Below are 72,089 nucleotides of genomic sequence, written 5' to 3'. Positions count from 1 at the left end.
TCCCCAACACCCCCGGCCCCTGCTCCCTCCCCACCACCCCCGGCCCCTACTCCCACTCCACCACCCAGCCCTGCTCCCACTCCACCACCCAGCCCTACTCCTTCGTCCGACTCTTCCGCTGCGCCGGACTCACCAGTACCCACCTTACCCCCTCGTGCTATTCCTACAGCAGCCCCGATTAATGATCATCGCATGCGTACTAGGGCCAAATCAGGATTTCATCAACCCCAAGACCGCCTAAACCTTCATACCTCCGTATCTCTCACTTCTCTTCCAAAGAATTACAAAACTGCTCTACTTGATCCCAATTGGGCCGCTGCCATGCAAGAAGAATATAATGCTTTACTTCAAAACAACACCTGGCAACTTGTTCCTCGTCCTCCCAATACAAATATTGTTTCTGGCAAATGGATTTTTCGCCAAAAGTTCCACTCCGATGGGAGCCTCTCACGATATAAAGCCAGGTGGGTTTGTCGTGGCTTTTCTCAGCAACAAGGAATTGATTACGAAGAAACCTTCTCTCCTGTTGTTAAACCTAGCACCATTCGCACCGTTCTTAGTGTTGCTGTCTCCTCTTCATGGCCCATTCACCAACTTGATGTTAAAAATGCTTTCCTCCATGGTTCCCTTCAAGAAACTGTCTACTGCCAGCAACCTCTGGGTTTTGAAAATCCATCCTTTCCAACTCATGTATGTCTTCTTCAGAAATCTCTCTACGGTCTTAAACAGGCCCCATGAGCTTGGTTTCAACGCTTCTCCTCCTTCATTCAAACAATAGGCTTCACTCCATCTCTCTCCGACACCTCTCTTTTTGTGTATCATCAAACTTCTGACACTGCCTATTTACTTCTCTATGTAGATGATATCATTCTTACCGCCTCCTCTCAAAAGTTCTTAGATCATATTGTCTCTCTTCTTAGATCTGAATTTTCTATGACTGACCTAGGACTCCTTCATCATTTCTTAGGCATTGCCGTTGTTCGCGATTCCTCCAGCCTTTTTCTTTCCCAACGCCAGTATATTCTTGATCTTCTTAATCGTGCTGGTATGCTTGACTGTCAATCATCTCGCACTCCTGTCGATACTAGTTTTAAACTTTCGGCTACCGGTGAACCCTTTTCCGATCCTACTCTCTATCGTAGCCTAACAGGTGCTCTCCAATATCTCACCATTACTCGTCCTGAAATCTCTTTTGCTGTTCAACAAGCATGTCTCTATATGCATGATCCCCGGATTCCTCACTATAATCATGTTAAACGCATTCTTCGGTATTTAAAAGGAACTCTCAATCATGGTCTCCACCTCAATAATTCTTCTCCAAACTCGCTTACCGCATACTCTGATGCAGACTGGGCTAGTTGTCCTGACACTAGAAGGTCCAGTTCCGGTTTTTTGTGTTTTTGTTGGTAACAATTTGATTTCTTGGTCTTCGAAAAGACAGGTTACAGTCTCATGTTCGTCGGCCGAGGCTGAGTATCGCGCTGTGGCACATGCCGTTGCAGATACAATCTGGATTCGGCGGTTACTCTCCGAGCTACACAGGCCTATTGAGCAGGCCACTATTGTCTACTGTGACAACATATCAGCAGTCTACATGACCAGCAATCCAGTTCAACACCGACGCACAAAGCATATTGAGATTGATATTCATTTTGTTCGTGAAAAGATTGCTCTTGGTCAGGTTCGGGTGCTTCATGTTCCCTCTACGGCTCAGTTTGCTGACATTTTCACCAAGGCACTGCCTACTAAGCCGTTTCAAGATATCTGTTTCAGTCTCAACGTCGTCGAGCCTGCCGTTGATACTGCGGGGGGATGTTAGAGTAGTCATTATGGTATACGACTTCTAGTCCAAGTCAGTTTTGTACCCCTACCCCAAGTCGGTTTGTACCCTCTTATATACTCTTGTATGCCGCACCAAATCATCAATAAGCAACAGTTTTATTCAGCTTTCAGTACAGAATCGGGCAATGTTTGTTACTGACTGACTGACAGGGGTGCTTTCAGAAAGTAACGCACCACGTGGGTGCACGTGCTGTACCACCACTAGAAAGAAAGAAGAAGGGGCTGTTTGCTTCTAGATCTAACCATGCCACACTTTGCCATACAATGTTGCCACACTTGTCTAAGGTTAGTTCTTCAAAATGAGAGCCACAAGTTGACAAGTTTAAGGGAATCTTGCATACTTTTTGAGTGTATGTGTGTGACGCCCCCAATTTGACCGTACACTAATCATGCACGCAAATGTGTACGATCAAGATCAGGGACTCACGGGAAGATATCACAACACAACTCTAAAACATAAATAAGTCATACAAGCATCATAATACAAGCCAGGGGCCTCGAGGGCTCGAATACAAGTGCTCGATCATAGACGAGTCAGCGGAAGCAACAATATCTGAGTACAGACATAAGTTAAACAAGTTGCCTTAAGAAGGCTAGCACAAACTGGGATACAGATCGAACGAGGCACAGGCCTCCTGCCTGGGATCCTCCTAACTACTCCTGGTCGTCGTCAGCGGCCTGCACGTAGTAGTAGGCACCTCCAGTGTTGTACGTGTCGTCGTCGCCGGTGGCGTCTGGCTCCTGGACTCCAACATCTGGTTGCGACAACCAGATAGAAAGGAAAGGGGGAAAAGAGGGAGAGAGGCAACCGTGAGTACTCATCCAAAGTACTCGCAAGCAAGGAGCTACACTACATATGCATGGGTATATGTGTAAAGGGGCATATCAGTGGACTGAACTGCAGAATGCCAGAATAAAAGGGGGATAGCTAGTCCTGTCGAAGACTACGCTTCTGGTCATCTCCATCTTGCAGCATGTAGAAGAGAGTAGATTGAAGTCCTCCAAGTAGCATCGCATAGCATAATCCTACCCGGCGATCCCCTCCTCGTCGCCCTGTTAGAGAGCGATCACCGGGTTGTATCTGGCACTTGGAAGGGTGTATTTTATTCAGTATCCAGTTCTAGTTGTCATAAGGTCAAGGTACAACTCCGGGTCGTCCTTTTACCGAGGGACACGGCTATTCGAATAGATAAACTTCCCTGCAGGGGTGCACCACATAACCCAACACGCTCGATCCCATTTGGCCGGACACACTTTTCTGGGTCATGCCCGGCCTCGTAAGATCAACACGTCGCAGCCCCACCTAGGCTCAACAGAGAGGTCAGCACGCCGGTCTAAACCTATGCGCGCAGGGGTCTGGGCCCATCGCCCTATGCACACCTGCACGTTGCGTACGCGGCCGGAAGCAGACCTAGCCCCCTTAATACAAGCGCGAGCTTACGGTCCAATGCGGCGCGCGCCACTCAGTTGCTGACGTCAAAAGAGCTTCGGCTGATACCACGACGTCGGGATACCCATAACTACTCCCGCGTAGATGGTTAGTGCATATAGACCAAATGGCCAGACTCAGATCAAATACCAAGATCTCGTTAAGCGTGTTAAGTAACCGCGAACGCCGACCAGGGCCAGGCCCACCTCTCTCCTAGGTGGTCTCAACCTGCCCTGTCGCTCCGCCATAAAGTAACAATCGGGGGCCGTCAGGAACCCAGGCCCACCTCTACCGGGGTGGAGCCACCTGTCCTTTCAGCCCCCTCATCAGAATCACTTGCGGGTACTCCTCGAGCCGACCCGACTTTAGTCACCACATGTGTCATGTATATAATGTATATAGGATATACCCGTGATCACCTCCCGAAGTGATCACGGCCCAGTAGTATAGCATGGCAGACGAACAAGAGTGTAGGGCCACTGATGGGAAACTAGCATCCTATACTAAGCAGTAGGATAGCAGGTAAGGGAAACAGCTGTAGCAACAATGACAGGCTATGCAACAGAATAGGATTAACCGAAAGCAGTAACATGCTACACTACTCTAATGCAAGCAGTATAGAGTAGAATAGGCGATATCTGGTGATCAAGGGGGGGGCTTGCCTGGTTGCTCTGGCAAGTAGGAGGGGTCGTCAACTCCGTAGTCGAACTGGGCAGCAGCAGTGTCGGTCTCGTAGTCTACCGGAGAGAAGAGGGGGGAAGAAACAGTAAATACAATGCAAACATAAGCATGACGATGCGTGACATGACAACGAGCGGTACTAGGTGTGTCCTAACGCGACAGTAGGTGGTACCGGCGAAGGGGGGGAACATCCGGGAAAGTATTCCCGATGTTTTGCGTTTTCGGACAAATGGACCGGAGGGGGAAAGTTGCGAGTTCGATAGGTTAGGGAGGTGTGGTGGACGAACGGACTGCGTATCCGGATCCGTCTCGTTGTTCTGAGCAACTTTCATGTTGAAAATATTTTAATCCGAGTTACGGATTAAAAGATATGATTTTCTAAAGATTTTATTAATTTCTGGAATTTAATTAATTATTTAATTTAATTCGAAATTTAGATTTATGACATCAGCATGATGTCATGCTGACGTCAGCAGTCAACGTTGCCCGTTGACCTGGTCAACCTGACAGGTGGGTCCCACCTGTCAGGGGCTGTTACCTAATTAACTACTGTTTAGTTAAATTAATTATCTAATTAGATTAATTTAAACAGGATTAATTAACTTAATTAATTTAGTTAATTAATTAATTAATTAAATTTATTTTTATTATTTGTTTTATTTTTATATTAATTAATTAATTTATTATTTTTATTATTATATGATTATTATTTTATTTATTTTTTTAATCATTTTTATTATTATTAAAAACGTTCTGGGGCCGGGCCCCACATGTCAATGGCCCTAGGAGCCTAACGGGCGAACGGGTTACGGGCATGGGGGCGCTGGCGAAACGGGGCGGAGCCCCAGGGTGCGGGCGTAACCCGCCGAGGTGACGCAGCAGAGCCGGGCGCGGGCGACCGGATCAGGGCTGGGGCGGCGACCGGAGCAGCAGAGGGTAGCATCAGCGGGTGGCGGCTGTATCGAGTGGTGGGGGCAGGGGCGCAGGTCGCCGGAGCTAGAGGGAGCGGGTGCGCACGGCAAGGCGACGACCAACGCGCGAGGCTTGGAGTCTGGGGCGCGGCTGACGCGCACGGGCGCGGCCGACGCGCGCGGGCACGGCCAGGGGCGGCTCGGTGAGCGCGAGGTCGTCGCGAGCTTCGGGCGCGAGCGGGACAACGCAAATCGACGGTGGGATCGACGGGGAAGAGGGGAACGGACATGGCTCACTGGAGGAGGTCGATGGAGAGCTCGGGACGGTCGGAGTGGCGTCGGAGAGGTGGGCCAACGCGGTGGTGGTCGTGGCCGAGGCGGACGGGGACGACCGGCGAAGGAGAGGCGGGGACGGGGAGTCCGGCTGGGGAAGAGTTGGGGAAGCGGCGAGCGACGGCGTCGGGGTAGGCTCCGGGATGGCGTGGCGGTGGCGGGGTGGTGTCGGTGCGATGGCGCCGGGGACGCATCGGGGGCGGGCGCCGGGCTCGATCCAGATCGAGCGAGAGGGGGACAGGGGGGGAGTGGGGATCGTGGGGTGGGCGTTAGGGTTTCGGTTCGGTGGGGGGGGGGGGGGTATGTGTATGCCGGGGTGGGCCGGCCTGGCTGGGAGATGTCCAAGTTGGGCCGGAGTCTGTTCTCTTTTCTGTTTTTACTTTTTTTTGTTTATTATTCTTTTACTGTTTTTATTTTATTTCCCAGTATATTTACTTTTTTTTTTAAAATATGTAATTAACACCCAAATTGCATTACTAAATATACCTCTGCCACAATAACTTGGGCACCCAAACAAATTAGTTTAATATTTTATATTTTATAAAAGGAATTTAATTATTGGTTTTAGCTACTGTTTTATTCATCTAATAGTATTTAAATATTTTATAAAGGTGTCATTTCTCCACCAATATATCCTATGAATTATTTGCCACAATAAGAACATTTTAGTTTTTATGTTTGAAAACATTTATTGTTTGCCTATATATTAAATTTGAATTTGAATCGTCTTGAACTAACGCGAATTTATCAACAGTAACCGGGGTGACATGGCATCGTTAACATGGGATTACTGTAGCCTAATTATCCGGACGTCACAATGTGATGTGAGACCCTAGTGTGGCTTGCCTAAGGTGTGGCTTGAACCAAACACCCACCTAAATTGGTCAAACTTGCCTAACCTTAGGTGTGGCAACCTTAGACAAACTTAGTCTTAGACCAAACAGCCCGGAAGCTTTCGAATGTCGTCGACAGCAACGGCGGCGCAATAAAAGAAAGAAGAAGCTGATGCAGTGATGCCGATGTGTGGTCAAAAATATCCGTAGGGCTGTGGCCTCTGGCTTGACTTGTACTAGAAGCTGTCACGCGCTTTGCCGCGCTGCTCCTCTCTTGTTGGGTCAATTTTTTCTTGTCGTTGGGTTGCGGGAATTAGTTATGGTAGGCACGGTGTTTCTTCTTGCAATGGTTTTTGTTGGAGGCACAATTTAGATGCGGGAGGAAAAACAATGCTAGTTACATATGATACGTAATTTCAATCAAATTCACACAAGCGTCCACCACAAAGACAATTGACCATGCCATCCCATCCACCCCTCCCTTCCCCAACCCCGCGGCGCATTGGGTACCAACACCGGGTTGCTTTTCGATTCTCATAGAGTCCAATAGCACTGCTTCGTCTTCTAATTTATATATTGGGCCGATCCATTAATATAGGTTGGCCAGCTTTAGTTTCTTTCATTTTTTTTATACTCCCCTATCATGAATTGCTTGTCTCGGAAATGGCTAGTCTGCAACCAGTAATTTGGGAAGGAGGGGGTATTTGTGTTGCTTTTTTACTTAAGTTCCAAAAAACAACTAAATGTGTAAGTAATTTCACAAGATATTTTAGAAAATGTTGTTTTTTAAATATGTTTGTACATTTAAATATGTTCATGTTTCATAAAGTGTTCACATGATATGTTCACACTTTTTTAAAAATGATCATAAATTTAAAAAGGTGTACATGCTTTAAAAATGTCTGCACATTTCAAAAATTCATATAGTTACAAACTGTGTTCATGTATTGCTTCAAACGTGTTCACACATTTAATAAATGCATAAAGTTTTAAGAGTATTCATGTATCTAGTAAAAATGTTCATATTTTATAAAAAAGATTCATAAAATTTTAGAATGGTTAGGCCATCTCCAACAGTGACCTGCAAATTTCCTCTCGCATCTGTCTGCGAACAGGAGGGGGGATCAGTCCGCGAACACGGATGCGGGAGACAGCTATCCAGCCATAGCCGCATACATTTTCAGAACAACTCGAACCAACCATACAAAATTCGTTTAAACAAATCTGAATTTCATATAAACATGACGGATGTCATTCAATTACATCAAAGCAGTGCTATTCGGGCTCTAATCTAAGTGACCACCGGCGTCCGGTCCCCATATCCGGCAAACCAGCCCCGAGAACTGAAGCTTCACTTTCTCCAGTTCCGCCACGACGCTCTCCAGCTCCGCCTCCGTAACCTCCGCCTCCAGATCCCCGGGAACTGGAGCATGAACGTGTCGGCTTCTTCGTGGTCGTGGCGGCGGGACGCAACCTCGGCATTGTCCTCATCTTCCTCCTCGTCGGCCTTGCCGAACACAGCCTAGCCCACCTCGTCGTCACACTCTTTGCGGCAGCCACCACCTCCGCCACCAGTTGGCGATACCGCCAACGGGCGAGGCGGATTTCACGGGCGAAGCGGTAGGACTCGAGCAGTGCCTTCTGCTCCTCCATGTCTGCGTCTGGTGCGACCGCCCTGCCGGCGGCGAGCTGCTCCTCCGCCTGCAAATGCTCCTAGTGAAGGTGGTGGTTGTAGGCAGCATCAGCCCGCGCCTCCCGAAACTCGTCCTCCCGCTCCTCGCCGATGGTCATGGTGTAATGCACTGGCGAGGGTGGCGCGGAGGAGGAGGAGGTTGCCGTCGCCTCGTCGTCGGCACCGTCCTCCATTCGGACGTCGTCTTTCCCCGGCTGCCTGCCGGCTAGCCAGCCAGCAGCAATGGTGGCCATTTCCTTCTTCTGGTCCGGCGTCAGCCCGTCCCAGAGAGCTTTGGCCGGGGAGGGATCCATGGCGGGAGTGGTGCGGAGAGGGATCGGAGGCAGGATGACAGCAGTTATGGCCGGGATAGAGGTTTATATAGCAATGGCGAGCGGCGACGGAACATAAAGGTGGCGCCGGAGGAGATGCCATCAATGTGGGCGGCAGACAGACGGACATGCGACAGTCATGTCGTTTGAACGCGCCGCAGTCGCCTGCAATAGGAAGCGGCACGGGCGGCGTTCTCTCGGCCGGCGCGTCGCTTCAATGCCGACGCTAGTGAGCGGTCGGGTTCGCTCTGGCCGGGCATTAATGCGGCCGCTGACGCTCAGGAACGGCGCTGATCGTTTTGGGCGGGAAGCGTGCACGGGATGGAGGAGGGGCTTTTGGTGGGCCAGGACGGTCAGAAGCGGGCTTGGGAGTGGTCCGGACTCCCGAAAAGCCCTCAAGATTTGTCTCCAGTTTGCGTGAGAAATCGCGTCTAGACTGCCCTGCAGACTGATACAGGACCATGTTGGATGGCTTCCGTGGTCCGGACGTATGCGGGAGGTTTTCCCGTCTGAGTTGAAAATGCCCTTAGTGAGTCTTTAATTGGTCGGATGTGGTAATTATAATAGACCTTTTTTACCGGACAAAGGAGCATGGAAACCAGCTACCCACGTATACAAGAAAAATAGTCATGCACAAAATCAAGCTACCAACACAACGTGTCCCGGCCACTGTCTCCTGGGGCCCATGCACTGTTCACACCCCACGATTCACCAGAGGAGCCTAGTTCACGGAGCTTAGTAACTCTATAGATGCCATCCACCTCTGCTCGACCGCTCCGGCGCAACAGGGGCTTGTCTCATCTCCAGCTCGACTTACAACAGGTCAGGTTTCCGTTCTCTCGTACGTACTTCCCCATAAAGAAATATAGAAATATAAAAGCTTGAGTCTTTGGTTTTTTGTCACACCATGAACCTATGTACTACAGACAACTGTTAAAAGATAATGGAGAAGGATTGATGGAGTCGTTGTTTATTGTTTGAGCCTCGTGGATGGACAGTGGCGAAGCCACGTTAAGCCTGTGCAGTCGTATGACTACACAGGAATTTCGTAACAAATTGACCCAGGCTGCGTACAACACGCCTCTGAACAAAAAACTGTTGGAATTTGACTACAGGCCCATGTATCATCTGATTCGTGTAACAATGGGCTAGGATCTTGTAAAGAAAAGGGCTAGGTCGTACAGGAATAGGAAGTCCTAAATATCTTCCCTGATCGTATTGCATCGCAGAAATCCCTTGATTTTCTCCTTCGACTTCTCTGCCTTCCCAACTTTCTCCTCGTCAGTTCAACCTTTTCTCCCTCCGCCACAGCCTCATCTTGTCCTCCGCCTGCAATCTTTGGCCAGGGCATGAGGCGTGAGACAGGGCCACCTCCGGCCGTCCGGCGAGCCGTGAGCGACTCCTGTCCTCCACCTGCGATCTTCGGTCAGGATATGAGCCGTGAGTCATGGCCACCTCCGGCCGTCCAGTGAGCCGCGAGCGATGGACCGTCAATGGTGTGTCGCATAAATTGATCAATATTGCTGTATTGGTCATCGGGTCCAAAGCCAGAACGAGGCCATCTGCCCTTCCCCTTCTATTCGTAAGTTCTGTCTTTTGTATTGCTATATGTTTTTTCTCTTCCAATCATTGTCTCATACTGAAATTTATTCCAATATGTTATGCAATATGCATATATGTATCAAGATATGCATGACCACAAAGGATTGCTGCCATAAATATTTATATAAGTCATGACGTATTATGTTTTCGTTGGCTCATAATGTAACATAAAGGGGATAAATAAAGGGATACAAACTTATCTAAAAAACCTGTTTTGCGGGTACAAAGAAAATTCATTAGAAAAGATTGACATCACAATGTTTTGATCCTGGCACCGCCACTGCTCGTGGATACGTATATAAGAATTCATAATTATTTTGGAGAACAAGGCAAGGTTAAATAAATCCTACGCTCTTCTATGTTTCTTAAATAAACATTATACTCAACAACGACCAGACTTGATCATGTAGTAGAGAGTACGCTAGAGTCGGCTGCGACACACACGCAACAGCAACTAGTTACTACACTAGAGTAGGCCAGGCCAAGCGGGAAAGTCGGTGCAAAACATACTCCTACATGCGCACATGCATGCATGCATTCGTGCACTCTGATCTCATCTGCTCGGTGCACCTCAACAAATGATTTCTATTCATACTCATACTCATACTCATACGAGCTCTAGTGTAGCGTAGTGTAGTGTACATTGCACCTTGGGATGGGATGGGACCCCCATGCCCTGCCTCTGCCTGCCCCACTAGTACTAGTAGCCGCCCTCGTTGACCCTTGGCCCCACACATATACTATAACATATACTACTCTCAAAGAAAAAAAAAAAGACATACACTATATATAACATACTTACTCTGTTTCTAAATATTTATCTTTTTAGAGATTTCAAATGAACTACCACATACGGATATATATATAGATATATTTTAGAATGTAGATTTATTCATTTTGCTTCGGATGTAGTCACTTGTTGAAATTTCTAGAAAGATAAATATTTAGAAACAGATAAAGTACTATACATTTCCTTTCTTAACCTCAAGACCAACGAGGCCATTCTTTCCATTGAAAGGCCAACCACACGTTCCCAAGTTCGGACGGACGGGGTGACTCGCCTGAATAAGTGTTTATTCACAAGGTGACGTACCACGTGTCCTATCACTTACTACAGATTAAGAACCTTTGGATTCTCCATCCGCATCCGCAAACAGCTAGCGAGCGATGTGCATGCCTTTTAGCCCAGCTCAGTGGCCATCCCCGCCGATTTCCCGCCGTTTTCTTCCCCCTTTCCCTCCATTTCCCTAATGTTGCCCCCTTCTTCCCCGCCCTTCCCGTCATTCTCTCTCCGGATCCGCCCGCCATGCCACCGAAGAAGTATATCGCGACCGTCTTACCTGGTGGAGTGCGGCCTCATCTTGAACCAGATGTCGGGATCGTCGGCAACCACCACTCCTACAAAGCCAACGCGGACACCGAGCCCGAGCACTAAAGATGCGCCCACGCCGACGCCAAGCCCGAGCACTGAAGTTGTGCCCACCCCGCCGCCGACCTCGGCCAGCCCTGTGGCAGAGGAGCCTACTGTTTGTGCTCCATGTCTATTTGTTCCTACCCTTTTGATCATCGGACTTTGTGTTCGATCGCCGGCCCTGCGGCATGATGAATGCCGACCTGTGGCATGATCACCAAACTGTGTCGCTTTTTTGTAGTGGGAAAGTGGACTTTGAATTTTATATGTGTTTTGGGGGCCGAAACCTGGGAGTGCAGTTCGGAACTCGATGGCCCCCAGACCGAAAAGAGCGCCAGCGGAAAGGCCAAAACCCTTTGCCGGGTCCGTTGGGGGGCCAAACGGCTGGAGATGCTCTAAACCCTTGGAGCCCTCCCGATGAACACCGCATACCACTTCTCCTAGTCGTCCACGAGAGCAACAGTTCAAGTAGCAAGCAATGGAGCTGAGAGCAATATTAAGCATGCATGATCATACGACATAGTAGTTGTCATCTTACCACCATATCAAAAGAGGGCATAATCCTACTACCGCAAGTTCGTGATCATCGTGAGTTCTTCGATGATTCTATTACTGAACCCAACTTGCAAGTTACATTGGCTATGCCCTAGAAGTTTCTATGAATATGGTTACTTAATACACTGCAAACCACTATACTAATTTTTTTAGTGTGTATATGATTTAGAAACATCTACCATGACATTTAACAATATTAATAGATATATGAACACGCGCATAGATATGCAAATATATGTGTGTATGATTTGTATCTTTATGACTTCCCCCTAGGGATGCATTTATTTGCACTCTCTAATTTTAGAGAAATGTTGTCATGCTCTGGTTTCACTTTCGTCACCTCTTTGATTGATGCAATTTTTCTTTTCTAGTTTTCCTGTAATACTAGCTTTCTATTCCTTTGTATGATTAATTATTAAAAAGGTTCCTTCGCCGTGCTTTGATAATCCTACAAACCACAGAGGCCATAGACCACCTCGGTATAGCACTAGAGTCAAACACACGAGGAGAATATATATTGTATCAGCCATGTGATTTGTTATGTCGGTGCGTTCGCATCCCAATCCCTATGCCCTAGGCTAAGTAGACCCATGAACTTTTCTTTTCTATTCACTCGGCTTAATAAGTTTTTCTTTTGTCGGAACTATTAGGAGATGCTTAATAGAGAGATAAAATTTTCAAAAATCATTTTATTTAGGCGATGTTATGCCTTTCGATTTTAGCACTATGCTCACATTGTTAGTGTCAGCGGCAGTCCTTTTTATCAACGCGGACACCATCAGGGTTTGTACGCCTCTCCACTCCGACGGAGAACACCCAAAACTAGCCACTAGTGACACAAGATTAACTAGTAAACCTACTCACCTCCCTGGTCGACAAAGTTGCCGGATCTGGGAGAGAGAGGGGTCAAAAGCGGAGGAGAGGTGGGGGTGAAGCGAGATAGGGAGGGTGGAGTGGACGATGAAGGACACCGTGAATGGGATAATTGAGAGGAAGAAGAAAAACTAAGAAAGGAGCCAGGAGAGTGAAAGAAGAAAAGCTAAGAGAGAAGCTAGCTAGGAAGAAGTGAAAGGAGAGCGAAAGAAGAGAAAGGGGAGAAAGAAGTAAAGTGAGAGGATGAAGAAGAAGAAGAGTCGGGCAACTCAACTATATGTGCACCATACGAATATCATGTCACCCGGATGACACTTCACTGGTATGTAACTCACTGGTGACGTGTAAATATGTCAGATGCCACTAGTAATATAGCTAGCTCACGAGGCATAAGTTACAGGTGACAGTTGTGTTAGAGTAGTCATTATGGTATACGACATCTAGTCCAAGTCAGTTTTGTATCCCTACCTTAAGTCGGTTTGTACCCTCTTATATACTCTTGTATGCCGCACCAAATCATCAATAAGCAACAGTTTTATTCAGCTTTCATGGTATCAAATACCGGTCCCAGGGTTTAGGGTATGGCTCCGCCAACGCCACCGCAGCCGCCGCCGCCCGGCTACTTCGAGCGCCGGGCTGCACTCATCGCCAAGGCTGCCAACGCCGCGGCCGCTTCTTTCTCGGCCCTCACCATAGCTCCACAAAACTACCCTGCACCCATCTTCGCCGCACCAATATCTCTTGCTGACACAATCTCCGACGTCAGCCCCTACATCCCCATAGTTCTTGATCTCGCCGCCCACAACTACTACCATTGGAGACATCTCTTCGATCTCCACCTCGGCCGCTGCAACCTGCGCTCGCATGTCGCCGCCAACTGTCTTCCCCGCCCCGACGATCCGCAATGGTTGAAAGACGATCTCGCGATCGTCCAGTGGTTCTACACCCGCATCACCACTGAGATCTTCAACATGCTCGATCACGACGGCGCCACCGCTACCAACATCTGGCACTCCCTCCGTTAGCTCTTCCAAAGCAACACCGACGCTCGGAAAAACGCTCTCCACACCGAGCTTCGCAATATGGTGCAAGGAGACGCCCCGGTGAACCTGTTCTGCCAGCGCGTTAAGACCATTGGTGATGCGCTCCGCGAACTCGGCGATACAGTTAGCGACTCACAGCTAATCAATATCGTCGTCGTCGGCCTCAGCGAAGACTTTGACAAGCAAGCCTCGTTCATACCGATGATACGGCCCCCTCCTACCTTCGCTGAAATTCGTTCCTTGCTACAACTCGCGGCGGAAACACAAGCTCGCAAGGACTCTCGCCCCAAGGTCTTTCATGCTGCGGCTCGTCCTCCTCTGTCGTCTACACCAGCGCCGCCTTCCAGGCCAGCTCCTGCCGCCGGGCCGTCCGCATCGTCATCTGTTCAACCGCCCCCAGACTGGTGTCCTAGTCCGAACTACCGCGGCAAAAACCCTATCTACAGGCCGCCGTCGACTCGTTCGGTTCCGCCTACGACATCACCAGCACCGAGTCCTGCACCACCCACCAGTGCTCCATCTGCGGTTGCATGGCGGCCTCCTCATGATCCTTGGACAGGGCTTGTTCAAGCATGGCCCATGCCCTGGTCCGCTCCGTCCACCCTCGGTGCTCCGACGGCATACTCAGGTGCCTGGCAACCCGGCCTTCGGCCGCCTACTGGTGCTCCCGGGGTTCTCAACCCCCGACAGCCGGCCAATGCCTATCACGCCGCCCCGACGTATGCTCCTTATGGTCATTACACCAGCGACGGCGGCGCCTACTACACACCTCAGCCGGCCCTGCTCCCGACGCCACCCCCACCACAGCCGGCCAATGCCTAATACACTCCCCAGCCGGCCCTACTGCCTTCACCATCGTATCCGCCGGCACTGCTTCCGACGCCACCCTCACCTGCGACGCCGAGCTGGGATCAAGCTGCCTTTCTCCAGGCCATGAATAACTTTGCTGCACAAGGAAACTCAGGTACGGATTGTATCTTTGATTAAGGGGCCTCTAGTCATATGTCTGCATCTAGTAATTGGTTATCTTCTTGCACTAAATCTCGTTTCCCTTCCATTATCCTTGGAGATGGATCATCTATTCCTATATATTGTGTTGGTCAGGCTCAACTTCCCTCTTCCACCAAACCTCTTTTACTTCGCGATGTTCTAGTTGCACCCGCCCTCATTAAAAATCTTATCTCTGTTCGCCAATTTACTTGCGACAATCTAGTTTCGGTTGAATTCGACCCTTTTGGTTTATCTGTGAAGGATTACCTGACCAAGGCCGAGATCGCTCGCTTCAATAGCTCCGGTGATCTTTATTCTCTTAATGGAGTTCCTGCCGCCACCCCTCCAACATCCATGCTGGCCTCCGTCGATCTCTGGCATCGTCGCTTGGGCCATCCCAACCCCGCCGTTTTAGCTTCTATGCTTAGTGAATTTACCATGCCATGTAATAGGGACTCTCATAATTATGTGTTTTGCGAGTCTTGTCAATTAGGCAAACATGTGCGTCTTCCCTTTAGTTCCTCTAGTTCTTGTAGCACTTATCCCTTTGAATTAATACATTGTGATTTATGGACCTCTCCCATTGCAAGTGTTTCGGGTTTTAAATACTACCTTGTTATCCTAGATGATTTCACCCACTTTGTCTGGACTTTTCCTCTACGCAACAAATCCGAGGTCCATTCTCTTTTCCTTAATTTTCAACGCTATGTGTCTGTTCGCTTCTTCCTCCCAATTCGCTTTATCCAATGTGACAATGGTCGCGAGTTTGATAACATTAAAAATCGTACTTTCTTCTTACAACATGGCATCCTGCTTAGGTTCTCATGTCCCTACACATCCCCTCAAAATGGTAAAGCAGAACGCTCTCTTCGCACCCTCAATGATATAGTTCGCACTCTCCTCATTCAATCATCTATGCCTCCCAAGTTTTGGGCTGAAGCCCTACACATGGCCACCTTCCTTCTAAATATTCGACCTTCTAAAACTAAACCCAACACTACTCCCTATTATTCCCTCTTTCTTTCCCACCCCGACTACTCCGCGGTTCGTGTTTTCGGCTGTCTCTGTTTTCCCAATGCCTACGCCACTTCTGCAAATAAATTGTCACCACGCTCTATCCCATGTGCTTTTCTTGGCTTCTCTGACGAGCACAAAGGCTATCGCTGTCTCGACCTTCACACCGGACACGTTCATGTCTCTCGTCATGTCACGTTTGCTGAGCACATTTTTCCTTTCTCACAACGCACTACTACACCATCCAACACACCTAGCTCCGCAAACACCCCCTCTCCCCGTCCTTTCCAACTATATACTCCCCTACCTGCCGAACACAACTTATCACCACCACCATTAACACCCACCATAGCCAATCCCAACCATACACTCACCCCACCCGAGACGTCCCCAACACCCCCGGCCCCTGCTCCCTCCCCACCATCCCCGGCCCCTACTCCCACTCCACCACCCAGCCCTGCTCCCACTCCACCACCCAGCCCTACTCCTTCGTCCGACTCTTCCGTTGCGCCGGACTCACCAGTACCCACCTTACCCCCTCGTGCTATTCCTACAGCAGCCCCGATTAATGATCATCGCATGCGTACTAGGGCCAAATCAGGATTTCATCAACCCCAAGACCGCCTAAACCTTCATACCTCCGTATCTCTCACTTCTCTTCCAAAGAATTACAAAACTGCTCTACTTGATCCCAATTGGGCCGCTGCCATGCAAGAAGAATATAATGCTTTACTTCAAAACAACACCTGGCAACTTGTTCCTCGTCCTCCCAATACAAATATTGTTTCTGGCAAATGGATTTTTCGCCAAAAGTTCCACTCCGATGGGAGCCTCTCACGATATAAAGCCAGGTGGGTTTGTCGTGGCTTTTCTCAGCAACAAGGAATTGATTACGAAGAAACCTTCTCTCCTGTTGTTAAACCTAGCACCATTCGCACCGTTCTTAGTGTTGCTGTCTCCTCTTCATGGCCCATTCACCAACTTGATGTTAAAAATGCTTTCCTCCATGGTTCCCTTCAAGAAACTGTCTACTGCCAGCAACCTCTGGGTTTTGAAAATCCATCCTTTCCAACTCATGTATGTCTTCTTCAGAAATCTCTCTACGGTCTTAAACAGGCCCCACGAGCTTGGTTTCAACGCTTCTCCTCCTTCATTCAAACAATAGGCTTCACTCCATCTCTCTCCGACACCTCTCTTTTTGTGTATCATCAAACTTCTGACACTGCCTATTTACTTCTCTATGTAGATGATATCATTCTTACCGCCTCCTCTCAAAAGTTCTTAGATCATATTGTCTCTCTTCTTAGATCTGAATTTTCTATGACTGACCTAGGACTCCTTCATCATTTCTTAGGCATTGCCGTTGTTCGCGATTCCTCCAGCCTTTTTCTTTCCCAACGCCAGTATATTCTTGATCTTCTTAATCGTGCTGGTATGCTTGACTGTCAATCATCTCGCACTCCTGTCGATACTAGTTTTAAACTTTCGGCTACCGGTGAACCCTTTTCCGATCCTACTCTCTATCGTAGCCTAACAGGTGCTCTCCAATATCTCACCATTACTCGTCCTGAAATCTCTTTTGCTGTTCAACAAGCATGTCTCTATATGCATGATCCCCGGATTCCTCACTATAATCATGTTAAACGCATTCTTCGGTATTTAAAAGGAACTCTCAATCATGGTCTCCACCTCAATAATTCTTCTCCAAACTCGCTTACCGCATACTCTGATGCAGACTGGGCTAGTTGTCCTGACACTCGAAGGTCCAGTTCCGGTTTTTTGTGTTTTTGTTGGTAACAATTTGATTTCTTGGTCTTCGAAAAGACAGGTTACAGTCTCACGTTCGTCGGCCGAGGCTGAGTATCGCGCTGTGGCACATGCCGTTGCAGATACAATCTGGATTCGGCGGTTACTCTCCGAGCTACACAGGCCTATTGAGCAGGCCACTATTGTCTACTGTGACAACATATCAGCAGTCTACATGACCAGCAATCCAGTTCAACACCGACGCACAAAGCATATTGAGATTGATATTCATTTTGTTCGTGAAAAGGTTGCTCTTGGTCAGGTTCGGGTGCTTCATGTTCCCTCTACGGCTCAGTTTGCTGACATTTTCACCAAGGCACTGCCTACTAAGCCGTTTCAAGATATCTGTTTCAGTCTCAACGTCGTCGAGCCTGCCGTTGATACTGCGGGGGGATGTTAGAGTAGTCATTATGGTATACGACTTCTAGTCCAAGTCAGTTTTGTACCCCTACCCCAAGTCGGTTTGTACCCTCTTATATACTCTTGTATGCCGCACCAAATCATCAATAAGCAACAGTTCTATTCAGCTTTCAAGTTGAAAGCCACGAGCAGCGGTAGTGACAATACCAGATAAACCCTTGATGGTGCATATTATGAGGGTAGAGTCGGTTGGAAACACACCCAGGACACGTACGGTCAGAATACAGAAAAGTAACCTGCCTGCAGCCTAGGATAAGAGGCCAAGAGGGCAAGCCGGTTGCGCAACACACATGCATGCATACGTATGCTCACTATGTTCAGTGAACCTGAAGAATTGTTTTTTTTAATTCAGACGAGGTGTAGCATACGTTGCACCTTGGGACCCAGCATATATCACCATGCCGACCTTGTTGACCCCTGCCTACTCCCTCACTACCTAATAGTTTACTTGTTCTTCTTGTTGTTTCCATAAGAGGGCCAGCCTCATGTTCCCAAATTAGGACAGGGTTCACTCACTGACCTCACTCACTCACTCACCTGGGTCTGAGTGGGAGTGACGAACCAGGGGGCAACAGGTGTCCCGCTACCAGAGAGAACCGTTGGATGCGATTCGATGCGATGCTGCTCGAGAGACAGAGACAGACAGCAACCGCACCCCAGCCACAAACAGCGATGCGCAATGGCCACCCCACATGGTGATGCAGTGATGCCGATGTAAGCAAGCAAGCAACCAAGCGCGGCCACACATTGACATCGGCCGGCCAGACCCAGCCATCGGGAGAAAATATCGCCCGGGGGCCGGACGTAACTAGCCTAGCCTAGCTAGCACCAAGTTGCTGCTCGATCATGTCTAGTTGGGCTGCCCCTGCCTGCCTGCCTGCCCGGTTGCTGGTGCAAGATACCGAGGAGGCGGACGGGAAGGGACGGTGAGGTGACATAGACATAGACATACATCCCCCCGGCCCGGCCCCCGCCGTCGGCGACCAGCTTCCCCCTCCATCAAGCCTATAAGTAGACGGCCATGCGTTGCGGCAAACAACAACTCGAGAGGCACACCCACACAAGCAGCGACTGAGCGTCATCACAGGTCCAAGGTGGTTGTTGGTTGCAATGGCCGGCTGCGGAGGGAAGGATGGCCTGTACGCCGTGCTCGGCGTCTCCAGCGACTGCTCCGATGCGGAGCTGCGCAGCGCCTACAGGAAGCTCGCCATGGTACGTCCGTCCGTCCGTCCACTGCTAGCTTCCCTCCTCTGCTCTCCTCTTATAAGCTCTGTTCTGTTCTGTTCCGTTAGATTGTTAGATGATTCCTCTGTTTCACGTACCGCTGGTTAAGTAAATGGGATGTACGTTTTGCAGAAATGGCACCCGGACAAATGCGGCTCCGGCGGCGTGGAGGCCGCCAAAGCAAGGTTCCACAAGATCCAGGCAGCATACGCAGGTAATTTCGTTGCTCTTCCTTCCTTCCTTCCTCTGGATTTAATTACCCTATAGCTAGAGTAGAGAGAATGTATATTTATTTATGTACCCACGAGCGAGCACGAGAAAGAGATGAGCCTAGAGAGAGAGAGGAATGGTGACGTAGTTTGAACTTGAACATAAAGATGAACCTGAACATGCATGCAGTTCTGTCGGATCCCAACAAGCGTATCCTCTACGACGTTGGTGCGGCAAATTTGATAAATTTGATCTATAGACGAAATCAAATCACAGAATGAACTGTCTGTGAAACTATTTCACGCGGCTGACCCGTGGCGCCTAGCTCTCAGGCGCTGCACTAGTGCAACGCGTAGGAGCTAGGCGCTGCACTAGTGCAATGCCTAGGAGCTAGGCGCTACACTGTATAGTGTGGCGCCTAGCTCTCAGACGCTGCACACTGACTTAGTAATTTTCGGATCACACGGGTGCGACGCTGGCCGTGTAGCGCCTATCTGTGAGGCGTTGCACAGTGTAGTGTGGCGCCTTCGTGTGGGGCGTCACACAAAAAGGTCAGCCGCGTGAAATAGTTTTACGGACAGTTTATTTTGTGATTTGATTTCGTTCATAGGTCAAATTTGTCAAATTTGCCCGTTGGTGCCTACCACAGCGACGGCGACGATGAGGTATGTATCTATGTATGTATGTTGCTTTCTTTATTATTGCTACTTTTATGTACATATTCTAATCAATAGTAATATATACACGTCGGCCAAAGACTAGCTGGCTCCATTACCTTACCTTACCGGTGAGATGACATCTTTGGTGCCTCACCTCTTCTTGTTGGTTGGTTCACCGTGGTGCTTTAATTTTACTTAGGGTGCTGGAGACATACTGGGAGACATCCTGGAGGCCATGAACCACACACCTCCACACGTAAGTAATCACTTGCAACTCAACTCACACTGCCGCTTATGGTTATAGTAGATATCATGGAGGTTTTTACAGAGCAGAGCAGAGCACTACTTACTTATTTGTTGTTTAATGGCGTTTCTCCTCCGGTGCTCCCCCCCCCCCCCCCTCGGCTGAACGCGAGGGGGAGAAACATAAGGACGGCTGAGATCTGTCAAAAACGATTCGTGAAGAGGGGCACGATCGTCTTTTTATGCCCGCGTAGAGCCCTATACGAGCCCGCACCGGCCCGATTACTTTTGTACGCTGAGGGTATACATGTATTGTACGTGGGCGTTTCGTTTTTCCTTGTCACGTGCGGCGGTCGTGGGCTAGCCACGCGGCCATGCGACGCACGAAAACTTTCAAAAACGTCCCATCCTATAAAAGGGAGGGGAACCACCACCGGCCGCATCGCCCCCACCATTTTCCCCCAAATCGCCTCACTCCCTCTCTCCTTGCCGCATCGTCTCCCCCTCGTCTCCATCGCCCCGCCACCGCACCTACTCGCTCAACCCCACCGCCTCCCTCTCTCCGGCGGGTTCTCTTAGGCTTCGATGGCGCAAGGTCGTGGCGCTGCCGCCGCTACGCACGGAGTTGCGGTCGAGGCCGCGAACACCGTGGCAGATGGCGTCCAAGAAGTGGCCGCTGTCGGCGGTGCGGGAGATGATGCACCCGCAGTCGTTGGATCGGTCGCTGCGGCGGCGGATCTGGTGGAGCAAGGGGTGGTGGGCTCGGACTCCGTCGTGCCGGACCTAGTGGTGACGGCGTCTGGCGGCACACTGGATGTAGGTGCGTAGGCGAGCGACAAGCAGGTGGTGGATGTGGTAATGCTTCTCGTTCCCCTCCTCTCATAGTTGTAGTTGATAAGCAAAAGATTTAGTAGATAGGGTTTTTTATTGTAGATTTGTGATTGAATGCGGCACCCCCTTCTGTTTGTTAGGGTTTTTTGATTGAATGGGGAACCCCATTTGAGAGTTCGGGTTTTTTGTAGTTGATTCGTGCTTGAATGCTAGAGAGATCATAATGAGAGTTAGGTTTTTTATATTAGAATCTGGATTGCCTCATTTGCTCAGATTTTGTTCTGTGTTGTATATGTTGTTAGATTTGTTTTGCATATTCCCTCAGTGGGCCACGGCAGGGGCTGAGCAGCCACCCCGTGTATCTATTAAAGTTGATATTGTACAAATGAGGTTAAAATCCTACTTCGTTCATTTGAAGTCTATCAATTAATTGTTGAAATGAACACAATATGTTTAACTAGTGCACAATTTCAAAATAGTTAGGAGCTTCACTTCATTATCCATAAACTGAAATTGTAGGTAGGTTTATTTTTGATCTGTAGGATTCCTGTACTTATAAAGTGAACCATAAGTAGGTTTGCTAGACATGCAACTATGCCAGATGACCAACTCATATTAAATTGTTGTTGCATAACTCCATGCATGAATGTCATATGAAATAGTTTCACACCTAGCACCAAAAATTGCACAAAGCTTTCCTTTCCTGAAGCTCAGGGCATTACAATATACCATCCAATATAAGGTTCAGAGAATAGGGCAGCTGATGCACCACTATGTACATTACATGAGCCAGATGAAGTAAATGCAATTACTTGTTGTCAACCACAATGGTTCACTGATATAGTTGCAGGGTACATCAAAGAATGTACTACCTCCATTGGCAGACCTGAGCACTCACAAGATTATTGTTGGTGGCCAGGCTGGCATTATAGTCTGAAGGACCACAGTCAGCATGATCTAAAATTTTAGTTTGACCAAGCTATCATTGTAGAATGCTTGACCTTTGGATACAGTTTAATTTTAGGTCAAAGAATCATTTTAGGTTATTAGAAGCACATTGCAGATTGCTTGACCTTTGCATACTGTGTTATGTAGTTAGTAGTATAATTGAATTAATTACTTATATTGCAGAATGAGGAAGATGCTGGCAACAAGAGGAAGCTGGACATCGCTAGGTTCGACGACCCGTCTGATTCTGACGACGACGAGGAGGTAATCCCAAGCTGTTTTTTGTCTGTTTATTAATCTGTGTGAGATGTTGTTTGTTGATGATGCCTTATATGAATGCCTCTAAATTGGAATGTTATGTAGTTTATTCATTGATATCATAAAGTTGTGTTGTTTGGTCATTAATTAGCTCTAAATGGCATATTTGTGGTCTTTGATCATGAAACCATATCTGAATGCACATAAATGGAAATATTGTGTTGTTTGTCCATTGAATTATTCTAAATTGGAAAGTTTTGTTATACTTTCAATTAATTCCTCTGAAAGTTGTGTTGTTTGTGCATTAATTAGCTGTAAATGGGATATGTGTGATGTTTTTTCATGAAACCATATATGAATGCATATAAATGGAACTATTCTGTTGTTTGTCCATTAAATTCTTCTAAATGGAACTATTCTGTTGTTTGTGCATTAATTAGCTGTAAATGGGCTATTATATTTGTTTGTTCATTAAATTCCAGTAAATGGCAATTATCTGAGGTTTGTTAATTACATTACTCTAAATGGGAAGTATGTATTTATGCAAATCATTTGTATGTGCAGTACAACTCTGGAGATGAGGTGGAAGAGTGGAACCACAAGTCCTTCATTGAGCATGAAGCCAACAAGATCAGGGAGAAGGGGAAGGCGGCGTACTACAAGTGGGGCAAGTTCAGGTGCCCATACTGCACCACTAAGCCAATTCCCAAGGATGGGCTGTATGAGCACCTTATGTCGCATGCACGCGGTTTAGCGAAGAGTGGGAGCGATGTGAAGATCAGGGCAGAGCATGCAGCCCTCCTGAAGGCTGTGGGTCCCATCTAGTCACCCTCTGTGAAGCTGGTAGTGGTACTAATCATCAGTATAGTTGATGATGTTTAACTTTTGCGCTAGTATGGTTGTGAACTATGAATCTGGAAGGTGGAAGTGTTTGTGAACTGTTAAGTAGTATGGCAGACTCTTAAGTATGGCAGAGACTTAATTAATCTAGTATGTCTCTGAAGTATATCAACTGTCTAGATGCAGGTCAGCTATGCTTTGTTGTAGTGTTTATATTCTGATGCTGCAATGATCATAGTAGGTGCTTCAATGTTGCTTGACTGATGAGACATGCTGCATACAGTGGGCATGTGCTTGCAAATGGTGTGTGCAAAGAACAAGCCTTATCTACATAGGATAGATAGTAAAAAACATTGACTTGAGGTTTTCATAAGTTAGCATGATCGAATCTTCCATTACAAATATATTATTAAATTTAGAAAATGTTGAAAATCATTTTTTGTCAATGTTCTTAAGTTAGCATGATTGAATATTCCATTTCAAATATATTATAAAAATTGGAAAATGTTGAAAATCCTTTTTTGTCAATGTTCATAAGTGAGCATGATTGAATATTCCATTTCAAATATATTTTTAAAATTAGAAAATGTTGAAAATCCTTTTTTGTCAATGTTCATAAGTGAGCATGATTGAATATTCCATTTCAAATATATTTTTAAAGTTAGAAAATTTTGAAAATCTTTTTTGTCAATGTTCATAATTTAGCATGATTGAAACTTCCATTTGAAATATATTATAAGAATTAGAAAATTTTGAAAATCTTTTTTTGTAAATGTTCATAAGTTAGCAAGATTGAATATTCCATTTCTAATATATTTTAAAAAGTGGAAATTTTGGAGGTGGTCGATAAAATCACCGCCTTCTGGAGGGACCATTTGGTCTAACTTACATGGTGATTTTTTGCACCACCTTCTTGTTGGGGATCGTAGCATAAATTTAAAATTTTCTACGCATCACCAAGATCAATCTATGGAGTTTACTAGCAACGAGAGGGGAGGAGTGCATCTACATACCCTTGTAGATCGCGAGCGGAAGCGTTCAAGAGAACGGGGTTGATGGAGTCGTACTCGTCGTGATCCAAATCACCGATGATCCAAGCGCCGAACGGACGGCACCTCCGTGTTCAACACACGTACGGTTGGGAGAGACGTATCCTCCTTCTTGATCCAGCATGGGGGAAGGAGAGGTTGATGGAGATCCAGCAGCATGACGGCGTGGTGGTGGAAGCAGCGGGGATCTCGGCAGGGCTTCGCCATGCTCAGCGAGAGGGAGAGGTGTTACGGGGGGAAGAGGGAGGCGCCAGGGGCTTGGGTGCGCAGCCCTCCCTCCCCCCTCTTTATATAGGGGCCCTGGGGGGCGCCGGCCCCTAGAGATCCAATCTCAAAGGGGGGGCGGCGGCCAAGGGGGGAACTTGCCCCCCAAGTCAGGTGGGGCGCCCCCACCCTCAGGGTTTCCAACCCTAGGCGCAGGGGGAGGCCCATGGGGGGCGCACCAGCCCACTAGGGGCTGGTTCCCTTCCCACTTCAGCCCATGGGGCCCTCCGGGATAGGTGGCCCCACCCGATGGACCCCCGGGACCCTTCCGGTGGTCCCGGTACAATACCGGTGACCCCCGAAACTTTCCCGGTGGCCGAAACTGGACTTCCTATATACAAATCTTTACCTCCGGACCATTCCGGAACTCCTCGTGATGTCCAGGATCTCATCCGGACTCCGAACAACTTTCGGGTTATCGCATACTAATATCTCTACAACCCTAGCGTTACCGAACCTTAAGTGTGTAGACCCTACGGGTTCGGGAGACATGCAGACATGACCGAGACGACTCTCCGGTCAATAACCAACAGCGGGATCTAGATACCCATGTTGGCTCCCACATGCTCCTCGATGATCTCATCGGATGAACCACGATGTCGAGGATTCAAGTAATCCCGTATACAATTCCCTTTGTCAATCGGTACTTTACTTGCCCGAGATTCGATCGTCGGTATCCCAATACCTCGTTCAATCTCGTTACTGGCAAGTCACTTTACTCGTTCCGTAATGCATGATCCCGTGACTAACTACTTCGTCACATTGAGCTCATTATGATGATGCAATACCGAGTGGGCCCAGAGATACCTCTCGGTCATACGGAGTGACAAATCCCAGTCTCGATCCGAGCCAACCCAACAGACACTTTCGGAGATACCTGTAGTGCACCTTTATAGCCACCCAGTTACGTTGTGACGTTTGGTACACCCAAAGCATTCCTACGGTATCCGGGAGTTGCACGATCTCATGGTCTAAGGAAATGATACTTGACATTAGAAAAGCTTTAGCAAACGAACTACACGATCTAGTGTTATGCTTATGATTGGGTCTTGTCCATCACATCATTCTCCTAATGATGTGATCCCGTTATCAATGACATCCAATGTCCATGGTCAGGAAACCGTAACCATCTATCGATCAACGAGCTAGTCAACTAGAGGCTTACTAGGGACATGTTATGGTCTTTGTGTTCACACATGTATTACGATTTCCGGATAACACAATTATAGCATGAACAATAGACAATTATCATGAACAAGGAAATATAATAATAATCATTTTATTATTGCCTCTAGGGCATATTTCCAACAGTCTCCCACTTGCACTAGAGTCAATAATCTAGTTACATTGTGATGAATCATACACCCATAGAGTTCTGGTGTTGATCATGTTTTGCCCGTGGAAGAGGTTTAGTCAACGGATCTGCGACATTCAAATCCGTATGTACTTTACAAATATATATGTCTCCATTTTGAACATTTTTACGAATGGAGTTGAAGCGACGCTTGATGTGCCTGGTCTTCTTGTGAAACCTTGGCTCCTTGGCAAGGGCAATAGCTCCAGTGTTGTCACAGAAGAGAGTCATCGGCCCCGATGCATTGGGAATAACTCCTAGGTCGGCAATGAACTCCTTCATCCAGATTGCTTCATGTGCTGCCTCCGAGGCTGCCATGTACTCCGCTTCACATGTAGATCCCGCCACGACGCTTTGCTTGCAACTGCACCAGCTAACTGCCCCACCATTCAAAATATACACGTATCCGGTTTGTGACTTAGAGTCATCCAGATCTGTGTCGAAGCTAGCATCGACGTAACCCTTTACGACGAGCTCTTCGTCACCTCCATAAACGAGAAACATATCCTTAGTCCTTTTCAGGTACTTCAGGATGTTCTTGACCACTGTCCAGTGTTCCATGCCGGGATTACTTTGGTACCTTCCTACCAAACTTACGGCAAGGTTTACATCAGGTCTGGTACACAGCATGGCATACATAATAGACCCTATGGCCGAGGCATAGGGGACGACACTCATCTTTTCTCTATCTTCTGCCGTGGTCGGGCATTGAGCCGTGCTCAATCTCACACCTTGCAATACAGGCAAGAACCCCTTCTTGGATTGATCCATATTGAACTTCTTCAATATCTTGTCAAGGTATGTGCTTTGTGAAAGACCTATGAGGCATCTCGATCTATCTCTATAGATCTTGATGCCTAATATGTAAGCAGCTTCTCCAAGGTCCTTCATTGAAAAACACTTATTCAAGTAGGCCTTTATCCTTTCCAAGAATTCTATATCATTTCCCATCAATAGTATGTCATCCACATATAATATGAGAAATGCTACAGAGCTCCCACTTACTTTCTTGTAAACACAGGCTTCTCCATAAGTCTGTGTAAACCCAAACGCTTTGATCATCTCATCAAAGCAAATGTTCCAACTCCGAGATGCCTGCACCAGCCCATAGATTGATCGCTGGAGCTTGCATACTTTGTCAGCATTCTTAGGATCGACAAAACCTTCCGGCTGCATCATATACAATTCTTCCTTAAGTAAGCCGTTAAGGAATGCCGTTTTGACGTCCATTTGCCATATTTCATAATCGTAGAATGCGGCAATTGCTAACATGATTCGGACGGACTTCAGCTTCGTACGGGTGAGAAGGTCTCATCGTAGTCAACTCCTTGAACTTGTCGATAACCCTTAGCGACAAGTCGAGCTTTATAGATGGTAACATTTCCATCCGCGTCCGTCTTCTTCTTAAAGATCCATTTATTTTCTATCGCTCGCCGATCATCGGGCAAGTCTGTCAAAGTCCATACTTTGTTTTCATACATGGATCCTATCTCGGATTGCATGGCTTCAAGCCATTTGTTGGAATCTGGACCCGCCATTGCTTCTTCATAGTTCGAAGGTTCACCGTTGTCCAACAACATGATTTCCAGGACAGGGTTGCCGTACCACTCTGGTGCGGAACGTTTCCTTGTGGACCTACGAAGTTCAGTGGTAACTTGATCATGATCGTCATCATTAACTTCCTCTCTAGTCGGTGTAGGCACCACAAAAACATTTTCTTGTGCTGCGCTACTTTCTGGTTCGAGAGGGGTCATCTCATCAAGTTCCACTTTCCTCCCACTTACTTCTTTCGAGAGAAACTCTTTCTCCAGAAAGGACCTGTTCTTGGCAATGAAGATCTTGCCTTCGGATCTGAGGTAGAAGGTATACCCAATGGTTTCCTTAGGGTATCCTATGAAGACGCATTTTTCCGACTTGGGTTCGAGCTTTTCAGGTTGAAGTTTCTTGACATAAGCATCGCATCCCCGAACTTTAAGAAACGACAGCTTAGGTTTCTTTCCAAACCATAATTCATACGGTGTCGTCTCAACGGATTTCGACGGAGCCCTATTTAAAGTGAATGCGGCAGTCTCTAAAGCATAACCCCAGAATGAGAGCGGTAGATCGGTAAGAGACATCATAGATCGCACCATATCCAATAGAGTGCGATTACGACGTTCGGACACACCATTACGTTGAGGTGTTCTAGGCGGCGTGAGTTGCGAAACAATTCCACATTTCCTTAAGTGTGTGCCAAATTCGTGACTCAAATATTCCCCTCCACGATCTGATCGTAAGAACTTTATTTTCCTGTCACGTTGATTCTCAACCTCACTCTGAAATTCCTTGAACTTTTCAAAGGTCTCAGACTTGTGTTTCATTAAGTAGACATACCCATATCTACTCAAGTCATCAGTGAGGGTGAGAACATAACGATAGCCACCGCGAGCCTCAACGCTCATTGGACCGCACACATCAGTATGTATGATTTCCAATAAGTTGGTTGCTCGCTCCATTCCGGAGAACGGAGTCTTGGTCATTTTGCCCATGAGGCATGGTTCGCACGTGTCAAATGATTCATAATCAAGAGACTCCAAAAGTCCATCTGCATGGAGTTTCTTCATGCGTTTGAGACCAATGTGACCAAGGCGGCAGTGCCACAAGTATGTGGGACTATCATTATCAACCTTACATTTCTTGGCATTCACACTATGAATATGTGTAACATCATGCTCGAGATTCATTAAGAATAAACCATTGACCAGCGGGGCATGACCATAAAACATATCTCTCATATAAATAGAACAACCATTATTCTCGGATTTAAATGCGTCGCCATCTCGCATTAAACAAGATCCAGATACAATGTTCATGCTCAAAGCTGGCACTAAATAACAATGATTGAGGTTTGAAACTAATCCCGTAGGTAAATGTAGAGGTAGCGTGCCGACGGTGATCACATCGACCTTGGAACCATTCCCGACGCGCATCGTCACCTCGTCCTTCGCCAGTCTCCGCTTATTCCGCAGCTCCTGCTTTGAGTTACAAATATGAGCAACCGCACCAGTATCAAATACCCAGGAGCTACTACGAGCGCTGGTTAGGTACACATCAATAACATGTATATCACATATACCTTTGGTATTGCCGGCCTTCTTATCCGCTATGTACTTGGGGCAGTTCCTCTTCCAGTGACCGTTTCCCTTGCAATAAAAGCACTCAGTCTCAGGCTTGGGTCCATTCTTTGTCTTCTTCCCGGTAGCTTGCTTACCGGGCGCGACAACTCCCTTGCCATCTTTCTTGAAGTTCTTCATACCCTTGCCTTTCTTGAACTTAGTGGTTTTATTCACCATCAACACTTGATGTTCCTTTTTGATCTCCACCTCCGCTGATTTCAGCATTGAATATACCTCAGGAATGGTCTTTTCCATCCCCTGCATATTGAAGTTCATCACAAAGCTCTTGTAGCTAGGTGGGAGCGACTGAAGGATTCTGTCAACGACCGCGTCATCCGGGAGATTAACTCCCAGCTGAGACAAGCGGTTGTGCAACCCAGACATTTTGAGTATGTGTTCACTGACAGAACTATTCTCCTCCATCTTACAACCGTAGAACTTGTCGGAGACTTCATATCTCTCGACCCGGGCATGATCTTGGAAAACCATTTTCAACTCTTGGAACATTTCATATGCTCCGTGCTGCTCAAAACGCTTTTGGAGCCCCGGTTCTAAGCTGTAAAGCATGCCGCACTGAACCAGGGAGTAATCATCACTACGTGACTGCCAGGCGTTCAGAACGTCTTGAGTTGCTGGGAAAACAGGTGCATCACCTAGCGGTGCTTCAAGGACATATGCTTTCTTGGCAGCTATGAGGATAATCCTCAGGTTACGGACCCAGTCCGTGTAGTTGCTACCATCGTCTTTCAGCTTGGTTTTCTCTAGGAATGCGTTGAAGTTGAGGGCAACATTAGCGTGGGCCATTTGATCTACAAGACATATTGTAAAGGTTTTAGACTAAGTTCACAATAAATAAGTTCATCAAATCAAATTATTAACGAACTCCCACTCAGACAGACATCCCTCTAGTCATCTAAGTGATACATGATCCGAGTCAACTAGGTCGTGTCCGATCATCACGTGAGACGGACTAGTCATCATCGGTGAACATCTTCATGTTGATCGTATCTGCTATACGACTCATGTTCGACCTTTCGGTCTCTTGTGTTCCGAGGCCATATCTGTACATGCTAGGCTCGTCAAGTCAACCTAAGTGTATTGCGTGTGTAAATCTGGCTTACAGCCGTTGTATGCGAACGTTAGAACCTATCACACCCGATCATCACGTGGTGTTTCGGAACAGCGAACCTTCGCAACGGTGCACAGTTAGGGGGAACACTTTCTTGAAATTTTAGCGAGGGATCATCTTATTTATGCTACCGTCGTTCTAAGCAAATAAGATGTAAAACATGATAAACATCACATGCAATCAAATAGTGACATGATATGGCCAATATCATGTTGCTCCTTTTGATCTCCATCTTCGGGGCGCCATGTTCATCATCGTCACCGGCATGACACCATGATCTCCATCAGCATGATCTCCATCATCGTGTCTTCATGAAGTTGTCTCGCCAACTATTACTTCTACTACTATGGCTAACGGTTAGCAACAAAGTAAAGTAATTACATGACGTTCCAGTTGACACGCAGGTCATAAATAAATTAAGACAACTCCTATGGCTCCTGCCGGTTGTCATACTCATCGACATGCAAGTCGTGATTCCTATTACAAGAACATGATCAATCTCATACATCACATATATCATTCATCACATCCTTCTGGCCATATCACATCACATGACACTTGCTGCAAAAACAAGTTAGACGTCCTCTAATCGTTGTTGCAAACTTTTACGTGGCTGCTATAGGTTTCTAGCAAGAACGATTCTTACCTACGCCAAAACCACAACGTGATATGCCAATTTCTATTTACCCTTCATAAGGACCCTTTTCATCGAATCCGATCCGACTCAAGTGGGAGAGACAGACACCCGCTAGCCAGCTTATGCAACTAGTGCATGTCAGTCGGTGGAACCTGTCTCACGTAAGCGTACGTGTAAGGTCGGTCCGGGCCGCTTCATCCCACGATGCTGCCGAATCAAGATAAGACTAGTAACGGCAAGTAAATTGACAAAATCGACGCCCACAACAACTTGTGTTCTACTCGTGCATAGAAACTACGCATAGACCTAGCTCATGATGCCACTGTTGGGGATCGTAGCATAAATTTAAAATTTCTATGCACCAAGATCAATCTATGGAGTTTACTAGCAACGAGAGGGGAGGAGTGCATCTACATACCCTTGTAGATCGCGAGCGGAAGCGTTCAAGAGAACGGGGTTGATGGAGTCGTACTCGTCGTGATCCAAATCACCGATGATCCAAGCGCCAAACGGACGGCACCTCCGTGTTCAACACACGTACGGTTGGGAGAGACGTATCCTCCTTCTTGATCCAGCATGGGGGAAGGAGAGGTTGATGGAGATCCAGCAGCACGACGGCGTGGTGGTGGAAGCAGCGGGGATCTCGGCAGGGCTTCGCCATGCTCAGCGAGAGGGAGAGGTGTTACGGGGGGAAGAGGGAGGCGCCAGGGGCTTGGGTGCGCAGCCCTCCCTCCCCCCTCTTTATATAGGGGCCCTGGGGGGGCGCCGGACCCTAGAGATCCAATCTCAAAGGGGGGGCGGCGGCCAAGGGGGGAACTTGCCCCCCAAGTCAGGTGGGGCGCCCCCACCCTCAGGGTTTCCAACCCTAGGCGCAGGGGGAGGCCCATGGGGGGCGCACCAGCCCACTAGGGGCTGGTTCCCTTCCCACTTCAGCCCATGGGGCCCTCCGGGATAGGTGGCCCCACCCGGTGGACCCCCGGGACCCTTCCGGTGGTCCCGGTACAATACCGGTGACCCCCGAAACTTTCCCGGTGGCCGAAACTGGACTTCCTATATACAAATCTTTACCTCTGGACCATTCCGGAACTCCTCGTGATGTCCGGGATCTCATCCGGACTCCGAACAACTTTCGGGTTACCGCATACTAATATCTCTACAACCCTAGCGTTACCGAACCTTAAGTGTGTAGACCCTACGGGTTCGGGAGACATGCAGACATGACCGAGACGACTCTCCGGTCAATAACCAACAGCGGGATCTGGATACCCATGTTGGCTCCCACATGCTCCCCGATGATCTCATCGGATGAACCACGATATCGAGGATTCAAGTAATCCCGTATACAATTCCCTTTGTCAATCGGTACTTTACTTGCCCGAGATTCGATCGTCGGTATCCCAATACCTCGTTCAATCTCGTTACCGGCAAGTCACTTTACTCGTTCCATAATGCATGATCCCGTGACTAACTACTTAGTCACATTGAGCTCATTATGATGATGCAATACCGAGTGGGCCCAGAGATACCTCTCCGTCATACGGAGTGACAAATCCCAGTCTCGATCCGAGCCAACCCAACAGACACTTTCGGAGATACCCGTAGTGCACCTTTATAGCCACCCAGTTACGTTGTGACGTTTGGTACACCCAAAGCATTCCTACGGTATCCGGGAGTTGCACGATCTCATGGTCTAAGGAAATGATACTTGACATTAGAAAAGCTTTAGCAAACGAACTACACGATCTAGTGTTATGCTTATGATTGGGTCTTGTCCATCACATCATTCTCCTAATGATGTGATCCCGTTATCAATGACATCCAATGTCCATGGTCAGGAAACCGTAACCATCTATCGATCAATGAGCTAGTCAACTAGAGGCTTACTAGGGACATGTTATGGTCTTTGTGTTCACACATGTATTACGATTTCCGGATAACACAATTATAGCATGAACAATAGACAGTTATCATGAACAAGGAAATATAATAATAATCATTTTATTATTGCCTCTAGGGCATATTTCCAACACTTCTAATCACCCAAATTTTCTTTTACATGGTGACCCACATGTGCCAAACATGGCTATCAAAGAAAATTTGGAAAAAAAATTACAATGCCCCCTTCAGGTATAGACTGATGTTTTGACCAGTCAGTCTATATGGCAGTATAATTCAAAAAAATCAAAAAATATATAAAACCTTGGAAACCTTGCTTTGTTTGTGCAAGAGGTCATGTGTGCAAAAGTTGAGGTGATTTGGAGGTGGTCGAAAAAATCACCGCATTCCGGAGGGACCATTTGGTCTAACTTAAGCCAGTTTTTGAGCAAAGGTCATTTTTTCCACCACCTCCAAATCACCCAAGTTTTCTTTTACATGGTGACCCACATGTGCCAAACATGGCTATCAAATAAAATTTGGAAAAAAGTAATTTTACAATGCCCCCTTGAGGTATAGACCGATGTTTTGATCAGTCATTCTATAGGCAAGTATAAATTCGAAAAAATTAAAACAAATATAAAACCTTGGAAACCTAGCTTTGTTTGTGCAAGAGGTCATGTGTGCAAAAGTTGAGATGATTTGGAGGTGGTCGAAAAAATCACCGCATTCCGGAGGGACCATTTGTTCTTTTAACCTAAGCCAGTTTTTGAGCAAAGGTCATTTTTTCCACCACCTCCAAATCACCCAAGTTTTCTTTTACATGGTGACCCACATGTGCCAAACATGGCTATCAAAGAAAAATTGGAAAAAAGAAATTTAACAATGCCCCCTTGAGGTATAGACTGATGTTTTGATTAGTCAGTCTAGAGGGCAGTATAAATTTAAAAAATTCAAAAAAACATAAAACCTTGGAAACCTAGCTTTGTTTGTGCAAGAGGTCATGTGTGCCAAAATTGAGGTGATTTGGAGGTGGTCGAAAAAATGCCCGCATTCCGGAGGGACCATTTGGTGATTTTTTCAACATAGGTGATTTTTTCCACCACCTCCAAATCACTCAATTTTTCTTGTACTTGGTGACCCACATGTGCCAAACATGGCTATGAAAGAAAATTTTGAAAAAATATATTCAACAATGCCCCCTTGAGGTATAGACCGATGTTTTGACCAGTGAGTCTAGAGGGCATTATAAATTAATAAAAAATTCAAAATATAAAACCTTTGAAACCTAGCTTTGTTTGTGCAAGAGATCATGTGTGCCAAATTTGAGGTGATTTGGAGGTGGTCAAAAAAATCACCGCATTCCGGAGGGGCCAGTTTTTGAACAAAGGTGATTTTTCCCACCACCTCCAAATCACCCTAAATTTTCTTGTACATGGTGACCCACATGTGCCAAACATGGCTATGAAAGAAAATTTGGAAAAAGAATATTTTACAATGCCCCCTTGAGGTATAGACTGATGTTTTGACCAGTCAGTCTAGAGGTCATTACAAATTAAAAAATTCAAAAAAATATAAACCCTTGGAAACCTAGCTTTGTTTCTCCAAGAGATCATGTGTGCAAAAGTTGAGGTGATTTGTAGGTGGTCGAAAAAAACACTAGAACAGTGCCCCGACGTGACGCAACGTGCGTATTGTGTCCGAATTCGTGCACACCTTGCCTGGGGGACCACATTGGCCATGCCCATGTGCTCCGAAAAAGTTGGGGTCATCTCATGCATGCCTCCACATGTACCATGTACAAGCCGGACCATTCGGGTTTTCCGGAGGGCAAGTTTGAAAGAGGTTTTCCTTGCCGGTCCCACCAAATGATCCCAAACTTTATGCACACCCTACCATGACCATGACATGCATGTGGGAGGAGAATTCATACACCACGGCCTCATTTTTGTTGAAATCCCATTAATAGCCATGTGTATTACATGTAAGTGAGCATGTGTAAAATTTATTAGGTGATTTGAAGGTCAAAACATTAACTTGTCATATATGGAAAAAAATGTGTATTGCATGCAAGTGAGCATGTGTATAATTTAGTGTGTGATTTGAAGATCAAAACACATGGCAATATGCCAAAAAAGTGCCCACCTACCAGGGCAGGAGAATTCATACACCACGGCCTGCATACGACTAGGAACCTAGCCGTTCATGGGCCACGATGCAAGCCGTGGTGCAGAATATCTCTGCTGCTAGTAGGCCCCACGGGGAAGAGGGGACAAGAGTTAGGCAATGTACTGCGTGCATATGATAGGAGCTTGGCAGGGGAGTCCCAGCCGGGTATATAAACCGGTGCGGCGCTCTCTCGCTTGGCGAGGTGGGAGTAAACTCCCACCACCCCACGGCTGTGCGCTGCGCTGTGCCTTGCGCGGCTCTGCCTTGGGCCCAATTCGGGCGGGCTGGCCCAAGGCAGCCTTACCCGCGCGCTGATCTGTTTTATATTCTCTTTGTTTTTCACTTATTAACTCCAAAATTTCTTTTCTTGTTTATATTTCTAATATTTAAAATCAAATCTCCTTTTCTCTCTATTATTTCTATCAATGTTTACTAAAATTAAAAAAATATGCCAAATTCTGTTGTGTTTTATTTCATTTGTTCGTTCTATTTTTTATATTGATAATATTTACGAAATATAATCTAAAATGGTGTGTTTTATTTCAATTCTTCATTCCAATATTTCTTATCTTTATTATATTTGAAATATTTCTAGTTTGTAAGATAAAATGTTCTGTTTTAATCCACTTCTTCATTCTAATGTTTGTTCTCTTCTTTATATTTGAAATATTTTCAAAATGTAAGATAATATGTTATCGTTTATTTCACTTCTTCATTCTAATAGATATTTTCTTTTTTATATTTGAATTATTTTTTAAATGTAAGATAATATGTTGTCTTTTATTGCACTTATTCATTCAAAATTTTCTTCTGTTTTCTATATTCTCCTGTTTTCTTTGTTCTAACAGTTATAAATTTAAATATTGTATGATATAATGTTGTCTTTTATTTCACTTTTCATGGTTGTCTTTCCTAATTATAATTTTTTTTTCGGTTTCATAGTTGAAATATTATTAAATGAAATCTAGTTTGGACAATCGCATGTATGCCTCCACTTGCAACATGTACTAGAAGCAGGTTTTTCTTCTCGGTCTCACCAATTGATACCAAACTTTATGCACACCCTACGATGAGCATAGCAAGCATGCATGGCAACTATCGTTCATTTCCGACACTCGATGCATTTTGTAGGCGTTTTGCAGCGATAAAACCCTAGAATAGTGCCCCGACATGACGCAATGTGTGTATTGTGTCCGAATTCGTGCACACCTTGCCTGGGGGACCACATTGGCCAGGCCCACGTGCTCCGAAAAATTTGGGGTCATCTCATGCATGCCTCCACATGAACCATGTACAAGCCGGACCATTCGGGTTTGTCGGAGGGCAAGTTTGAAAGAGGTTTTCCTTGCCGGTCCCACCAAATGATCCCAAACTTTATGCACACCCTACCATGACCATGGCATGCATGTGGGAGCAGAATTCATAAACCACGGCCACATTTTTGTTGAAATCCCATTAATAGCCATGTGTATTACATGTAATTGAGCATGTGTAAAATTTATTAGGTGATTTGAAGGTCAAAACATTAACTTGTCATATATGCAAAAAAATGTGTATTGAATGCAAGTGAGCATGTGTATAATTTAGTGTGTGATTTGAAGATCAAAACACATGGCAATATGCCAAAAAAAAGTGCCCATTTACCAGAGCAGGAGAATTCATACACCACGGCCTGCATACGACTAGGAACCCAGCCGTTCATGGGTCAGGATGCAGGCCCGTGGTGCAGAATATCTCTGCTGCTAGTAGGCCCCACGGGGCAGACGGGATAAGAGTTAGGCAATGTACTGCCTGCATATGATAGGAGCTTGGGAGGGGAGTCGCAGCCGGGTATATAAACCGGTGCGGCGCTCTCTCGCTTGGCGAGGTGGGACTAAACTCCCACCACCCAACGGCTGTGCGCTGCGCTGTGCCCTGCGCGGCTCTGCCTTGGGCCCAATTCGGGCGGGCTGGCCCAAGGCAGCCTTACCCCCGCACTGATCTATTTTATATTCTCTTTGTTTTTCACTTCTTAACTCCAAAATTTCTTTTCTTGTTTATATTTCTAATATTTAAAATCAAATCTCTTTTTTCTATATTATTTCTAACATTGTTTACTAAAATTAAAAAAATATGCCAAATTCTGTTGTGTTTTATTTCATTTGTTCTTTCTCGTTTTTATATTGATAATATTTACAAAATATAAACTAAAATGGTGTGTTTTATTTCAATCTTCATTCTAATATTTCTTATCTTTATTATATTTGAAATGTTTTTAGTTTGTAAAATAAAATGTTCTGTTTTATTTCACTTCTTCATTCTAATATTTGCTTTCTTCTTTATATTTGAAATATTTTCAAAATGTAAGATAATATGTTATCTTTTATTTCACTTCTTCATTCTAATAGATCTTATCTTTTTTACATTTGAAATGTTTTTTAAATGTAAGATAATATGTTGTCCTTCCTAATTATAAATTTTCTTTCCTGTTTGATACTTGAAATATTATTAAATCAAATCTAGTTGGGACAATCGCATGCATGCCTCCAGATGCACCATGTATTAGAAGCAGGTTTATCTTCTCGGTCTCACCAATTGAGACCAAACTTTATGCACACCCTACGATGAACATGGCAAGCATGCATGGCGAGTATCGTTCATTTCCGACACTCGATGCATTTTCTAGGGTTTTTCCGGCGACAAAACTCTACAACACTGCCCTCACGTGACGCAACGTGCGTTTTGTGTCTGAATTTTCTAGGGTTCTTTTCCGTGACCACATTGGCCATGCCCACATGGTCCCAAAAGTTGAGGTGATAACCCACAAGTATAGGGGATCGCAACCGTTTTCGAGGGTAGAGTATTCAACCCAAATTTATTGATTCGACACAAGGGGAGCCAAAGAATATTCTCAAGTATTAGCAGTTGAGTTGTCAATTCAACCACACCTGGATAACTTAGTATCTGCAGCAAAGTATTTAGTAGCAAAGTAATATGGAAGTAACGGTAACGGTAGCAAAAGTAATATTTTTGGGTTTTGTAGTGATTGTAACAGTAGCAACGGAAAAGTAAATAAGCGAAGAACAATATGTGAAAAGCTCGTAGGCATTGGATCGGTGATGGAGAATTATGCCGGATGCGGTTCATCATGTAACAGTCATAACATAGGGTGACACAGAACTAGCTCCAATTCATCAATGTAATGTAGGCATGTATTCCGAATATAGTCATACGTGCTTATGGAAAAGAACTTGCATGACATCTTTTGTCCTACCCTCCCGTGGCAGCGGGGTCCTAGCGGAAACTAAGGGATATTAAGGCCTCCTTTTAATAGAGTACCGGACCAAAGCATGAACACATAGTGAATACATGAACTCCTCAAACTACGGTCATCACCGGAGTGGTCCCGATTATTGTCACTTCGGGGTTGTCGGGTCATAACACATAGTAGGTGACTATAGACTTGCAAGATAGGATCAAGAACTCACATATATTCATGAAAACATAATAGGTTCAGATCTGAAATCATGCCACTCGGGCCGTAGTGACAAGCATTAAGCATAGCAAAGTCATAGCAACATCAATCTCAGAACATAGTGGATACTAGGGATCAAACCCTAACAAAACTAACTCGATTACATGATAAATCTCATCCAACCCATCACCGTCCAGCAAGCCTACGATGGAATTACTCACGCACGGTGGTGAGCATCATGAAATTGGTGATGGAGGATGGTTGATGATGACGATGGCGACGGTTCCCCTCTCCGGAGCCCCGAACGGACTCCAGATCAGCCCTCGAGAGAGAGATTAGGGCTTGGCGGAGGCTCCGTATTGTAAAACGCGATGAATCCTTCTCTCTGATTTTTTTCTCCCCGAACACGAATATATGGAGTTGGAGTTGAGGTCGGTGGAGCGACAGGGGGCCCACGAGGCAGGGGGCGCGCCCAGGGGGGTAGGGCGCGCCCCCCACCCTCGTGCCCAGGGTGTGGGCCCTCTGGCCTTGATTCTTTCGCCAATATTTTTTATATTTTCCAAAAATAAGCTCCATGAAGTTTCAGGTCATTCCGAGAACTTTTGTTTCTGCACATAAATAACACCATGGCAATTCTGCTGAAAACAGCGTTAGTCCGGGTTAGTTCCATTCAAATCATGCAAGATAGAGTCCCCCAAGCTTAAAGCTTTGCTTGTCCTCAAGCAATTCAGTTGATAAACTGAAAGTGATAAAGAAAAACTTTTACAAACTCTGTTTGCTCTTGTTGTTGTAAATATGTAAAGCCAGCATTCAAGTTTTCAGCAAAGATTATGACTAACCATATTCACAATAACATTTAGGTCTCATGTTTACTCATGTCAATGGCATAATCAACTAGCAAGCAATAATAATAAATCTCGGATGAAAACACTTTCTCAAAACAATCATGATATGATATAACAAGATGGTATCTCGCTAGCCCTTTCTGAGACCGCAAAACATAAATGCAGAGCACCTTTAAAGATCAAGGACTGACTAAACATTGTAATCATGGTAAAAGAGATCCAGTCATAGTCATACCCAATATAAATTAATAGCAATGCATGCAAATGACAGCAGTGCTCTCCAGCTGGTGCTTTTTAATAAGAGGGCGATGACTCAACATAAAAGTAAATAGATAGGCCCTTCGCAGAGGGAAGCAAGGATTTGTAGAGGTGCCAGAGCTCGATTTTGAAATAGAGATAAATAATATTTTGAGCGGCATACTTTCATTGTCAACATAACAACCAAGAGATGGCGATATCTTCCATCCTACACACATTATAGGCGGTTCCCAAACAAAATGGTAAAGTTTTTACTCCCCCTCCACCAACAAGCATCAATCCATGGCTTGCTCGAAACAACGAGTGCCTCCAACTAACAAGAGTCCCAGGGGGAGTTTTGTTTGCAATTAATTTGATTTGATTTGCATAAAGCATGGGACTGGGCATCCCGATGACCAGCCATTTTATCGTAAGTGAGGAGCGGAGTCCACTCCTCTTGAGAATAACCCGCCTAACATGAAAGATAAGGACATCCCTAGTTGATACATGAGCTATTCGAGTATACAAAACAAAATTTCATTTGAAGGTTTAGAGTTTGGCACATACAAATTTACTTGGAACGGCAGGTAGATACCGCATATAGGAAGGTATAGTGGACTCATATGGCATAACTTTGGGGTTTAAGGAATTGGATGCACAAGCAGTATTCCCGCTTAGTACAAGTGAAGGATAGCAAAAGACTGAGAAGCGACCAACTAGAGAGCGACAACAGTCATGAACATGCATTAAAGTTAATATACACTGAGTGCAAGCATGAGTAGGATATAGTCCACCATGAACATAAATATCATGAAGGCTATGTTGATTTGTTTCAACTACATGTGTGAACATATGCCAAGTCAAGTCACTCGAATCATTCAAAGGAGGATACCACCCCATCATACCACCTCACAACCATTTTAATAGCATGTTGGCACGCAAGGTAAACCATTATAATATCCTAGCTAATTAAGCATGGCATGAGCAACTATAATCTCTAATTGTCATTGCAAACGTGTTTATTCATAATAGGATGAATCAGGAACGATGAACTAATCATATTTACAAAAACAAGAGAGGTCAAGTTCATACCAGCTTCTCTCATCTCAATCAGTCCATCATATATCGTCATAATTGCCTTTCACTTGCATGATCGAATGATGTGAATAATAATAATAGTGCACGTACATTGGACTAAGCTGGAATCTGCGAGCATTCAATAAACAGGAGAAGATAAGGTAATATGGACTCTTGGTTAAATCAACAATATTGCATACAAGAGCCACTTCAACAATTTAATCATGGTCTTCTCCTATCGACCCCCAAAGAAAAGAAAAGAAATAAAACTATTTACACGGGAAAGCTCCCAACAAGCAAAAGAAGAACAAGAAATATTTTTGGGTTTTGTTTTTAATTATTACTACTACAGCAAGAAAATAAACTAGCTAAAAGCTACTACTAATTCTTTTTGGTTTTTCTCAAGGTTTATCAAACACACAAGAAGAAAGCATAAAAAAAGAAGGAAAATAAACTAGCATGGATATTACAGTGAAAAAGTATGGGCACCGACATTTAGCAATGAGTGTGTAAATGTAAATGTAATGTCGGTGAGAAATACGTACTCCCCCAAGCTTAGGCTTTTGGCCTAAGTTGGTCTATTGCCACGGCTGGGCTGGCGGATATCCAAAGTTGTAGTTGGGGTCGTACTGAGATGCAGCGGTCATTGCATCGTGTGCTGCAGCTTGGAGGCGAGCTATCTCAGCCCTCCTCTTATACTCCTCCGCCTCCTCTCTGGTTATAAAATATCTCCCCTTTGCCTGAAAGTCAAAGAAAGTAGAGGCAGGGAGAGCAACGTGATAGGTGCGTCGTCTGTCAAAGATTAGTCGGTACTGGAGGAACTGATCGTTCCTCTCAACAAACTGATGACGAACCATGGCCTCATAATCTAAATAAGCCGAAGGCAACTCAATATCATCCTCACGTATGGTTACACCAAGAAAATTAGCTAAACGGGTTGCATAGATTCCACCAAAGAAATCTCCATTAAATCTATTATTATGCAACCTTCGTGCAACAATGGCTCCCAAATTATAATGTTTATCTCCTAACACAGCGCTCCTGAGAACACTGAGGTCAGGGACACATATGTGACATGCTTCATCCTTACCATTTATGCACCTACCTACGAAGAGAGCAAAATAATGTATAGCAGGAAAATGAATGCTCCCTATGGTAGCTTGTGCTATGTCTCTAGATTCCCCCACAGTTATACTAGCAAGAAAATCTCTAAATTCATATTTGCGGGGTTCACTAGTGCTACCCCATTGTGGAAGTTTGCAAGCAGTAGTAAAATCCTCTAAGTCCATAGTATAAGAATTTTCATAAAGATCAAACATGACAGTTTGAGAATTACGTGAAGATGAAAATTCAAACCTCCGCACAAAGGAACTAGTGAGATAGTGGTACTGACGGAACTTATCGGCCTCGAAGCTCTCAAGATCAGCATTACGCAAGTATGCGTTAAATTCTTCCTTAATTCCAGCTTGATCCATGAAGTCCTCCGAAGGCCACTCACAAGGCCGTACTGGAGCGTCCCTTGGTGGTTCATCGTCAGCATCGCGCATTGCAAGCCTGGGCCCTTGCTTCCTTGAAGAACCACCTTGGTACATTTTCCTAAACATATTTCCTCCTCTGAAAAATTTCTGAAATTTTTTGTAACTTCAAATAAAAGTGAACCAAACTCAACAAAATTGATAGCAACTACTCCTACAAGTGCCTAGGGCCTATATCATGCATTAGAACTACTTGGGACCATATAAATTTGACATGCAAGCTCAAGAACATGGTCACCTAGGCAGCACAAATTTGCAAAGAATAAAGCACTAGAACAAAAACTAATTGGACCAATGGAGGAGTCACATACCAAGGAACAATCCCCCAAAGCAGTTTTGTGACAGGTGCTTTGAGCAAGGAGATCGAAAATCGCAGCAAAATGAGCTAGAACTCGTGCTTGAGCTGGATGGTGATTTTTTTGCGAGGAAGAAGAAGTGTGTGGGTGCAGGGATAAGTGGAGGGGAGCCACCGTGGGCCCACGAGGCAGGGGGCGCGCCCTGGACCCTCGTGCCCAGGTGCTTGCTCCCCCTGCTGTGTTCTCAGTGCCAGATATTCTCAAATATTCTAGAAAAAATCATATTTCTTTTTCGGGGCATTTGGAGAACTTTTATTTTCGGGGTATTTTTATATTGCATGGATTATTCAGAAAACAGACAGAATACTATTTTTACTTTATTTAATCTAAATAACAGAAAGTAAAAGGAGGGTACAGAACATTGTGCCTTCTAGTTTCATCCATCTCATGCTCATCAAAAGGAATCCACTAACAAGGTTGATCAAGTCTTGTTAACAAACTCATTCCGAATAACATGGAACCGGAGAAATTTCGAATAACACTATGTTACCTCAACGGGGATATGCACATCGCCAATAATAAGAATATCATATCTCTTTTTGACAGTAGGTAGAGGAAATCCAAAACCTCCAATAATAATCGATGGAACTTTTCCAATAGAATTTATACTATGAACTTGAGGTTGTTTCCTCGGAAAGTGTACCATATGCTCATTACCATTAACATGAAAAGTGACATTGCCCTTGTTGCAATCAATAACAGCCCCTGCAGTATTCAAAAAGGGTCTTCCAAGAATAATAGACATAGTATCGTCCTCGGGAATATCAAGAATAACAAAGTCCGTTAAAATAGTAACGTTTGCAACCACAACAGGCACATCCTCACAAATACCGACAGGTATAGCAGTTGATTTATCGGTCATTTGCAAAGATATTTCAGTAGGTGTCAACTTATTCAAATCAAGTCTATGATATAAAGAGAGAGGCATAACACTAACACCGGCTCCAAGATCACACAAAGCAGTTCTAACACAGTTTCTTTTAATGGAGCATGGTATAGTGGGTACTCCTGGATCTCCAAGTTTCTTAGGTATTCCACCCTTGAAAGTATAATTAGCAAGCATGGTGAAAATTTCAGCTTCCGGTATCTTTCTTTTATTTGTAACAATATCTTTCATATACTTAGCATAAGGATTCATTTTGAGCATATCAGTTAATCGCATACGCAAAAAGATAGGTCTAATCATTTCAGCAAAGCGCTCAAAATCCTCATCATCCTTTTTCTTGGATGGTTTGGGAGGAAAAGGCATGGGTTCTGAACCCATGGCTCCCTTTCTTTACCGTGCTTCCTAGCAACAAAGTCTCTCTTATCATAACGTTGATTCTTTGATTGTGGGTTATCAAGATCAACAGTTGTTTCAATTTCTACATCGTTATCATTGCTAGGTTGAGCATCAACATGAACATCATCATTAACATTATCATTAGGTTCATGTTCATTACCAGATTGTGTTTCAGCATCAGAAATAGAAATATCATTTGGATTCTCAGGTGGTTCAGCAATAGGTTCACTAGGAGCATGCAAAGTCCTATCATTTTTCATTTTCTTCTTTTTAGAAGGACTAAGTGCATCTATATTATTTCTCTAAGAATCTTGCTCAATTCTCTTAGGACGGCCTTCAGGATACAAAGGTTCCCGAGTCATCTTACCAGTTCTAGTAGCCACTGTAACATCATAGTCATTATTCTTATTATTCAATTCATTGAGCAAATCATTTTAAGCTTTAAGTACTTGTTCTACTTGAGTGGTAACCATAGAAGCATGTTTACTAATGAGTTTAAGTTCACCCTTAACTCTAGACATATAATCACCCAAGTGTTCAAGCATATAAGAACTGCGTTTTAATTCTCTACCAAAATAAGCATTGAAGTTTTCTTGTTTAACAATAAAATTGTCAAACTCATCTAAGCACTGTCTAGCAGACTTATAGTGAGGAATATCACCTTGATCAAATCTATAGAGAGAATTTACCTTTACTACCTGTGTCGGGTTATCAAGACCATGTGTTTCTTCAATAGGTGATGAATTAAGATTATATATTTCTTCAATAGGTGGTAAATTAAGACCATGTATTTCTTCAATAGGAGGTAAATTCTTAACATCTTCAACTTTTATACCTTTTTCTTTCATAGATTTCTTTGCCTCTTGCATATCTTCAGGACTGAGAAATAGAACACCTCTCTTCTTCGGAGTTGGCTTAGGAATAGGCTCAGGAGTTGGCTCAGGAAGTGTCCAATTATTTTCATTTGTCAACATATTATTCAATAGAATTTCAGCTTCATCCGGTGTTCTTTCCCTGAAAACAGAACCAACACAACTATCCAGGTAATCTCTGGAAGCATCGGTTAGTCCATTATAAAAGATATCAAGTATTTCATTTTTCTTGAGAGGATAGTCAGGCAAAGCATTAAGTAATTGGAGAAGCCTCCCCAAGCTTGTGGGAGACTCTCTTCTTCAATTTGCACAAAATTATATATTTCCCTTAAAGCAGCTTGTTTCTTATGAGCAGGGAAATATTTAGCAGAGAAGTAATAAATCATATCCTGGGGACTACGCACATAACCAGGATCAAGAGAATTAAGCCATATCTTAGCATCACCCTTTAATGAGAACGGAAATATTTTAAGGATATATAAGTAGCGAATTCTCTCATCATTAGTGAACAGGGTGGCTATATCATTTAATTTACTAAGGTGTGCCACAACAGTTTCAGATTCATAGCCATAAAAAGGATCAGATTCAACCAAAGTAATTATATCAGGATCAACAGAGAATTCATAATCCTTATCAGTAACGAAGATAGGTGAAGTAGCATAAGCAGGATCATATTTCATTCTAGCATTCAGAGTTTTTTGTTTAAGCTTAGCTAATAATTTCTTAAGATCACTTCTATCATTGCAAGCAAGAAAGTCTCTTTTAGTCTCTTCATCCATAACATAGCCCTCGGGCACAACAGGCAATTCATATTTATTGGGAGAGCCTTCATCATCACTTTCATCAATATTATCAGTTTCAATAATTTCATTCTCTCTAGCCCTAGCAAGTTGTTCATTGAGAAATTCACCAAATGGCACAGTAGTATCAAGCATAGAAGTAGTTTCATCATAAGTATCATGCATAGCAGAAGTGGCATCATCAATAACATGCGACATGTCAGAATGAATAGCAGAACCAGGTTTAGGTGTCGCAAGCTTACTCAAAACAGAAGGTGAATCAAGTGCAGAGCTAGATGGCAGCTCCTTACCTCCCCTCGTAGTTGAGGGATAATTTTTTGTTTTCGCGTCTTTCAAGTTCTTCATAATGACCAGCAGATATAAATCCCAAGTGACTCAAAGAATAGAGCTATGCTCCCCGGCAACGGCGCCAGAAAATAGTCTTGATAACCCACAAGTATAGGGGATCGCAACAGTTTTCGAGGGTAGAGTATTCAACCCAAATTTATTGATTCGACACAAGGGGAGCCCAAGAATATTCTCAAGTATTAGCAGTTGAGTTGTCAATTCAACCACACCTGGATAACTTAGTATCTGCAGCAAAGTATTTAGTAGCAAAGTAATATGGAAGTAACGGTAACGGTAGCAAAAGTAATATTTTTGGGTTTTGTAGTGATTGTAACAGTAGCAACAGAAAAGTAAATAAGCGAAGAACAATATGTGAGCTCGTAGGCATTGGATCAGAGACGGGGAATTATGCCGGATGCGGTTCATCATGTAACAGTCATAACATAGGGTGACGCAGAACTAGCTCCAATTCATTAATGTAATGTAGGCATGTATTCTGAATATAGTCATACGTGCTTATGGAAAAGAACTTGCATGACATCTTTTGTCCTACCCTCCCGTGGCAGCGGGGTCCTAGCGGAAACTAAGGGATATTAAGGCCTCCTTTCCATAGAGTACCGGACCAAAGCATTAACACATAGTGAATACATGAACTCCTCAAACTACGGTCATCACCGGGAGTGGTCCCGATTATTGTCACTTCGGGGTTGCCGGATCATAACACATAGTAGGTGACTATAGACTTGCAAGATAGGATCAAGAACTCACATATATTCATGAAAACATAATAGGTTCAGATCTAAAATCATGCCACTCGGGCCGTAGTGAGAAGCATTAAGCATAGCAAAGTCATAGCAACATCAATCTCAGAACATAGTGGATACTAGGGATCAAACCCTAACAAAACTAACTCGATTACATGATAAATCTCATCCAACCCATCACCGTCCAGCAAGCCTACGATGGAATTACTCACGCAGGCGGTGAGCATCATGAAATTGGTGATGGAGGATGGTTGATGATGACGATGGCGACGGATTCCCCTCTCCGGAGCCCCGAACGGACTCCAGATCAGCCCTCTCGAGAGAGATTAGGGCTTGGTGGCGGCTTCATATCGTAAAACGCGATGAATCCTTATCTTTGATTTTTGTTCTCCCCGAACACGAATATATGGAGTTGGAGTTTATGTCGGTGGAGCGTCAGGGGGCCCACGAGGCAGGGGGCGCGCCCTTGGGGGTAGGGCGCGCCCCCCACCCTCGTGCCCAGGGTGTGGGCCCCCTGGCCTTGATTCTTTCGCCAATATTTTTTATATTTTCCAAAAATAAGCTCCGTCAAGTTTCAGGTCATTCTGAGAACTTTTGTTTCTGCACATAAATAACACCATGGCAGTTCTGCTGAAAACAGCGTCAGTCCGGGTTAGTTCCATTCAAATCATGCAAGTTAGAGTCCAAAACAAGGGTAAAAGTGTTTGGAAAAGTAGATACGACGGAGACGTATCATGGGGTCATCTCATGCATGCCTCCACATGCACCATGTACAAGCAGGACCATTCGGGTCTGCCGAAGAGCAAGACTGAAAGAGGTTTTCCTTCCCGGTCCCACCAAATGATCCCAAACTTTATACACACCCTAGGATGACCATGGCATGCATGCATGACAAGTATCGTTCATTTCCGACACTCGATGCATTTTCTAGGGTTTTTCCGGCGACAAAACCCCACAACACTGGCCCCACGTGACGCAACGTGCGTTTTGTGTCCGAATTTGTGCACACCTTGCCTTGGGGACCACATTGGCCATGCCCACATGGTCCCAAAAGTTGTGGTCATCTCATGCATGCCTCCACATGCACCATGTACAAGCAGGACCATTCGGGTCTGCCGGAGGGCAGGTCCGAAAGTAGTTTTCCTTGCCGGTCCCACCAAATGATCCCAAACTTTATGCATACCCTAGGATGACCATGGCATGCATGCATGACAAGTATCGTTCATTTCCGACACTCGATGCATTTTCTAGGTTTTTTCGGCGACAAAACCCTACAACACTGCCCCCACGTGACGCAACGTGCGTTTTGTGTCTGAATTTGTGCACACCTTGCCTGGGGGACCACATTGGCCATGCCCACATGGTCCCAAAAGTTGGGGTCATCTCATGCATGCCTCCACATGCACTATGTACAAGCAGGATCATTCGGGTCTGCCAGAAGGCAGGTCTGAAAGTGCTTTTCCTTGCCGGTCCCACCAATTAGGAAGTCATAAATAGGAAAACATTTAATCATACATATTTGAAATGAAATTGAAAACTATGAGAAGAAGTGATATGGAATTTATGAAACATGAAAAAACAATTAGGAATAAGAAGGAGAAAACATAAAATAACAGGAAAACCAAATTAAAAGGGAAAGAGGAACAATACATTTGAATATATAATATTGTAGAAATGATAGAGATACTATAAATATTGTTGAACATATACAAGTATACAATAACTAATAGGTGTCACAAAGATTTTTTTTTTGAGGGAAGAACCAATGATATTTATTTTGAGGGAAGAAACAATGTAGGTAGGTGGGCCGGCCCAGACCGCAAATAACTGTCGGATCCATATTGTGGGGGCCCACAACGCTGCGCTTTCCATGCACGTCGATCATACGCACGTCGATCACGGGAGTAGTTGCCGTTCTGTTACACAATTCCGGGATCGTGCTAATCCTTATGTTCCTAATCCCTACGATTGAAGAGCATGTTCATCCTCGCTTGAACGGAGGAAAATATAGATCGCGAGATTGGCCAAAGGGAAGTTACGACGACCTAGGAGTCGACCTCGTATATAATCTCCACCTCCTCGCACATGTCGTCGACTAGATCGCCTCCTGCCGGCGAGTCGTCGACAGCTCCGTCTACCGCATCCCACACGCCACAAAAACCCCGAGAAGATCAAGGTCGTCCGCACGTGCTGGCCGACCTCGACGAACTACGTCGACAACGCATCGCCGACTTCTTTCATCTTCGTCGACCGATCAAGTAAGTTGTCCTCCTTACCTCGTGCCTTCATAGCAAGCTAGTTCCTCCGTCTCGTTGCTTTGATGGACTTAGGTTTACCACATATTTTCAACTAGTATCAACTCGACTAGATGCGTTCTGACCAGATGGCGTAGATGAACTAAATCTTTGGTTCTTTCATAGCATGGTAGAATAAGATGTTGTTTCTCGAGAAGCATGATGAAATAGATTTTTTGTCACATGATCCAATTATATTTTTGTCACACGATCCAATTATATTATTGTGCACATAGAACATTAAAGAGTTATAAGCATTAGATGTTGATGAACCTCAAATAGGTACCATTGCTATAGACTGTAGTTATTTACAGCTGATCAATTTGTCACCCTGTTAATAAGACAACCAGACGAATTAGTAACAGTTTACCATATTAGATTTATTGATTACATAATTTATCTCATACTCAAAGAACTTGATCACATGCAAGTAAATTCAATTACCAATTGTAGTTATTTTTTTATTGCCTCATATCAGCACACACTTGGCTGCATGTTGCAGTATACATGGTGCTAGTTTTATATTTGCATTAGTGTTATTTTTGCATTAGTGTTAGCTACTGCCAGAAAGTTTTATATTTTTACATGTCTATTGTTATTTTTGCATTAGTGTTTGCTAATGTCACGAAGTTATATATTTTCTTTCAACTGGATGGACGAGTTGAATGGAGAAATAGTATGCGCCGTTGAAAAATGGTGCAAGCTTGTTGCCGCTCTATCGAGCGGTCAACACGCTAGAGTGGCTGATACAACATTGCGCAACATGCTGCAGATACCATCTATTAAGATGCGTACCCTACTGATTAGGTATATGATTGAGAATTTTCAGGCCAGCACGGCCAGATTCATTATACAAGAGCAGGTTGGGGAGGTGACTCTCGGTGCGGTCGACGTCGAGTGCATCTTTAACCTCGAGAACCAAGGACTGTCCGCTTCAGACATTATGATTGAAGAAGGCAAGGACTTCAAGGAGCGGGTGCCGCCACAATTTCTCAGTAAGACATCAGAAAACATAGTGCTAGATAATCTCATTGAGGACATAATTAAAAGTAAAGCCACCGACGACGATTTCCTTCGGAAAGTAGTCCTTGTCCTGTTAGGAACAATTATTGCTCCCCTGTCGAGCAAGATTGTGCCAAAGCAGTACTACGCTTTGGTCGATGATGTGAAACGTATTTCAAAGATTAACTGGAATGTGTTCACCCTGCGTGTTCTCCTTGATTGCCTTCGCATAGTCAATAAAGGCAAACACCTCCGCCAATGGCCGAAAGGCAATTTGGCTCTGTTGCAGGTACACATATGAGACCTGTTGCATAATGTCAATTATTATATCATTACAATTTTATGTGATGTATTGTACTAACTTTAAATACTTATATTTTTTCTAGTACTTGTACTGGAAGAAGGTGCAACCTGTCGAAGGCGAATGCGCCTATAATCCCAACTTGTCCATACAACCTCTTATGAGGAATTGGACAGAAGGTGCAACCACTAAGAGAGATCGGTTCGACTATGACAATGGGCGCGGTCGTGGTAACGTCAAGGTAAGTCATTGTGTTCTGTCTTTCTTAAATGTTTTGTAACTTAATAATATTTATTTTTTATTCATCACATGTACTTCAATATCGCATGCAGATCGAAAATAATATCACCCAAGAGTATAGGGCGCAGGAGCCCAAAATCCCAAATAATGCGCCTACCATGAAGCCAAAAACCAAGCCTGCAAATGGAAACGCAAAGAAGTCGACGACAGCCCCAATGTCGGAAGATTTGATGGAGCTTCTAATGAAGCGGTGCATGGACTTCATACACACCCAGATGAGGCAAATCCCTGATCAAGTTGCTGAGGTGTCACACCCTAACTTCTAGTTTACAGTATGTTTGCTGTTTTAAACCATGCAAGCATTACTAAATTTATATTTCTATTACAGCGGTTGTTGGAGAAGTTGAACAAATCAGGTGTCATGTACAAGCCGGTTGCTGCCGTGCCATCCGCGGACAATGATGTGGATGAAGAACTGGATTCGTTTGAGAACGGTCCATATGAAAAGAAGGAATTCGTGTACAAGGATGACATAGACTCACGCGGAGAGCCTGTCATTGACATGACGCAGCCTGATGAAGTGGTTCCCAACCATAAAACTGCACCTGAGGTACTATGTACATATATTTCTGTCTATAATTTTCTCCTTTAATTTATTTACGTGCTGAAATGTTCACACGATTTTGTTTACCAAACAGAAAACCCCACCGAAGATGAATGGACACAAGGAAGCTTCACCTATTAAGCGTAATGATGAATGTGGCGCTACACCCGAAAACCCTTGGGTCGTTGGTACTTCTACTCAAGCACCTTCATCGGACATAGACATTTGTCCATCTTCTGTCAGCAAGTTCATGGCTAAGGCGAATGGAAAAAAGGGTGCAACAATCGATAAGGATGAGGAAGTTATGTCCGGTAAGCGCAAGCGGACCGTTCCTAAGAAATTTGAATCCCCCTACGCACTTGACAAGCCCAGAAGGCGTACCAACCGTGGTCAGAAACCCTCTGGTACTACTACTGCTAGTAGAGGTATCGTAACTAACTTTATTAATTTGTTATATACTACGAATGCATATCATCACCATTGTTGACGTTCATATTATTTCATGCAGCTCTGTTTTCTGAAAATCATGAGCCGGAGGTTGTGGTAGATGAGTTGACGCCGGAAATAATTGATGCAGCTGTTTCATTTGTCGAGTTAGTTGCTAGCACCGAGAAGAATAAGGGGAAGAAAGTTTACTACAGTGAAGGGCGTGGCATATCTCTGACTTTCAAAAGGATTCGACCGGTACTAACTCACAGATGGCTGTTGGACGATGTAAGTACTACTTGCATGTCCTGTTATTAAAATTCTCAATAATCTATGTCTCAACTTTCAACATGTAATGCCCTGATATTCTATGAAGGTTATTGATGCTTATATGGGACATTTGGAGCTGCGCGTTGGTCATGATCGTTACCTCTGTCCAGCGTGGAGGTCCAAATTCCTTGTAGATCGTGCTATCGCACGAGATGATCCATTGCCGTCGAGCTGCAACATGGATAGTGCTCTGTCCAAAGCTGGAGCAGTTAATAGAGTCACGAAAGAGTATACTGTGCATGATAAGGTATGTTATGTTTGTAATTCTTCACTACAGGACATTTCATCAAGTATTTCGTTTGATCCACAATGGTTTTTTGCACTGTAGATGTATATCGCGTTGAATATCGACAATGCCCACTGGATGACCGTGGTCATGCACTTGATCAAGCAAGAATTCCAAGTTCTTGATTCGCTCTATCCTCTGGACCTGACAGAAAAGACTGTGATAGCACTGGTAATATAACCAACATTTGTACCATTGGTCTTACATGTTGTTTATTATTCGTCTTTAACACTATCCTCTTTATAGAGAATGGCTATAGCACACGATATGCACCTAGCAAATCTTATTACACCAGGGAAATATCCGGACGTAAGTAAGTGGCCTATCAAGGAGTATGACATGCCCCAGCAAGAGGATGGGTGAGTTAATAGGACATCATGCACATTCAAACAACAACACACATGTTCGTATTGCCCACCGCTAATGTTTGCATATGTACTAGGAACTCTTCTGGCCTTTTGTCACAGAATGTCCAGAACATTGGGACGAGGACCGAATGACCCGCGATTTTTCACAGGTATGCTGTTATTTATGTTTGTAGACTAGCTAGTATGTCGTGTAGCAACTTCGGTTCATGTAACCTTTATGTCATTTTTGGCAGGCCACCGTTGACGCAAGGAGAAGACGTTTCGTCGCCGAGTTGATTATGTCACCTTCGAACACGATGGAGTGTGTGAAGAACAAAATTCGCGAAATCGCAAGGAAAAGGCGCGCCTGAAGAATTCATGCGGCATGCAAGATTCAAGTTTTAGTGGTTTGGATTTAGTCCGGTCGAAGGTTTCGACGGCATGATTATCTTAGGGTTTCTATCATTTTTCTGTAATAAATAGGGCATCTCGAATATTGGGACACATACATGTCTATGTGTCTGTCAGACAATTCGCTCGTACTAGACAATACGGTCATACAATTCGCTCGGAGAAGACAATTTGGTCGTACCAATAAAGTTTTGGCTTCACTTATCAATTGTTCTTGCTTAATATTTTTCTCGTTCTCCAATTTTTTATAATTGTATTTTTCACATTAATAGTATTCGCATTCTATTTTTCTCTTCAACTGCTCTCCTAAGTTTCATATAAATTTTTTCACATTCTTTACTTTTTTTAAAACTCTACCAAGCTTAGCCTTCTGCCTTAGCTATCTGCATGTCATCATCTTGCATAATCTCCTGGTAATTCCCCCTCATCACATGATTATGAAAAGTAGTCATGTTAGCTAAGTAAATATATTGAGCCAAAACGTAATATTACACAGATGAAAATTAGTCATGTCAGCTCGTTGGCTCTATCGCGTGTTATCAGGCATCATGTTTTTCTATTTTGTTTTACAAACCTGTCGTTTTTTATTGTATGTATAATTAACTTTTTCTGTACTCACCATGATGCCAGGCACGGCCCATCTAACCACGTGAGGGGCCCCACAGGCGGCCTATCATGCCGGCAGCGCTACACCAGCCCATTTTGCTAGGTTCACGTCGATCTTTCCCCTTTTCTCGTTTCCCTTTCCAAATCCCTAGCCCTCTCTCTCCATTTGCGCCTCCAAATCTCGACGGCAAAAGCATGACAGCGACTTGGGCATCGGGCGGCAGTGGCTGCGGTGAGAAGAACGGTGGCGACCGCAAGTTAGGTCGAACCCTGGGTCCTGGAAGCAGGTGGGGCGGATTCAGTGGCACAAGAGGCAGCGGCGGCGGATCCAGTGGAACAGGAGACGGGGGTTTCGTGGGCGGCGGCGGGCCGGGAGAACCCACGGCTAGGGTTTCTTCAGTGCTACACTTTGGTGGCAAAAAGGTAAGTTCTTTACCGTTGTTCTTTACATCCCAGCATTATCGCCCACAATTCATGACCTATGGCCATGACAAGCTCCATCTATGTGGTCATCAGGAAACTCCTGGTGGACGTGTCTGCATAGATGCAGACAATGTTGGCAGCGCATTCGTGGGATGTGTGTTTGAGGTTAGTCTACTGAGCATGATCTTCAAACTAGTACTGCTATTGCGGTCAAGCTGCAAAAAAGTTTAGTGTTTAACGCTTGCAGTGACAAGTTCAGTTATAAATTGACTTGAATTGCTCGTGATTTATTTAGGATGATATCACTTCTGAGTATGTTGAATGGGTTGATGGGGAGTGGGATAGCAAAGCAAAGTCAGTCATTAAGTATCTTGCCATGAAGAACAAGAAACTGGAGACTAAGATTACAGAATATGAAGCTGAAATTAAAAGGAATGAGAAAGAAAAGAGGGCAATGGTTAAGATGCACAAGGAAATATTGCTCTATAGGGATAGGATTTTAGGATTTGGAGTCTTCTGTATCTTGGCCTGCTTGCCATTATGATTGCTGTCATAGTTAGCAAGTAGATTGTTCATAAAGTTATGGACATCATTGTAATTGACATGATGAAATGCTGGTGAATTATTTGCTATTCAGTTTATGGGCAAAGTGTAACAAAGATTGCAGCATAAATAACATGGGGCCATCATGATTGGTAGACAATGCACTTTTGGCATGTTCTATATTTGGCAGACAATGCACTTTTGTCATGTTCTATATTTGGCAGACAATGCACTTTTGGCATGTTCTATATTTGGTAAGTGATGCGCATGGGCACATCACCTAGCAACACTACTGATTTATGCAGCAGCCCAGTTCATTGTCTTGTTGCAACATAGGAGCAACATCTAGCAGCACCTACACCTTTGATGCAACACTGAAGCAAAGCAACAGTACATATTCAATATTCTGAAATTTAACTGAACTTGACACTTAGGGTGAGCAGTAGATATTCAGTTCTTCAGCCACAAAGAACCCGACCAAACCGTATCGATTGCATAACTTATATGCTTACATATAAAAGCATACCTAACCAACATCAAACCCAAAATAATGTTAACTTATATGTTGAAACATATAACAGCATACCTAACTAAAGATAACCAGCAGCTTCCTCCTCCTTCAGCAACTGTGCCCATCTTCACTTCTACAGAAATTTGAGGCGGCATGAGCGGCGCACCACACACGGAGAAGCCTTCTTCTTGACCGCCGTCCTTTTCAACAGCTGCGCCACCTGATCCTGAGCCACCTGATCCTGAGCCACCTCCTCTTCTTCCACCTTCACTATGTCAGGGAGGAGGGGAAGGAGCTCGACGTCGATGGGCATTGTCTTGCCACCCTCGACAGCGACCGGCGCTACCATCTTCACGGCGTCCTCCTCGCCCTCCTCATGGTCATCAGGGATGACCAGTACCTCCTCCACGTCGTCCTCCACGACGTCAGAGCCCAACGGCAGGACTGGCTTCGGCATGTGGCGGACCTGGTAGTCTGGGCTGACGGGCGCAGGGAGAGCGAGCTCGACATCGACGCGCTCCGCCCTCGACGCGACGCGTGCTGGATCTGGCCGCAGCGTCATGGTGGTGGAGCGGTACATCCACCACCTTGCGCGATGAATAGGGGAGTCGCTCAGCGTGGCCTCTCGCATTGCCCACACGAGGAGGAGAGCCGACAGGACGCCGCGGCCGTAGGGGAAGGCGCGCTTCTTCTCGGCGTCGGTGAGGACTTTGACGAGGCCACGCGCGTGGTTGACCAACATCTCCGTGCTGGGGAACCAGCCGCACACCTCCGTCAACTGCGCGCGCCACCCCTCGTCATAGCCGGCGAGCTCCATCATCGCTCTCTGCCAGCCGAGGCTTCTCTCCATGGAGGCGGCTGCAGCGGTCGCCGGCGAGGGTTTTCTCGATCTACTGTAGGTGGGGATAAGAGGGGAGTTCGAACCGGCGCCCGTGGGAGGTGGGTGAGTGCGTGGTGGGGAGGAGAGTGGTACAGTTACTTATTTAATGGCATTTAGGACGTGGGGAGGGGAAATGTACGATATTCTTTCTACCTCCCGCCCCGGTCATAACACAGTAAATAATTTTTGTGATTTTTGTTTTGAGGGAAACATCTTACTTTATTTAAACAAAGTCTGGGATCTCATCTGCTAATAAACTAAGGATACAATCAGGGGGGCGAAAGCCTCCTAACCAAAGAAACACAATCGCCTACAGCTACCTTAGCCAAAGTATGAGCCGCCCGATTAACACAGTAAATAATTGAAGCAAGTGTTCTACTCTTCTTCCTTCTCCACCGTTCTGCACATGATAAAAGACAAGCTAAGTTAATGAATGATAAATTTTTTAATAATCCACAATGCATACAAACACTTACTTCTGATTTAGTTTGCATTTCTTGCTACGTCTAGTATGTCCTAGCAATTTGCAAGCGCCGCACCGGGTTTTCAACTCATCAAAAGAGAGTGGTCTACCATTTTTCGAGACAGGGTGGCTCTCATCTATCTTTGTTGCACCTTTGCTTGACACTTTCATAGGATCTTTAACCGCATTCATGTTGCCTTCACCATCGTCCACATATTCAACTGCACACTTACTGATGTCATTTCTTTGCTTGATCAAATTTTCCTGTAGCAGATCATACTCATAACTCTTAGCTATCACAGCCTTCAAACTCTCCTGTAACTGATCCCACAAAGCAGGGTGTTTGCATGCCGCATGCATAGCTTCTGACGCTAACACACTGACCTGGCTATATTTCATTCTTTCCCCGGCCCCAGTCCAACCAAATCCCAACAGATCGCTTGTGCACCTTGCGGGTAGTCCCAACCTTGCTTCTTTCGTGAACCAAACAAGAACTAAACACTTTGGTATTTCAGATATGTTCAAGTGCTTCAGTACATGGAATATGTGCTTGCAAGGTAGACCCTTTCGAATCATTCTTCTGCAGCTACACCTTATAGTTTCTGCAGAATTTACTGGTGTATACTCCACCCAAAAATGGCGCTTCCAGTTATTCTTCCAGGCCACGATGTACTGCTGTGATCCGTCTCCCAGCTTAATTTCTACAATCTCCATGCCGCCAATTTTTCTAAGATCATCTTGCAACATATAGAAGTTTGCTGGAGTGAAGACGTGAGAAGCAGCTATCTCAAGTTCCCTCGAGCTAGTAACTGGCACCGGTAAACTCTGTGAGGCTGTGCAGTCATCTCGCGCCTCGTTTTCACGGATACGCACAACGGCGTTCTCATAGTGCAAAATCATATCCACCAGGGTCATTTGACCGTCTAGGTGGAGGTGAAGGAATGAGTTCAGGCTTTCACTCCGCTGGTTGCTTTTCATGCCAAGCCAAAACCCCTCTGTTAGATAAGCCGCGACCCACAGTCTCCTCTTCTTATACATCCGTCTCAACCATATTACAGTTTTTTCCGACTGGCATCTTTTGGAAAATGCGTGCCATCTCTCCTCAAACGTGGCCGTGGACGTGTTGTAGTACAGAAGAGTTCGGAACTCCTTCAAGGACTTGTGACTGAGGTGAATCTTCATATTTTTTTCTATATGCCACGTACATATACGGTGCCACACATCTGGCAAGACTTCGCGAATTGCCTTGATCATCGCAGCGTCGGCGTCTGTGATAACACTCTTAGGCATCTTTTGACACATGGACCTCAAAAAAGTCTGCACAGGCCACACGTATGTCTCTTCGGTCTCATCCGAAACTATGGCACAACCAAAAACAGTGGTGTTCCGGTGATTGTTAAGACCAACAAAATGTATGAATGGCATACCATAGCGGTTCATCTTGTACGTGCTGTCAAATACAAGAACGTCGCCGAAGTCCTCATAGTCATGACGAGACTGGGAGTCGCACCAGAACATCCTATTCCAATGTCCTTCCTTATCCAGCTTGTACTCGAAAAAGAAGCTAGGATCCCTCTGTTTCCTACTGGCCATGATGCCTATGGCTGTGGCAGCATCACCTTTTGAAAGCAGCTTCCTCTTCTCCCTGGCGCAAAGGTTGTATATTTCACGCCTGGTAAAACCAACACCGCCGTACCATACATGTTTGCTGATGAAGCAATCCATCATGTCGTGAACTCTAATCCCTGCAGCTCCCATGGACATTATCTCATGCTTCTGGTACTCTTTGATTTTTCTGTGGGACCAAAGAAAAGGTACCTCGTCCGGTCCTGCTAACATATGGCTATGCTTGTCCTCAAAACTTTCAACATACCAAACCCCACGCTTTTGGTCAAGCTTGACGGCTAGGTGCGCTTCGCAAAAGCAACGTGTCTCGGCTCTGAGCCTACGGCTGTGTCCTTCCTTGGTTAGCAACTTGCTGTCATGTTTCCCTTGTCTGGAACAAACAAACCGCCTATAACGCATATGATGTGACTCGGTTTTGCTATACCTTACCTTATTCTTTCTAATGCTGAAACCATTATCTCTAGCATAGCTGTTGTAGAAATCATACGCAGCATCGTGAGACGTAAAGGTCATTTCCATTATCTGCATGAACATATCCCTCTTATCATCTGCACTGGTAGTATCTTGGACATTCTTTGCCCCATCATCTTGTGTCACCTACACAATCAAACCACAGCCATGAAAACAGTTTTTTATGGTTTAACATTACTTCCAATAGAACATTGATTACACACATACCTCACTCATGGTGACCGACGACTGGGACTCCCCAGAATCAGGTGCATCTAATGATTCGTCGTTAAGGCCTGTCTCCGCGTCGGATTCACCGTAATAGTCGTACGCATTATGACATTCGAAAATGAACTGAAAAATACAACACAAATACACAATTACTTATCATATATTATTCCAGAAGAAATTCAATTTGCATGCCAACAAAAAATTTCACTTCCGTACCTGACTAATGTAATCTTCATTCGAGAGCTCCGAGTTGTTTTCCTGATCATCATCAAGCTCATCGATCTATAAATTTTCAACACAAAGATTTAATGTTGTCGGATGTCACCAAAAAATTACAACATGACAATGCCACTCACATTAAGATCGTCCCATTCGTTCCCATTCTCTGACCGATCTCCACGATCTGAATTTCATCATCTGACCAATCTTCTATCCAGTCTTTCATCAGTTCTCCAAACTCCATGTCTACCATGATATCAGTTAACTCCTCGTCCGCCATTTCCTACAACCAATAATATGTATCATCACATGTGCAAACATTATCAATGATGAAATATACAACACATAGCACACGATCACGGATGTTATGTAAACAACCCCAACCGAGGCCGTTCAGATCTGCCAAACTTAGTAAGGAAGATGGCCACGGCACCCGTCGTGATCACTTTCAATCGCGAGGAACTGCACGATCTCAAAACCTAGCTAGATCTGTGATTACCTCTGCCACCGGATACCTAGGTTAGCCGCCACATCAAATAACGATACTGGTGGTGCGCACAGCCGACGGCAACCGACGCTGCGTGAACCCAGATCACGAGGAGCAGCACTACCGGAACAAGATCCACGATCGCATGCGCCGCCAGGTAGCTAGGTTACCCGCCCTGCTAGGTTAACCACTACCACTAGCGGCGGCAGTTCGTTCGATGTTGCCGCGAGCGAGACTAGAGGGGGGACGCGGGATGCGGTACCTGTGCGCGCTCGTTGGAGATTTACGACGTTGCCGCGCCCGCTGTCCGACGAGATCGCTGGCGACGAGATAGCCGCCGCTGGAGATCTACTACGTGACTTATGGAGCTGCGTCAATGCTCGCGAGATTGATGGAGCTGCGTGAATGATTGGATTCGGCAGGTCTTACGTGGACGTGGGGTCGTGTGATGTTTTTTTCGGACCAGGGTACTGTACATATACGGTCTGGGTTATACAGGGCTAGACAGGGCTTGGATCTGGGCTACGGCGCGCCAGGAAAAAAACAAACTCGCGGGAACAAAAATACCCCTCCGAAATTAATACCATGCAGCAGCAGGAAGACGGCGAGGGCGAGAGCCTGGAGGACCTGCACAAGCAGTTCGACGAGCTGTTCCTCAAGCCCGACGCCTACTCCTCCAAGTCGCCGCCGCCGTCCTCTTCCTCCTCCAAGACAAGGGCAGGCAAGAAGTAGCTAGAAAGGCTCCCAAGATGAATGGATCATCTTCATACGTGGTCGTGGAGATTTCATCAGTCAGAATAGATCATTGTCTTGTGTTGCCTAGCTAGCTAAACTCACAAGAGAGAAGCGCACGACAGATGCCATGTCATGCTAGGCTATTGCTAGCCATCCACGGAGAATGTTGAATGTTCAGCTAGCATAGCATTGCCTAGTCACTAAGAATTTATTCAAGCGTCATCCACTCATGCATGCCTAGTGGAATGCGAGATGAAACCTAAGAGCATGGAGTACTTTGCTTGCAATTAATGAACAACAATTGTGTCTGTTAATGAATGAAGTTCTTGTCAACTTAAAAAAACGTTTTTGCTGTGTGTTGAGCTGCAAAAACATCTTATATTTAGTTACAGAGGCAATACAATATTACTCACACTGACCCCTGCTCAAAATATACTTTTGATAGCTCAGTGCACTTGCCAAAAGCGGGTTTGGACTTTGAAGACCAGGCTCAAGTGGCCTTTTATGTTTAATGAAAATATTATTTCTACACCTAAAAATGCTAACAAAAATATACAAAAATATGAAACGACCCACACGATTAGATGCCACACAGAAATGATATTGCCAACCAGTAAGATTCTTTTTTTTTGCGGGGAACCAGTAAGATGCTTGACACGGAAACCAGATGGTAAACCTCTCCAATGCAGCATTAAAGTGCAACCCCCACCAATTATTCAGAGAGAGGGAATGAGGCCGAAGAGAAAGAAACCACCAAGAAGAACTCCTTGGGAGAATCGGGGGGGGGGGGGGGGGGGGTACCATGGATCCGAGTTTTGCACGCACCCGAGCCTCGAGCACAAGACCGGGGGAGAAATCCCAGTTAAGAAGGCCCTCCATTGGCCTAGATTAGAGGGAGCTATTGGCATGGTTAGAGGTGGGTGGAGGAGGAGATGTGGGAGGAGCCATCACCAACGATTGTGAAGGGATAATACAACAATTTCGTTGGTCCTAGCTATGGGACAACCGACATCGATGCTCGGCTGCATCAGTACCTTGTGGATTTCAAACATCTCGGAAATAACATTGCCAATGATTGCATCGAGCTCCTCGAGTTCCACCATCATCATTGAGCAAGGGGTAATCAGCTTGTAGGTGTGACCTTTTTTATCATTGGTGGTATCAATAGCAAGGAAGCCATCGGTGGACCCAATGCAGTGGTCGTGCTCCGTGAAGGGGTCGACCCTGTGGAAACAGAACAACAAGAATCCTGCCAAGAGCACAACCACATGTAGCTTGGCCAGAGTGGGATCATGCGCCATGAACGGCACATCAGTCGAAAGCGACCATAAACCCTAAACCCAATGCAGGGTGCGAAGGCCCTGTTTTTCTTCTTTCATTTGTGTTTCTTATTCTTTTCTAAAAAAGATTAGAAAAAATCATAAATTAAAAAATGCCTTAAATCTAAAAATGTAAACAAATTTGGAAAATGTTCTAAAAATAGAAAAACTGTTCAAAAATTTAAAAAAGGTTCAGGAGTTTGAAAAACATTTGCAAAATTTAAGAAATGACACAAATTCAAACAATGTCTGGAAAATTCAAAAAAGTGAAGATTTGAATAAATTTCAATGAAATCAATAAACTATACATGGTTTTTTGAAAAAAAATAGAAAATTCATTAGTTAAAACAATATTTTCTTGAATTTTAAGGCAGTTGGTGCATTTCAAATATTCACGAATTTTACCAAATTTATGAATCTGAAAAAAATAATTGTGTAAACATCAAGAATTTTAAAACTAATTAATTAAAAAGTGAAAATAAAAAAGGGAAGAGAAACCCCAAAAAAGGAAATGGGAAAAGGAAAAAATAGATATGGAAAACCATACAAAATAAAATAGAACTGACAGAATACCTAAATAAGAAAAACCCAACCTTCCCAAACCAATGGGAAATGAGTTCAGAGAAATACCAGCGACAGGGTACGCGTTTGGTCATTAACGATGGGCCTCCCTATTTGACGCTATCTGCGTCAAAGTTGTCGGCCTTTCGCATAGGTGTCGTCGAGTGGGCTAGCCTGTCAGTAGGGAACTGTAGCGACAACACTATAGGGATTTGGTTTCTTCTCAATAAAACTATATAGCGAGACTATTTTTTCTATTGTTTAGTGGGTTTTTAATTAAAATGTGAATACTGTTTTGACACTGCAAACATGTTTTCAAATTTTAAAAGAAAGTTTGAAATTTCCAAACATTTTTTAAAATCCAGAAAATTTCTGAAATCTCCAAACAAAATTTGAAAATCTCAAACATTTTTTTGGAAGTTCTCAAAGAAATTTCTAAATCCTAACAATTTTCGAAACTTCAAAATTTCCCGAAGAAATATTGAAAATCATAAACAAGTTTGGAATTTTCATTAATTATGTAGTTGCCAATTCTCTTTCTCAATGCATTTTACAAGTTTGGGATTTGGAGAGAAGCTCGTTTGGTTAGCGTTGACTAACCAGCGTGTCGCTTGGTCCATTGCCACATCGACCCATGGGACCCACCAGGTTAGCCAGTGATGGGTAAGTATGTAGAAAACACCCTAGAACTTAGTGCCGGCTCATTTGCATGCCCTCTGTTCTTCGCCACACAGAGCTCTGGGAGGGGGCGATATAGAGCCGATCGGCGGTATGCGCGTGACAGCTTGTGGTCATTCTTTCCTGAAATTGGACAATAGAGGTGGTCAGCGTGGTGAAGAGGAAGGCTAGGCTAGGATAAGTTGATAAATTGCCTACCGGATACGAGGAATTGAACTTGGACCAAGGTGGAGCTCATCTCATTGGAGATGGAGAAGAAGGGTGCAAAGCAGGGACCAGAGGCTCGACTACTCCTTGATGTGTCTAAGTACCTGTGTTTTCGAGGTGTGTGCGTGCGTACTTTTCTTCTTGGGAGTATTTGTAACCCCCCCTTCTTCCACCTCTTGACCTAATCTTTCTCAAGCTTTTCCCCACCTTTACCAAATCATAAAAGCTCAAGATCTCCGCCCCCTCCACCCATACACTCTGATACTTTGGGCATTGGAGGAGATTCAACCGATCTACATTCCCACCAAACCAACTTATGCTCCACCGAATCTTTCATCTTCACTAACTTTATTTTTCGAGCTTGGGCTCCTAGATGGTTAGAGGTTCCTCCATAAGATTCCTTACTTGTGGTGTGCTCTAGAGGCGTATGTAAAGTTGTGGTGGTCGCCTTCAAGACCAACCCCGAGTGATTCAAGGATCATTTGTTGGGGATACTTGGGAAGTATACGTTGAGATTTTGGTGGCGTTCCGCAAGCTTTGGCTCCGGAACCGCTCCGACAAAGATCTAGCTTTGGGATAAAATTCACGTCATTGACTCACTTATGGTTAATCCTTTCCCGCACCTTGCTTTGCTTGTTGCCTTGCTATCTAGATTGTTGCCTAGCATACCTTGCTTTAAGGTTGCTTCCATATAGGTTGTTTTCACCTAGTAGCATTTCTAGTGAACCATATCTATCCGCTTATACCTAAAATTGGCCACTAAGCTTAAAATTGTAGCCTCCTATATACCCCCCCCCCCCCCCCCCCCCCGCCTCTAGCCAACCGTATCGGTCCTTTCAAGATCGATGACCCTTAAGCGTGTGACCTTGTAGGTTCAGTGGAATATATACATGAGGAAAACACCTTTCCGATCAATGATCTATAGACGAACCGTGGACATCCATATTGACCCCGTATACCCACACGAATGATATTTGAGTGAACCTTACCATATATTGTTCCTCTTGCTTCTTGATACTTGCTACTTGTGGGGTGCGTTGGGTTTTCCTCAAAGAGGAGAAGATGATGCAGTACAGTAGAGATAAGTATATCCCTCGGTTATGAAACCAAGTTTATCAATCCTGTAGGAGAATCACGCAACAACTCGTTAGCAGAACCTGAACACAAAATAACAAATCCTTGCACCCAACGCGAACAAGGGGTTGTCAATCTCTTGACAGTTAATTGCAAGATTAAATTATATGGTGATGGATAGACAGATCGAACAAAAATATAAAATAAAATATATAAAGTAAAATTGCAGCAAGGTATATTTAGGATTTTCAATATATGATAGAAGTAGACCCGGGGGCCATAGTATTCACTAGAGGTTTCTAACTTGAAAATAGTATACGGTGGTTAAACAAATTACTGTTGGGAAATTCATAGAAAATCAAATAATCATGACGATATCCAAGGCAATGATCATGTATATAGGCATCACAAGTAGACCGACTCCTGCCTGCATCTACTACTATTACTTCACACATCGTCCGCTATCTAGCATGCTTCTAGATTATTATGTTCATAAAGAACAGAGTAACGCCTTAAGCAAGATGCCATGATGTAGACAAAGTAAACTCACGCATGAATAAACCCCACCTTTTTACCCTTAATAGTAACGATACACACGTGTCATGTCCTCTACTGTCACTAGGATTAAGCACCGTAAGATCGAACCCATCACAAAGCACCTCTCCCACTGCAAGATAAATTAATCTAGTTGGCCAAACCAAATCAATAGATCAGAGAGAAATACGAAGCTATAATAATCATGCATACAAAAGTTCAGAGAAAACTCAAATAATATTCATTGATAATCTGATCATAAACTCACAATTCATTAGATCCCAACAAACACACCGAAAAAATAAATTACATCGGATGGAACTCCAAGAACACCGAGGAGAACATTGTATTGAAGATCAAATAGAGAGAAGAAGCCATCTAGCTACTAACTATGGACCTGTAGGTCTGTGGTAAACTACTCACGCATCATCAGAAGGGCAACAAGGTTGATATAGAGCACCTCCGTGATTGATTCCCCCTCCGGCGGAGTACCGTAAAACGTCCCCAGATGGGATCTCTCGAGAACAAAGGCTTGCAGCGGCGGGTGACACTCCACTACTACTGTAACTAACTAGTGACGTGTAAATATAACAAAGGCCACCTGTAATATAGCTCACGAGGCATAAGTTATTGGTGAATAGCATACAACACTAGTATGCACTATCTCTGTCATTGTTTATTGGTCTCTTTGTATTTAGTGTTAAATTTTGACCATAGATGTAATTAACAAAATGTCAATGCATGTCAACAAAAATTATATCATTGGAAACTATGTCAAATACGAATTCAATGATATAATTTTTGCTGGCATGCATTAACATGTTGTTAGTTAAATCTATGGTGAAAATTTGACATAAAATATGAAAAGACCAATAAAGCCGGACGGAGGTAGTAGCTCATTAAGCATAAGTTACTGATGGTGGTGATATTATGAGGGTAGAGTCGGCTGCCAAACATATCCCCACGAGCGGACAGAATACAGAAAACCTGAACAATGCATACAGCCAAGATAAGAGGGCAAGTCGGTTGCGCAACACACATGCATGCATGCATACGTACGCTCACTATGTTGAGTTCTTTTGTTTTCGGGATCACTATTTGAGTTCAGTGAACCTGAACAATATATATAGTTTTTCTATTCATACGTGCTGTCCTACCATACGTTGCAGTTGCACCACCTTGGGAGGGAGGGAGGGAGGGAGGGACCCCCCATCCCCATGCCGACATCGTTGACCTATAAGTAGACGTCGGCGACCAGTTTCCCCTCGCATCAAGCCTATAAGTAGACGGCCATGCGTTGCGGCAGACAACAACTCGAGAGGCACACCCACACAAGCAGCGACTGAGCGTCATCACAGGCCCAAGGTGGTTGTTGGTTGCAATGGCCGGCTGCGGAGGTGGCCTGTACGCCGTGCTCGGCGTCTCCAGCGACTGCTCCGACGCCGAGCTGCGCAGCGCCTACAGGAAGCTCGCCATGGTTACTGCTTTCCTCCTCTGCTCTCCCCAGGGGCGGAGCCAGGAATTGAACATAGGGGGGGCGAATCAAAACTAAAAAAAATTGCAGCCCATGACCCCTTATAAACGACCTCCTTGACAATTATCTTTGTGTATAGATCATCCATATATACAACTAACATATTTAATTAGAAAATACATGTTATCAATTAGGGGCATTTTTTTTAAAGAAACGTCTAATTAGTAAATTAACAGAGATTCTCTTACATGCTTGATTAATAGGCTGTTAGGTTGTAATCCAGAGAAAAGAATGAACCAGCTGCGAGGGATATTGTATGTCGACATACCTTTCAAACGGAGCTTTAGATCATGAACAAACGGAGCCTTAGATCATGAACACATACACGACGGACTCAATGACATACGGCTCAACAGAGCGGTTAACACCATGGAGAAGCTGGAAGCAACTTGGTCCTTGCGGGGTCTCCTAGCGCCACCAGCGCCGGCAAACGGAAGCAGTGCCTGGTGGTTGGTTGCCGGGCGGGTGGGATTGGAGGTGCAGCGAGCCATTGAGTGGCGGCAAGAAACCCTAGCTCCTAGCGATTAGGGAACTGGGAGATCGATTTTGGATCAGATCAACGTACAGAGTTCCAAACGATCAAACTTGTAGGCCTCCTGCTCACCGGTGGTCAGAATGGGCAGATGGGCCACTATTTGGGCTTGGCTTGCATAGTCTACTGATTAAACATTACTTTTGGGCTGAATTGCTAATTAAGTAGTAATTATCTCTGGCCAATTAGCGCATATAACATAAAATACTAGTACTATGGCCCGTGAGACATTGAGGGGGGCTGGCTCTCCCCTCTTGTGTTCAGCTAGATGATATTTTCTCTGTTTCTTGGCTCCTCTGTTTCACCTACTACTTGTCTAGTTAAATTAAATAAATAAATATATGTTGGGTTGCAGAAATGGCACCCGGAGAGGTTCCACAAGATCCAGGCAGCATACGCCGGTAAGTTCATGGCCCTCTTCCTCTTCCTCTTCCTCTTCCTCACTGCTCCGCTGGTACGTTGAGATCCATTCTTACCGTATAGAGAAAGAGAGAGAATGTGAGGCTTTGCTGCCGTATACGTGTTCCGTTGTGGCTCTATGTACTATTTATCTTTCTACGTACCCACGAGAAAGAGACGCCGAGAGCGTAGAGGGTGACGTGGTTTCAACTTGAACATGCATGCAGTTCTGTCGGATCCCAACAAGCGTATCCTCTACGACGTCGGAGCCTACGACAGCGACGGCGACCGCGACGACGAGGTGTGTTTTATTTACTAATATGTCTCTTCTTCCTTCAACACAACAGTCCTTAGATATATATTATAATAGTCCACGACGACGAGGTGTGAGGCTTTGCTGCCGTATACGTGTTAGATTCAACTCAACTCACACTGCTGCTCTGCTCTGCTTACAGATATCATAATATCATGGAGGTTTTTAACCAGCAGAGCAGAGCAGAGCACTACTTATTTATTGTTCACCATCATGACCATACCATGCAGGAAGACGGCGAGGGCGAGAGCCTAGGGGCGTGTTTGGTTCAAGTTTTAAACAGTAGTCGCATTGCATACACTTCTCAACCCAGCCTGGGTGAGCAAAAACAGCCTCAAATGTGTCATCTGCAAGTTGTTTCGTTGCCTGCATCGAGGGTCGCTGCATGAGGTAATACCCAAGTGCACTTTGTTTGGTTGCCTGCATTAGCCCAAGTGGCACATGAACACGGTGTTTGGTTGCCCGCATGGGGTGTGATTAAGAGCTAGCACTTGCACTTAGCACACAGGGTTAAGAGCTAGCAGAGGGAGGGGGAGAAGAAATGCAGTGTGCGCCGGACCATGGCGACTGCGGTGGATAGTGGCTGTGGCGCCGTGTCCGACATGACGAGCATGGAGTCGTCGACGAGCGACCCCGTCGGCTGCACGGCGAGCGACACCGTCGATGAACTAGTTGCGGTGCTTGCGCAAAGACAGTCGATAGAGGAGGAGAATGCAGTGCTCGTGCCATCCCGGACCGGAGCACAGCGTCGGCGAGAGAGACAAATGGGGGGGGGGGGGGGGACCAGGCCATCCGCGCCAGCGGCGGCTCTGCTCGCCGTCGCCGCCTGTTGCGCGGCGCTCCTCGTCGTGGCCGCACCGCCGCAGCACCACCAGCCGCAGCAGCAGCACAAGCACGTGAGGATCGTCAGTAGACTGCTGTCCAAAGAGAGATGAAGTTACGATCGTCGAAACCAAAAATTTACAACACGAATGTTACGAGGAACTGTGAGATTAGGCTACTGGTCAAAGGAAAACTCAAATGATCGATCGTGCGCGACGAATCTGACAAAATTCGTCAAGAACAGCTTCAAACGGGAAGAAGAAATTAAGAACTTACAGCCGACGAAACTACGAACCGGTCGCCTGAATGGAACCGTAGCATCGAGGTGCATCTTTTTCGTGTAGAGCTTACCTCGAATCGAAGCACCATTGTGTAGATCGGAAGGGGCAAGGAAGAACAGAATTAGAGGGAAGATTACTCGAGATAGGAGAAGATAAGCACACACAGGCTGCATACCGGCTCGTATCCCTCTCATCTTCCCTCGTGCAAGTGGCCCACCTTGTGCGCTCGCCTCAGCCTGGCTCGAGAAACTGCCGATTCCTGGGTTCCCAGCGAGGCAGGCCCAGAGGTGCTTTAAGTTTCCTGCTATGCATGCCCAATAGTAAAACCAGCTAACCAAACAGCCCGTTCGCTTCCCGCACGGGTCTGGTTGGGCTTCACACAGGCAACCAAACACGCCCCAGAGGACATGCACAAGCAGTTCGAGGAGCTATTCCTCAAGCCGGACGCCTACGCCTATGCGCGCTCTTCCAAGTCATCATCGTCGTCGTCCAAGATAAGTGCCGGCAAGAAGTAACTAGAAAAGCTCCCAAGATGAATGATCTTCGTATGTGGAAATCGTTGTGTTGTTTCTAGAAAAGATGATCTTAGTACGTGGAGCTGCGGCTGGCTAATTTCATCCACGACGGATGACTTTGAAGAAGAGCATCTCCACGGAGGCAGAGAGAAGCAATCACCCAGAGTTGAATCTTCAGCTAGCCTAGCCTAGCCTAGTCACTAAGAAGAATTTATTTAAGGTGGCACGCGGATGACACCTCTCGCCATCGCGTGGAATTTTCCACCTTGTGATTTGTACTACTACTTTGCATGAATTGAAATAACATTTGCGTCATCTTTTTTAAACAAAATATAAGCAAATTTTCCACTCAGAATATACTTTTGAAAGCTGAGTCGACTTGCCAAACTAGATCTGGGGATCGGGGCTCAGGTAGCCCTTTATGTTTACCAAAATATTGTTTCTTATACACCTAAAAAATGCTAAAAAGTATACAAAATTCTATCAGCCTACAAATTATTAAATTAAACTTTGCATACACGTAGAGAATTGTATAGGTATTTGCAAAAAGAAGTTTTTCCAAAGCATTTAACAGCACTAAAAAATCAAATTTCAGGCTCATAGCCGGATCACCGAAAAGTTGCACTCGGTCCAGCTGGGCAATCCGAGGTGGGCCATGTCGTGTTTCTAAGACTGACAGTAGAATGGGGGTATGTATGAGGAGGCAAGATCCTAGCTATGGCGAAGTTGTACACACGAGTTTTACGAGTTCGGGCCCTTCGCGGAGAAAGTAATCGCCCTACGTCTCGGAGCCCGGAAGCGGTCGATTGGATTATGCGTGTGGATGTTACAGGGGGTCCGAACCCCTGTGCCAGTGGAGGGGGGTGGCTTATATAGAGTGCGCCAGGACCCCAGCCAGCCCACGTTACAAGGGGTTCAATGTACATAAAGAGAGGGTGTTACAGGTTACGCCTATAATAAAGTGACATAAATGACCATTAAGTCTATGGAGTAAACGCCCGACCGTTGCTATGCAGAGTGACTTTAGATCTTCTGTCTGTCGAATGGTTTCTGTTACGGTCGAGTGACATTGAATCTTCCGAGTGGAATGCTTCTGGTCGAGTGGATGATGTTATCCTTTGAATGCTTCTGACTTTAGGGTGATGTCCTAGGGGAGGGTGTCTAGGTCAGGCCTATGACCCTACCCTAGGTACACCCTACCCTAGGTACATAGCTTCATCATTAGCCCCTGAATGGTTCAGGTTCGAGTGGAGAAGGAGTTGAAAATACTTCCAACTCAAATTTTGCGCCTTGGAAGCGACTCGTTGGGGTCAATGAACAACATGATGACTTCAACTTCTTTTTCAGTCACCTTGATCCATTCCTTTTGTCGAGTGAACTTTTATTGCTAGGCTTCGAGTGTTGACATGGAAAAAATCTCCAGTCTGACAAGTTGCTCTGCTGCTTGCGGATATCGCGGGATTTGAATTTTGGGAAGCGCGCGGGCCGGAGGAGGCCGCAGTAATCGGGATGGATTAGGCAGGTCCGCCTCGATCTCCGCGCCACCTTTTTCGCCACGTGTCGCGTACGCGACTGTTGCGGGATTTGATAGGATCGCCTGGGCCCACGGGTCAGCCACTCGGAGACGACCTCATATAAGGTGTCGGACTGGGTTTTTGCACAGTGCGTTCCCATTCTTCCCCTTTCTCCTCCGATTTCTCCACCGCAACCACCTCTACTCTCGGCGCCGCAGCTCTGCTCGAGCTCCGCCCGCTGCAATGGAGAAGGAGAAGACGGTGGCCTTGGAGCGCGTGAAGAAGGCAACGGCGAAGGTGAAGGAGAAGAAGACCAGCCGGGGCGGATCTTCGTCGAGGTCCGGCTTGCTGCATGGCTGGATCCAGGGCGATTGGATTCGGTCGACGATCCGGCAAGACGACATCGATGATCTGGCCGAGGAGGGACTGATCCCCCATGAATCAGCGTGGCTCCCGGAGGACGAGACCGAGCCGCGGCCGCAGGAGGGTGAGTGCGTTCTCCTCGCTACTCACGTCGACCGCGGGTTTTCTTTGCCTCCCCATCCTTTCTTCCGAGGTTTCTTGAACTTCTTTGGAGCACAATTTCATCACTTTTCCCCCAACACCATCGTGTACCTTGCTGCCTTCGTGTCAATGTGCGAGAATTTCCTGGGTTGTCGACCACACTGGGGTCTCTTCAAGCACACTTTCACGTGCCGTTCTCAGTCGGTCAAGAAGGCCAATCCGAGTGATGAGAGGACGCATGTGATCCAGATGTGTGGGGGTCTTGGGATTCAGATGAGAGGTAAAAGCACTTTTCCAGCCATGATCCTTCCCGAGTCAGTCAGAGGATGGCAGTCGACCTGGTTCTACTGCAAAGACTAGCCGACTCCAGGTCAGTCGACTGGACTTCCTCCTTTTTCCATGGCTCGAGTCGAAAAGCCCTCTGCTCTGAAAGTGACCCCGGAAGAGAAAGCGGAGGTGAAGGTGCTGGTCGAGCGAGTAGTCCAGCTCGTCCGTGACGGCGTGACTGACATGGATCTGTTGGAGGTCTTCCTCAGGCGACGCATTCAGCCGCTTCAAGCTCGTGACCATCCGATGTGGATGTATTCGGGCATCGATGATACCACTCGGATCCACCCAGAGGAAGTCGATGAGGAAACGGTGGAGCAGTGGCTGAGGGGTATCACTGGCAACAAGGACAACCCCAGGGGGTCCAGGAGGATCCCTCCACTCGATAACTCGTATGAACCAGACAAGGTCCGACTCTAAATTGTCGAGTGCTTTCTTGATTAATCATGTAACTGCTTGTTGTCAACCGACTGATTTTTGTTTCGCTTGCTGTCTTTCAGGCCCTTACTGAGATGTACTCGATGCCCAACGGGGAGCAGGGGCAAGATCCAGAGGGGGAGGCGAGCGGAGGCGAGAGCGGCTAGTGGCACTCTGATGGAGAAGAGGACGAGGAGAGCGACGACCCGAGTGACGAAGAAGGGGTCGACTCCCCTCCTCGTAGGGAAATGCGTTCCAAGCACACTCACGATCCGTCAAGTATCCGTGGCAAAGCGACTGCGCAGACCGGGCAATCGTCAAAGCATCCTCGGACTTCTTCTCCAGCGTCGACTGAGAAGGCACCAAAGCAATCGAAAGCTGCACCGTCAAAACCGCAAAAGGCCTTGCCCAAGATCAAAGTGGCCATTCCCATTGCTTCCGGGTAATAGTTGGACTTGTTTTCTTGGTTTAATTTTGAATCTGAATTTTGGTCGACTCACTGCGGCAGATATGACAGACTGAACCTTGAAATTTGCAGTGCTGCTACCTTCGAGACTTCTGCTCACAAGAATGAAGACGAGGAAATGGAAGATGCAATCACCTCCAACCCAGGTACGAATCTCGTAATCCTTTTTTCGTTTACTCGACCGTTTGGTTGGTCGATTGGATTTCTGACGATTGATCCCTTTTGCAGCTCCTCCCAATGTCATTGATCTTCCGGACGACGACGAGGATGTGCCGCTGAGGCCTCAGGGAAGGAGAAACAGGAAGGCGTCTGCTGGTAAAACGCCTCAGTCGATGCCGGCAACGGAATCGGCAACCCCGGCGGGTGGCAATGCCAATCAGACTTCTGTGACCTTCGCCGTACCATTGACGAGTGCTCAGCCCTCAGCGTCGACTGCGCAGACTCCAGCTGGCCCTTCTTCACTCTTTACTGCACATCACGTCCCAGAGGATCAAGTGGGCGCTGCAAAGGAGGCCATACGCCAAGCGGGCATCATG

General features: G+C 45.4%; 2 protein-coding genes across 4 annotated transcripts; both read left to right on the top strand.

Moving 5' to 3' along the window:
* Positions 1–18,585: 18,585 nt before the first annotated feature.
* LOC109754266 (uncharacterized) lies at positions 18,586–59,553 on the top strand. Of its 3 annotated transcripts, XM_040387614.2 has the most exons (6): positions 18,586–18,959; positions 19,104–19,185; positions 19,371–19,404; positions 19,813–19,846; positions 20,040–20,096; positions 59,419–59,553. In XM_040387614.2, the coding sequence occupies exons 1-6, from the start codon at positions 18,858–18,860 to the stop codon at positions 59,551–59,553; spliced, it is 444 nt and encodes a 147-aa protein (XP_040243548.1). In that variant the 5' UTR covers positions 18,586–18,857. The 3 variants fall into 3 exon arrangements, with proteins under 3 accessions (XP_040243548.1, XP_073353248.1, XP_073353249.1); XM_073497147.1 differs by lacking the exon at positions 59,419–59,553 and adding exons at positions 22,046–22,126; positions 22,685–23,197 and having other exon boundaries at positions 19,104–19,846; XM_073497148.1 differs by lacking the exons at positions 18,586–18,959; positions 19,104–19,185; positions 19,371–19,404; positions 19,813–19,846; positions 59,419–59,553 and adding exons at positions 22,046–22,126; positions 22,685–23,197 and having other exon boundaries at positions 19,862–20,096.
* Positions 59,554–65,310: 5,757 nt separating this feature from the next.
* On the top strand, positions 65,311–68,325 carry LOC109754256 (uncharacterized). The gene is made up of 5 exons (XM_020313163.1): positions 65,311–65,406; positions 66,351–66,396; positions 66,622–66,695; positions 66,938–66,964; positions 68,215–68,325. The coding sequence occupies exons 1-5, from the start codon at positions 65,311–65,313 to the stop codon at positions 68,323–68,325; spliced, it is 354 nt and encodes a 117-aa protein (XP_020168752.1).
* Positions 68,326–72,089: the final 3,764 nt, after the last annotated feature.

Source organism: Aegilops tauschii, chromosome 4, assembly GCF_002575655.3.
Source record: "Aegilops tauschii subsp. strangulata cultivar AL8/78 chromosome 4, Aet v6.0, whole genome shotgun sequence".
NCBI classification, from domain to species: Eukaryota; Viridiplantae; Streptophyta; class Magnoliopsida; order Poales; family Poaceae; genus Aegilops; species Aegilops tauschii.
The sequence above is the reverse complement of the archived record's forward strand: the minus strand, read 5'-3'. Positions and strand labels throughout refer to the sequence as shown.

Bases quoted from the DNA above. Each gene is read 5' to 3' on its own strand.
- LOC109754256 (XM_020313163.1), top strand. From the start codon at position 65,311: ATGGCCGGCTGCGGAGGTGGCCTGTACGCCGTGCTCGGCGTCTCCAGC. The intron at 65,407-66,350 runs GTTACTGCTTTC...GTTGGGTTGCAG, and splicing joins CCTACAGGAAGCTCGCCATG to AAATGGCACCCGGAGAGGTT. The intron at 66,397-66,621 runs GTAAGTTCATGG...ACATGCATGCAG, and splicing joins GATCCAGGCAGCATACGCCG to TTCTGTCGGATCCCAACAAG.
- LOC109754266 (XM_040387614.2), top strand. From the start codon at position 18,858: ATGGCCGGCTGCGGAGGGAAGGATGGCCTGTACGCCGTGCTCGGCGTC. The intron at 19,847-20,039 runs GTATGTATCTAT...AATTTTACTTAG, and splicing joins ACAGCGACGGCGACGATGAG to GGTGCTGGAGACATACTGGG. The intron at 20,097-59,418 runs GTAAGTAATCAC...ATGCAGCAGCAG, and splicing joins TGAACCACACACCTCCACAC to GAAGACGGCGAGGGCGAGAG.